Here is a 59,217-nt window from a genome sequence, read left to right as displayed (position 1 = left end):
AGAGAGATGCTAGGGAGGGAGAGAGATGCTAGGGAGGGAGAGAGAGATGCTAGGGAGGGAGAGAGATGCTAGGGAGGGAGAGAGAGATGCTAGGGAGGGAGAGAGAGAGATGCTAGGGAGGGAAAGAGAGAGAGATGCTAGGGAGGGAGAGAGAGAGACAGAGAGAGAGAGAGAGAGATGCTAGGGAGGGAGAGAGAGAGATGCTTGGGAGGGAAAGAGAGAGAGAGAGATGCTAGGGAGAGAGAGAGAGATGCTAGGGAGGGAGAGAGATGCTAGGGAGGGAAAGAGAGAGAGATGCTTGGGAGGGAAAGAGAGAGAGATGCTAGGGAGGGAGAGAGAGAGACAGAGAGAGAGATGCTAGGGAGGGAAAGAGAGAGAGAGATGCTATGGATGAAGAGAGAGAGAGAGATGCTAGGGAGGGAGAGAGAGAGATGCTAGTAGGGAGAGAGAGAGAGATGCTAGGGAGGGAGAGAGAGAGAGAGATGCTAGGGAGAGAGAGACAGATGCTAGTAGGGAGAGAGACAGATGCTAGTAGGGAGAGAGAGACAGATGCTAGGGAGGGAGAGAGAGAGAGAGATGCTAGGGAGGGAGAGAGAGAGAGACAGAGAGCGAGAGAGATGCTAGGAAGAGAGAGAGACAGATGCTAGTAGGGAGAGAGAGAGATACTAGGGAGAGAGGGACAGATGCTAGGGAGGGAGAGAGAGATGCTAGGGAGAGAGAGAGAGATGCTAGGGAGGGAGAGAGACAGAGATGCTAGGGAGGGAAAAAGAGAGAGAGAGAGATGCTATGGAGAGAGAGAGAGACACAGAGAGAGAGAGATGCTAGGGAGGGAAAGAGACAGAGAGAGAGATGCTATGGAAGAAGAGAGAGAGAGAGAGAGATGCTATGGAGAGAGCCTGAGAGAGAGATGCTAGGGAGGGAAAGAGACAGAGAGAGATGCTAGGGAGGGAGAGATAGAGAGAGAGATGCTAGGGAGGGAGAGATAGAGAGAGAGATGCTAGGGAGGGAGAGATAGAGAGAGATGCTAGGGAGGGGGAGATAGAGAGAGAGATGCTAGGGAGGGAGAGACAGACAGAGAGAGAGATGCTAGGGAGAGAGGGAGATGCTAGGGAGGGAGAGAGACAGAGAGAGAGATGCTAGGGAGGGGGAGAGAGACAGAGAGAGAGATGCTAGGGAGGGAGAGAGAGACAGACAGAGAGAGATGCTAGGGAGGGAGAGAGAGACAGACAGAGAGAGATGCTAGGGAGGGACAGAGAGACAGACAGAGAGAGATGCTAGGGAGGGACAGAGAGACAGACAGAGAGAGATGCTAGGGAGGGACAGAGAGACAGACAGAGAGATGCTAGGCAGGGAGGGAGAGACAGACAGAGAGAGATGCTAGGGAGGGAGAGAGAGAGACAGAGAGAGATGCTAGGGAGGGAGAGAGAGACAGACAGAGAGAGATGCTAGGGAGGGAGAGAGAGACAGACAGAGAGAGATGCTAGGGAGGGAGAGAGAGAGACAGACAGAGAGAGATGCTAGGGAGGGAGAGAGAGAGAGAGAGAGAGATGCTAGGGAGGGAGAGAGAGACAGACAGAGAGAGATGCTAGGGAGGGAGAGAGAGAGACAGACAGAGAGAGATGCTAGGGAGGGAGAGAGAGAGAGATGCTAGGCAGGGAGAGAGAGACAGACAGAGAGACAGACAGAGCGATATGCTAGGGAGAGAGAGAGAGACAGACAGACAGAGAGAGATGCTAGGGAGGGAGAGAGAGAGAGATGCTAGGGCGAGGGAGAGAGTGACAGACAGAGAGAGGTGCTAGGGAGGGAGAGAGAGACAGACAGAGAGAGATGCTAGGGAGGGAGAGAGAGACAGACAGAGAGAGAGAGGTGCTAGGGAGGGAGAGGGAGACAGAGAGAGAGATGCTAGGGAGGGAGAGAGAGACAGACAGAGAGAGATGCTAGGGAGGGAGAGAGAGACAGACAGAGAGAGAGAGATGCTAGGGAGGGAGAGAGACAGAGAGAGAGATGCTAGGGAGGGAGAGAGAGACAGACAGAGAGAGATGCTAGGGAGGGAGAGAGAGACAGAGAGAGAGATGCTAGGGAGGGAGAGAGAGACAGACAGAGAGAGAGAGATGCTAGGGAGGGAGAGAGACACAGACAGAGAGAGATGCTAGGGAGGGAGAGAGAGACAGACAGCGAGAGATGCTAGGGAGGGAGAGAGCGACAGACAGAGCGATATGCTGGGGAGGAAGGGAGGGGGTAGAAGGGCTAGCTACTCCCCTACAGTCTTCCTGTGATCTGGAGTGCCCATACAATGCTGTTTGCTCCTACTTTACCGTTGCGTAGCCTGGTCATAAGTGTTTTAGCCACAAAATTGTTCAGCAATTGAGGTGTGTTTGATCTTCATTTGCATATAAATCTGGCCAATTATGTAAAAGGCCATTATCAAAAGATTAACTAAACTCACCTAATGCCCTAAGACAGTGGTTCCCAAACCTTTTATAGTCCCGTACCCCTTCAAACATTCACCCACCAGCTGCGTACCCCCTCTAGCACCAGGGTCACTGCACTCTCAAATGTTGTTTTTTGCCACCATTGTAAGCCTGCACTATACATTTATTAAACATAAGAATGAGTGTGAGTTTTTGTCACAACCCGGCTCGTGGGAAGTGACAAAGAGGGGCACAAATAATAATAAATCATTTTGCTTTTTATTTAACCATCTTACACATAAAACATTATTTGTTCATTGATAATTGTGAATAACTCACCACAGGTTGATGAGAAGGGTGTGCTTGAAAGGATGCCTATAACTCTGAGCAGGATTCTCTGAGCGCAGTCCAATCCAGAAATCTGGCAGTGGCTTCCGCTTGTTTCGATGAGGCTCTCTTGTTCAGATATTGGTAAGTGGCACTAGCGGGTCGGGGGGGCAGCGCCCCTGTGACAACAATTTTGGACCCCCTTGTGGCCCCCCTAAATGTGGAGTGTGAAATCACTTTTACATAAGTCATTTTTGCTATCGTTCTTTTTTTACATCCGTTATTAGACAGTGGCAACGATGATGATTATGAACATGGTCTTTTGCCTGCTAATGCCTGCAATGCAGTGAAGAAAATGATATGACAACAATAACGTCTAATGTAACTGGCCCCTCTAACAGTACAACTGGCCCCAGCTTGGCCCCCCCAGTTGAAATGGTCTAGAACCGCCACTGGTAAGTGGACTGGAGGCAGGGCATGAAAGGGATAATGAATCCAGTTGTTTGTGTCATCCGTTTCAGGAAAGTACCTGCGTAATTGCGCACCCAACTCACTCAGGTGCTTCGCTATATCACATTTGACATTGTCTGTAAGCTTGAGTTCAATTGCACACAAAAAGCATACAATGATGGAAAGACCTGTGTGTTGTCCTTGTTAATGCAGACAGAGAAGAGCTCCAACTTCTTAATCATAGCCTCAATTTTTATCCCACACATTGAATATAGTTGCAGAGAGTCCCTGTAATCCTAGATTCAGATCATTCAGGCGAGAAAAAACATCACCCAGACAGGCCAGTCATGTGAGAAACTCGTCATCATGCAAGCGGTCAGACACGTGAAAATGATGATCAATAAAGAAAACTTTAAGATCGTCTCTCAATTAAAAAAATCTGGTCAATTCTTTGCCCCTTGATAACCAGCGCACTTGTGTATGTTGTAAAAGCATTACATGATCGCTGCCCATATCATTACATAGTGCAGAAAATACACGAGAGTTCAGGGGCCTTGCTTTAACAAAGTTAACCATTTTCACTAGTGTCCAAAACGTCTTTCAAGCTGTCAGACATTCCCTTGGCAGCAAGAGCCTCTCGGTGGATGCTGCAGTGTACCCAAGTGGCGTTGGGAGCAACTGCTTGCACGCGCGTTACCACTCCACTGTCTCCCTGTCATGGCTTTTGCGGCATCAGTACTGATACCAACACATCTTGACCACAAGTCCATTTGATGTCACAAAGCTGTCCAGTATTTTGAAAATATCCTCTCGTGTTGTCCTGGTTTCCAGAAGAGGATGTCTTCCTTAATTGACCCCCCCATAAACGTAATGGACATATACCAGGAGCTGTGCCAGGCCCACCACGTCTGTTGACTCATCCAGCTGTAACGCATACAAGCCAGCTGCTTTGCATACTGGCTTGTATGCGAAGCAGTAATTGTTTCAAAACACCTCCTGCCATGTCACTGATGTGTCGTGAAACAGTGTTTGATGAAGTCATTGTCTGTATAGTTTTTTGGGCCTTTTCTCCCAGCATTGTCCCAGCCATATCCACGGCAGCAGGAAGAATGAAGTCCTCCACAACAGTATGGGGCTTGCCTGCCCTAGCCAGTCTGTAGCTCACCGTATAAGATGCTTCTAGCTCCTTCTTATTAATGGTATCTGTTGCTTTTATACATGTCTTACTACTCCAAAGTCGTCTTATTTCTCGCTCAAAAAACGTATTTTTCTGATTTTTCAAATTGGCATGTTTTGTTTCTAAATGTCTCCACAAGAGTGAAGGTTTCATCGAGTTGTGAGATAGTACTTTTGCACATATAACACACTGTGGCTGAGGGAGGGAACTACTCCCAATATAAATGAACCCCAAATCAATGTAGTTCTCATCATTTTTGCGCCTCTTTGATGGTCCAACGTCCCTGTCTGTTGATCGGTGCTTTCCCGGGTTAGGGGGCAGTAGCTCTTCGGCTGCATCAGATTCACAACTGTCATTGTCCATGCTAGCTGGGCTAACAACAAATGTAGAATTACTGATGCTAGCATTGGATGTGCTCGTGGAAGCAGAACAACTTGTGTCGTCGACAGGTGCAGGTGTAGTACTGCTGGTAGTAGCAGTAGTACCCGTAGAGCTGGTATGTGTCTTTATGGACGTGGGCCTTACTTTTTTTAACCATTTATCAATTTTCAAGCAAACGGAAAGACCAGCAGCTACGTCTGGCTACATACGGACCGTTAGTGGAATTCCTGCGAGAGAGTAACGGTTAATGTGATTGGATGTTAATTATTTGACATTGTGTTGTTATTTCACTGAACTCTAGATGGTTTAATTTGATTTTTGACAGTAAAACGAGGCTACTCAGGCGAGAAAAAAACCTCAGCCAAATGTATAGCCCCGTTGGAAAATATAAATGGACTGTTTGAAAATATGAAGAAAAAAATCATTTATATATATATATATATATTTTTTTTTATGTGAATCACATTTTTTCTAACAAAACCACATCGCAATGAGGTTATAAGCTGTCTCAGCATGTCTCAGAGAGTGGTCCTGGGAGCTGAGTACACATCCAGTATTGTAATGGGTCTGGGTGTAGCTGGTGCAGAGGAGTCAGGTGCAGGACAGCAGAGATGAGTAATACACGTAATTTTACTCAAGATTTCCAAAATACAAGACGATAAACCTAGCCCACAATACGGACCGTAATTACAACAAACAATCACTCACAAACAAACATGGGGGAACAGAGGGTTAAATAATGAACAAGTAATTGGGGGAGTGAAACCAGGTGTGTAAGACAAGGACAAAACAAATGGAAAATGAAAAGTGGATGGGCGATGGCTAGAAAGCCGGTGAGGTCGACCGTCGAACGCCGCCCGAACAAGGACAGGGACCGACTTCGGCGAAAGTCGTGACAAGTTTGTAGTGGAGGTGGTTCTGGGAGCTGAGTATACTTCCAGTATGTAGTGGAGGTGGTCCAGGGAGCTGAGTATACTTCCAGTATGTAGTGGAGGTGGTCCTGGGAGCTGGGTATACTTCCAGTATGTAGTGGAGGTGGTCCAGGGAGCTGAGTATACTTCCAGTATGTAGTGGAGGTGGTCCAGGGAGCTGAGTATACTTCCAGTATGTAGTGGAGGTGGTCCTGGGAGCTGAGTATACTTCCAGTATGTAGTGGAGGTGGTCCAGGGAGCTGAGTATACTTCCAGTATGTAGTGGAGGTGGTCCAGGGAGCTGAGTATACTTCCAGTATGTAGTGGAGGTGGTCCTGGGAGCTGGGTATACTTCCAGTATGTAGTGGAGGTTGTCCAGGGAGCTGAGTATACTTCCAGTATGTAGTGGAGGTGGTCCAGGGAGCTGGGTATACTTCCAGTATGTAGTGGAGGTGGTCCAGGGAGCTGAGTATACTTCCAGTATGTAGTGGAGGTGGTCCAGGGAGCTGAGTATACTTCCAGTATGTAGTGGAGGTGGTCCTGGGAGCTGGGTATACTTCCAGTATGTCGTGGAGGTGGTCCTGGGAGCTGAGTATACATCCAGTATGTAGTGGAGGTGGTCCTGGGAGCTGGGTATACTTCCAGTATGTAGTGGAGGTTGTCCAGGGAGCTGAGTATACTTCCAGTATGTAGTGGAGGTGGTCCAGGGAGCTGAGTATACTTCCAGTATGTAGTGGAGGTGGTCCTGGGAGCTGGGTATACTTCCAGTATGTAGTGGAGGTTGTCCAGGGAGCTGAGTATACTTCCAGTATGTAGTGGAGGTGGTCCAGGGAGCTGGGTATACTTCCAGTATGTAGTGGAGGTGGTCCAGGGAGCTGAGTATACTTCCAGTATGTAGTGGAGGTGGTCCAGGGAGCTGAGTATACTTCCAGTATGTAGTGGAGGTGGTCCTGGGAGCTGGGTATACTTCCAGTATGTCGTGGAGGTGGTCCTGGGAGCTGAGTATACATCCAGTATGTAGTGGAGGTGGTCCTGGGAGCTGGGTATACTTCCAGTATGTAGTGGAGGTGGTCCAGGGAGCTGAGTATACTTCCAGTATGTAGTGGAGGTGGTCCAGGGAGCTGAGTATACTTCCAGTATGTAGTGGAGGTGGTCCTGGGAGCTGGGTATACTTCCAGTATGTAGTGGAGGTGGTCCTGGGAGTTGAGTATACATCCAGTATGTAGTGGAGGTGGTCCGGGGAACTGAGTATACATCCAGTATGTAGTGGAGGTGGTCCTGGGAGCTGAGTATACATCCAGTATGTAGTGGAGGTGGTCCTGGGAGCTGGGTATACTTCCAGTATGTAGTGGAGGTGGTCCTGGGAGCTGAGTATACTTCCAGTATGTAGTGGAGGTGGTCCAGGGAGCTGAGGATACTTCCAGTATGTAGTGGAGGTGGTCCTGGGAGCTGGGTATACTTCCTGTATGTAGTGGAGGTGGTCCTGGGAGCTGGGTATACTTCCAGTATGTAGTGGAGGTGGTCCTGGGAGCTGGGTATACTTCCAGTATGTAGTGGAGGTGGTCCAGGGAGCTGAGTATACTTCCAGTATGTAGTGGAGGTGGTCCTGGGAGCTGAGGATACTTCCAGTATGTAGTGGAGGTGGTCCAGGGAGCTGAGGATACTTCCAGTATGTAGTGGAGGTGGTCCAGGGAGCTGAGGATACTTCCAGTATGTAGTGGAGGTGGTCCAGGGAGCTGAGTATACTTCCAGTATGTAGTGGAGGAGGTCCTGGGAGCTGAGTGGCGACCATGCAACAGGGTTATTATGTTGTCTCAGCACATCTCATGGAGTGGTGGCATAGTCCCACTTTCTTCCCATCTTCATGGTCTGCTCTAGTCTGTGTGTGTTAGACATGTAACCTAGCCTACAGTAGGGGGTCCTAGTGAAGTGGCCATCATGCAACAGGGTTACTATGCCGTCTCAGCACATCTCAGATAGTGTTGGCGTCTGAATGTCTATTACTTCATGGCCATCCAGCATGTACTGTGCTGTAGGAGGTCCTTGTAGTGAAGTGGCCACCATGTAACAGGGTTATTCAACTTGGCTCCTGAGTAATGGTCCTATAGAGGTGGTCACTGGGGATCCCAGCAGAGCAGCAATCACAGATCACACAACACTGTTTACTCTCTGCAAATTGGCCCGAGAGGGGCGGCTGGGGGCCCGTGGGGGCCGGGGCGGGCTAGTTAAAGTGATGGAGGTGACTTCTGGTCATTGATTTTCCCTCCGTCTTCAGTTCAGCATCTCTCCCAGCCTACCCGGCCACCACTGGGCCACAGACCGCTGCTACAGCAGTCCCCACGGTCGCGTTTAGCCATCCCCTCTTGCCTTTAAATCACACTAACCTTTGGTTAAACCTGGGCTGTGTGTGAAATACAACCTCCATTTATGAGATGATCATGCTTTAGCCACTTGGCTGGACTGAGAACGAGTCGCTTGTTGAGGCTGATTGATCTGGTCAGTCTTTAAGGTATGCAGGTGCCCTTATGGAGGGAATAGAGCGAATAGTGTAGGGATCATGCACTAGTATAGGGGATTCTTGTTTTCACCTGTGCTAGACCAAGGTAAGAGATTGACATTCAAACTGAGGGGGAAAGGATTCTCAATAGAAAGATCAATAGAATACTAACAGATGATTTTGTTGTTGAGATAAAACCTGATCTGAAGTTAGTTGGTGAAACATTGTCCGGCCATCTCCTCCCATCTCTCATATCAGACGTGTTATAAATGTCCTCTCATATCAGACGTGTTATAAATGTCCTCCCATCTCTCATATCAGACGTGTTATAAATGTCCTCCCATCTCTCATATCAGACGTGTTATAAATGTCCTCCCATCTCTCATATCAGACGTGTTATAAATGTCCTCCCATCTCTCATATCAGACGTGTTATAAATGTCCTCCCATCTCTCATATCAGACGTGTTATAAATGTCCTCCCATCTGTCATATCAGACGTGTTATAAATGTCCTCCCATCTCTCATATCAGACGTGTTATAAATGTCCTCCCATCTGTCATATCAGACGTGTTATAAATGTCCTCTCATCTCTCATATCAGACGTGTTATAAATGTCCTCCCATCTCTCATATCAGACGTGTTATAAATGTCCTCCCATCTCTCATATCAGACGTGTTATAAATGTCCTCTCATATCAGACGTGTTATAAATGTCCTCCCATCTCTCATATCAGACGTGTTATAAATGTCTTCCCATCTCTCATATCAGACGTGTTATAAATGTCCTCCCATCTCTCATATCAGACGTGTTATAAATGTCCTCCCATCTCTCATATCAGACGTGTTATAAATGTCCTCCCATCTCTCATATCAGACGTGTTATAAATGTCCTCCCATCTCTCATATCAGACGTGTTATAAATGTCCTCCCATCTCTCATATCAGACGTGTTATAAATGTTCTCCCATCTGTCATATCAGACGTGTTATAAATGTCCTCTCATCTCTCATATCAGACGTGTTATAAATGTCCTCCCATCTGTCATATCAGACGTGTTATAAATGTCCTCCCATCTCTCATATCAGACGTGTTATAAATGTCCTCCCATCTCTCATATCAGACGTGTTATAAATGTCCTCCCATCTCTCATATCAGACGTGTTATAAATGTCCTCCCATCTCTCATATCAGACGTGTTATAAATGTCCTCCCATCTCTCATATCAGACGTGTTATAAATGTCCTCCCATCTCTCATATCAGACGTGTTATAAATGTCCTCCCATCTCTCATATCAGACGTGTTATAAATGTCCTCCCATCTCTCATATCAGACGTGTTATAAATGTCCTCCCATCTCTCATATCAGACGTGTTATAAATGTCCTCCCATCTCTCATATCAGACGTGTTATAAATGTCCTCTCATCTCTCATATCAGACGTGTTATAAATGTCCTCTCATATCAGACGTGTTATAAATGTCCTCCCATCTCTCATATCAGACGTGTTATAAATGTCCTCCCATCTGTCATATCAGACGTGTTATAAATGTCCTCCCATCTCTCATATCAGACGTGTTATAAATGTCCTCCCATCTCTCATATCAGACGTGTTATAAGTGTCCTCTCATATCAGACGTGTTATAAATGTCCTCCCATCTCTCATATCAGACGTGTTATAAATGTCCTCCCATCTCTCATATCAGACGTGTTATAAATGTCCTCCCATCTCTCATATCAAACGTGTTATAAATGTCCTCTCATATCAGACGTGTTATAAATGTCCTCCCATCTCTCATATCAGACGTGTTATAAATGTCCTCCCATCTCTCATATCAGACGTGTTATAAATGTCCTCCCATCTCTCATATCAGACGTGTTATAAATGTCCTCCCATCTCTCATATCAGACGTGTTATAATGTCCTCCCATCTCTCATATCAGACGTGTTATAAATGTCCTCCCATCTCTCATATCAGACGTGTTATAAATGTCCTCCCATCTCTCATATCAGACGTGTTATAAATGTCCTCCCATCTCTCATATCAGACGTGTTATAAATGTCCTCCATCTCATATCAGACGTGTTATAAATGTCCTCTCATCTCTCATATCAGACGTGTTATAAATGTCCTCCCATCTCTCATATCAGACGTGTTATAAATGTCCTCCCATCTCTCATATCAGACGTGTTATAAATGTCCTCCCATCTCTCATATCAGACGTGTTATAAATGTCCTCCCATCTCTCATATCAGACGTGTTATAAATGTCCTCCCATCTCTCATATCAGACGTGTTATAAATGTCCTCCCATCTCTCATATCAGACGTGTTATAAATGTCCTCCCATCTCTCATATCAGACGTGTTATAAATGTCCTCCCATCTCTCATATCAGACGTGTTATAAATGTCCTCCCATCTCTCATATCAGACGTGTTATAAATGTCCTCCCATCTCTCATATCAGACGTGTTATAAATGTCCTCCCATCTCTCATATCAGACGTGTTATAAATGTCCTCCCATCTCTCATATCAGACGTGTTATAAATGTCCTCCCATCTCTCATATCAGACGTGTTATAAATGTCCTCCCATCTCTCATATCAGACGTGTTATAAATGTCCTCCCATCTCTCATATCAGACGTGTTATAAATGTCCTCCCATCTCTCATATCAGACGTGTTATAAATGTCCTCCCATCTCTCATATCAGACGTGTTATAAATGTCCTCCCATCTCTCATATCAGACGTGTTATAAATGTCCTCCCATCTCTCATATCAGACGTGTGTTATAAATGTCCTCCCAGCCGATGAGTAATGATCCCTATCTTTATTTCAATTTCCTCTCCTCTGGTAAAGCCGGCAGCGTGTGACACTTCATTAAGTTAATTAGGCTAAGTTAATTAGCTACTTTCACAGGTCAAGCCATGAAGCCTCCTGATTGATGGGTCTGTGTGTAAAAGGTAATCATCCTCCGAAATGGGTAGAACATCAAAACAACACCCAAACGTATATTAACTGCAACCCTGCAAACAATTACAAAACACTTAGACTGAGTCCCAAATGGTACCCTATTCTAATAGTTCACTATTTTTGGACCAGGGCCCACATAGAGAATAGGGTGGCATTTTGAATGACTAATAAAGTGCAGAAAAAATAACATTAACTGCAACACCTGTAAACAACATCAAAACACTAGACTAGGTCTGACTCCTATAACGGCTCATATCATCCAATGAAACACAAACACAGTAATGGACACACACAGCAACGCACACACACAAAACCAGCAACTTTGATTTCTTAAACACACAACTAGTGTTAGGTCACGCTAGGAACTAGGAACTTTACAGAAAAATTGCCTTTTTGCACTTGGTCGTTTCTTGGCCTTGAATGAACTGAAGAGGAAAACAGCATAACTCTTTCACGGACAGTAATTGCAAAAGTTTGAAGTCTTTTGATGACAAGTCTAAAGTGTATCTAAAGAAGCTCTGCCCACACACTAACCCTCCGTCCCCCCGCTGCAGAGCGTTTCAACTGCTTTAACTGCTGCCTGGGCAACTTAAAGCTGCTGGCAACTGCCTCTCCTCTCCTCATCTCCGGGCTCGATACATTACAGAGGCGTCTAGCGAGAGAGCAGGCAGGCAGGCCAGTGGTGCCGTGGCCACGAACACGATGCAGGGTGTAAAATAAAGCTTTAAACAAGCCCCCCTCGGCACCACGGCGGCTGAGTAACGGGCTCTGGAATGAAAGGCCATCCGTATATTACGGCATGACTGTCACTTTATTACTGGGATCTACTGGACCAGGACCTGGGGTGACAGGGGAGGCAGGGGGGCTGTGGTCTTGGTCAGGCCCCAGGTTTATCTAAGCCAGGCAGGCAGGGAGAAACAGAGACCCGTAATGAACTCCAGGCTGCATAATAAATAATTGTATCACCCTGGCCTAGTCGCACGCACGCACACGCACACACACACACACACACACACATACATACACAAACAGAAATGTGTGCGACTGCTGACACCAACGAGCGGATTCCTACATACAACCATAAACCGCCAGAGACCGTTTGTTTTTTCTCCACTCCTAATTTCAAGACGCGGGGAAAGACAATTCATAATACAACAGAGACATCACAGTATTAATCAAGAGAGACAAACACTCTGATACCCAGAGAGAGGATGGATGGAACTTAGAGAGCATGGCTACACGTGGAGTCCACAATATCATGGACCAAACTCATCAAGTCAAATGTTGCTACTACGTCAACCCAATGTTTGGATCAGACTAACAGTTCACAGACTAATCTGTGTGCTTTATTCAAAAGACAGCGAAGACATGAACACAGTGCAACGCACTGTCAAACAAATATTTGTTGTTTGAACTAAAAAAAAAGACAAGTTAAAAAGGTGCATCAACTATTTGAAGCTTAATCAACTTAAAATATTGTGTAACCTCATCTTACATTCAGTTTACTTTGACTCACTGGCTGGCTCCTGTGTCCCTACTCCCAACCTACCTACGGTCTCTCCTTCAGGTCCGTTCTTCCTTCCGTATTTAATCTCCTTCCAGTCAGTCAGTCAGGGCGGGAGGGACAAGTCAAATTCCACTTTGCAGCACGTTCTGATAATCTAGCTAGAGCTACATCTTTCCCCCACTGTCAGACCAACAGGCTGACACAGCTCTGTGTGACCCACCCAGGCACCCACCCCCCTTGGCTCCTCTCACCACGTAAATCACATTTGAGAGTCGGTCAGGTATGATTCAGCTGCACTTAAAAGTTGCCATTTAAAGCACCATTCCTTTCCCACAGTCACAAGCGATTCACAGCATGCAGCAGTGGCTTGGCATTTACAAGCTGCATATTATAGAATAACTTCCCTTAAATTCTGCTCTCATCTCCCAGAGTGCAAAGTCGAGGCAATTATCTCCAACACTCACTTCCGCCCATTACCGACTTAATACCTCAAAACACATTACAGGTTTTTAGAACATGTGTGTCTTTTATAAAAAATAGGAAATTGTGGCATTCGTACAAATAAGCTGAAGGTATGTAATGATTGTGAAATGTTTTGACAAACACTTTTATCATACACTGTTGCTCAGACTTGGATTCACATGATTACTCAATGAAATAAATGGAAATAGCTAAAAGTTTGACCATTCAGCTATAGTCGATATAGTTTGATTTTAGAAAAAATTTAAAAAATTTACATTTGAGTCATTTAGCAGACGCTCTTATCCAGAGTGACTTAAAGGAGTAATTCAGGTTAAGTGCCTTGCTCAAAAGCACAGACAGATTTTTTACCTAGTTGGCTCAGGGATTTGAACCAGCGCCGTTTCAGTTACTGGCCCAACGGTCTTAACCACTAGGCTACCTGTGCCGCTCAAATCTATTCAGTAACAAGAAACAGACACATTACACTATATACAGTGGGGGGAAAAAGTATTTGATCCCCTGCTGATTTTGTACGTTTGCCCACTGATAAAGAAAGGATCAGTCTATAATTTTAATGGTAGGTTTATTTGAACAGTGAGAGACAGAATAACAACAAAAAAATCCAGAAAAACGCATGTCAAAAATGTTATACATTGATTTGCATTTTAATGAGGGAAATAAGTATTTGACCCCTCTCAATCAGAAAGATTTCTGGCTCCCAGGTGTCTTTTATACAGGTAACGAGCTGAGATTAGGAGCACACTCTTAAAGGGAGTGCTCCTAATCTCAGTTTGTTACCTGTATAAAAGACACCTGTCCACAGTAGCAATCAATCAATCAGATTCCAAACTCTCCACCATGGCCAAGACCAAAGAGCTCTCCAAGGATGTCAGGGACAAGATTGTAGACCTACACAAGGCTGGAATGGGCTACAAGACCATCGCCAAGCAGCTTGGTGAGAAGGTGACAACATTTGGTGCGATTATTCGCAAATGGAAGAAACACAAAAGAACTGTCAATATCCCTCGGCCTGGGGCTCCATGCAAGATCTCACCTCGTGGGGTTGCAATGATCATGAGAACGGTGAGGAATCAGCCCAGAACTACATGGGAGGATCTTGTCAATGATCTCAAGGCAGCTGGGACCATTGTCACCAAGAAAACAATTGGTAACACACTACGCCGTGAAGGACTGAAATCCTGCAGCGCCCGCAAGGTCCCCCTGCTCAATAATACATATACATGCCCTTCTGAAGTTTGCCAATGAACATCTGAATGATTCAGAGGACAACTGTTGAAAGTGTTGTGGTTAGATGAGACCAAAATGGAGCTCTTTGGCATCAACTCAACTCGCCGTGTTTGGAGGAGGAATGCTGCCTATGACCCCAAGAACACCATCTCCTCCGTCAAACATGGAGGTAGAAACATTATGCTTTGGGGGTGTTTTTCTGCTAAGGGGACAGGACAACTTCACCGCATCATTTGACGGGGCCATGTACTGTCAAATCTTGGGTGAGAACCTCCTTCCCTCAGCCAGGGCATTGAAAATGGGTCGTGGATGGGTATTCCAGCATGACAGTGACCCAAAACACACGGCCAAGGCAACAAAGGAGTAGCTCAAGAAGAAGCACATTATTAAGGTCCTGGAGTGGCCTAGCCAGTCTCCAGACCTTAATCCCATAGAAAATCTGTGGAGGGAGCTGAAGGTTCGAGTTGCCAAACGTCAGCCTCGAAACCTTAATGACTTGGAGAAGATCTGCAAAGAGGAGTGGGACAAAATCCCTCCTGAGATGTGTGCAAACCTGGTGGCCAACCACAAGAAACGTCTGACCTCTGTGATTGCCAACAAGGGTTTTGCCACCAAGTACGAAGTCATGTTTTGCAGAGGGGTCAAATACTTATTTCCCTCATTAAAATGGAAATCATTTTATAACATTTTTGACATGCGTTTTTCTGGATTTTTTTGTTGCTATTCTGTCTCTCATTGTTCAAATAAACCTACCATTAAAATTATAGACTGATCATTTCTTTGTAAGTGGGCAAATGTACAAAATCAGTATTGTAGCAACAGAGAGGCCCTTTGATCCACTAGCACATAGTGTAATAAGTCAACTAAGTCAGTGTGGACTAGTTCAGCAGTTGGACTGAGGGAGACAGACGCTTGTTAAAGCTGTAGATCTATAGCGACAACGCTGTACAGACTGTCTGTCTGATGAAGAGGAGCAGAGTAAAAGTCCCCTGTACTACTGTAGCTCCACTACTGTCTGATGAAGAGGAGCAGAGTAAAAGTCCCCTGTACTGTAACTCCACTACTGTCTGATGAAGAGGAGCAGAGTAAAAGTCCCCTGTACTGTAACTCCACTACTGTCTGATGAAGAGGAGCAGAGTAAAAGTCCCCTGTACTGTAACTCCACTTACTGTCTGATGAAGAGGAGCAAAGTAAAAGTCCCCTGTACTGTAACTCCACTACTGTCTGATGAAGAGGAGCAGAGTAAAAGTCCCCTGTACTGTAACTCCACTACTGTCTGATGAAGAGGAGCAGAGTAAAAGTCCCCTGTACTGTAACTCCACTACTGTCTGATGAAGAGGAGCAGAGTAAAAGTCCCCTGTACTACTGTAGCTCCACTACTGTCTGATGAAGAGGAGCAGAGTAAAAGTCCCCTGTACTGTAACTCCACTACTGTCTGATGAAGAGGAGCAGAGTAAAAGTCCCCTGTACTGTAACTCCACTACTGTCTGATGAAGAGGAGCAGAGTAAAAGTCCCCTGTACTGTAACTCCACTACTGTCTGATGAAGAGGAGCAGAGTAAAAGTCCCCTGTACTGTAGCTCCACTACTGTCTGATGAAGAGGAGCAGAGTAAAAGTCCCCTGTACTGTAACTCCACTTACTGTCTGATGAAGAGCAGAGTAAAAGTCCCCTGTACTGTAACTCCACTACTGTCTGATGAAGAGGAGCAGAGTAAAAGTCCCCTGTACTGTAACTCCACTACTGTCTGATGAAGAGGAGCAGAGTAAAAGTCCCCTGTACTGTAACTCCACTACTGTCTGATGAAGAGGAGCAGAGTAAAAGTCCCCTGTACTGTAACTCCACTACTGTCTGATGAAGAGGAGCAGAGTAAAAGTCCCCTGTACTGTAACTCCACTACTGTCTGATGAAGAGGAGCAGAGTAAAAGTCCCCTGTACTGTAACTCCACTACTGTCTGATGAAGAGGAGCAGAGTAAAAGTCCCCTACTCCTCAACCCTGCTCACGTAGCTCTCCTCTCCTGTCACTACAGACACGTTGTCTGCTTTGGGACACACAGAGGTAGTCGCCACCACCAGGGTTTACACAGTGATGTAGAGAGGGGGAGGGAGGGAAGGGGAGGACGGGGAGGATGGGGGAGGACGGGGAATGAGTGGAGAAGACACTCCGGGGGATGAAACATGTGCGTAACGAGAGAGAGAGGGCAGGTCTGTGTGTGTGTGTGTGTTCCATTCCATCAGTGGGTTTGTTGCAATGTGTTTGTTTTTATGTGTTTGTGTGTGTTTGTTCCAGTGTGCGTTTGGTATGTGTGTTGCACGGGGGTGATTAGAGAGGATTGGGTCTGGTCCTGGGGGTCTCTGGAGAACTCTCTGCTCTCTCTCTCTCAGCAGGCTTCGAGCAGCAGCACATTTAAAAAGCAAAGACTTGTGCCCCCTTCCCTTTCCCTTCTTTTAAAAGCTCCTTTCCATTGTGTGTGTGTGTGTTTCTTCCACTGAGTGTGTGTCCCCTCCTACAGCCTCTGTTTAGACCAACACTCCACAACAGCAGGATAGTGTTGAGTCTTTCTCCACCCTCTGACTAATACTATGCCTATTTACACCACAGCAGTACACACAGGCAGTATATTCTGGTCTGTAATGCTCTCAACATGGCTCTTTATTACCAGAGTTCAGCTCCACGCATGAAAATGGGTTTCATTTCTATATATGCTTATACGCTTTGTAAAAACTATTTGGGTTATATTAATGTGTATTATCTCTTTGCGAAACAGCCTGGCACTCTGGTTGAACTAGAGCTATGAGAACAATATAAAAATACCAACATACAGGACTGTAACGTTGGGCAGAAACAACAGTTGTTGATCATGTACACCTTCGTGCCCCTTCTAAACAGGGCTACAACAAACAACAAGCTTTTACAACAACTACAAGTCTCTAGTCAGCTATCTAACATTTTACAGTCTGCTATCTAACATTGTAACCCTCCATTAACTCTGCTATCTAACATTTTAACTGAGCTTTAACCTTTACATTTTGCCTGTAATTTAACGTTTCATTCCCAGCATGCAGTGTTTTCAGTATGGCTCAGGCTTTTATGTTTCTCTTCCTCCTTCTGCAACATCAATTAACCCCCATTTTCCACACACACAGAGCCAATAGGAATGCCCTTTCCTGGACAAATTGAAATGAGCTTTACATTTATCAACTTAATTAGGTTCACAAGCTGCCGCATGCTACCCTTGATTACACTGTAATTCAATAAGAAAAACATTATTTAAAATGCAAACGGAGAAAAAAATGAAAAAGTGCTTCTGGTGAGACTTGCCATTTCCAGTTAGGGACATTTGAAATGGAAAGGGTTGGAAACAGAGCAGTACCACTTCAGGGGGTAGCTATGAGGAGACAGGTATTGGTGGCGGCCATTTTGGCTCGCTGTCAGGTTTGGTTTCAAGGTAAAAAGACCCAGAGACGCATGCTTCTGCTGCAGTTGCTGGAGCTGTCATGTCATACTAACTACACCCTGTCGCTCACAGAGATAGCCCAGCCCTGTGCTGAACGGATCCGGGAAGCAGATCGGGAAATGGAAGTGAAGCCATGGCTGTTGTCCATGCTCGACTCTTACCACTTCAAACACACATTTCTTTCCCTTTCATCCTTAATACCCATATAACTATATATTTCCTTGTAAGATTTGTTGTAGGTTAATATTCAGCTGTTTAACTGCTGCTTCAATAATGTTATGCCAAAAGAAGACGTCATCACCACCACCCAGTGTGCCTATGCATGCCGTGCACACACACACACACACACACACACACACACACACACCTTGGAGGAGGAAGTGTCACACTCCTGGCAGATCCAGCCGTATCCTGTCTGCTTGGGAGACTTCTTCACGGGAGGGTCCAGACAGCCAAAGTGGTAGCACAGGCAACACTCATCACACCTACAGGAGAGAGGAGAGGTGGGGCAGGTGTTACATACAGTGGAACACCCACGCTGGCACGCACAAACACGCACGCACAAACACGCACGCACAGAGTTCCAATATAACTCAATATTATTCATCAATGGAACCTTCTCTAACATCAGATATGTACAGTGCAAGATCCCTCAGGGCAGTTGCCTTGGGCCGTTACTCTTGTCTTACAAGAATCTAAAATGACTATGTACGCTGATGATTGCACACTCTACCCCAGTGGTTCCCAACTAGGGGTACTATGACCCCTGGAGGTACTTGGCCTATCCACAGGGGGGACTTGAGAAGACTGTAAAACGTACATGAGGTGGTAGTTCAGAGGTAAGATTCTGTTGGTGGTACAGTAACCAGAAAGGTTGGGGAACCACTTCCCTATACATCAGCACCTACAGCCAGTGAGCTCAATGAGACTCTTAGAGTTACTGTCAGTAACAGTAAACTGGTTTTAAACACATCAAAAACAAAAATAATTATATTTAGTTCTCTTAAACCTCAGCTGGAGTTGTGCATGAAGGGTGTATCCACTGAACAAGTTGAGGAAGCTGAACTCCTAGAAGAAACACTGGATGGTCAGTTATCATGGTCAAGTCATTAACAAAGTTATTGTGAAGAGAGGTATGTCTTAATTGGTAGATTTTTTTTACCCTCTTTTTCTCCCCAATTTCGTGATATCCAATTGCGATCTTGTCTCATCGCTACAACTCCCCAAAGGGAGAGGCAAAGGTGGAGTCATGCGTCCCCCGATACATGACCAGCCAAACGGCGCTTCTGAACACCCGGCCGCTTAACCTGGTAGCCAACCGCACCAATGTGTAGGAGGAAACACCGTTCAACCGTAGTCAGCCTGCAAGCACCCGGCCCGCTACAATGAGTCACTAGAGCGCGATGAGCCAAGTAAAGCCCCCCCGGGCAAACCCTCCCCTAACCCGGACAACGCTGGGCCAATTGTGCGCCTCCTATGGAACTCCCGGTCACAGTCGGTTGTGACACAGCCTGGGATCGAACCCAGGTCTGTAGTGATGCCTCAAGCACTGCGATGCAGTGCCTTAGACCACTGCACCACTTTGGAGGCCCCGAGAGGTATATCTTTTATATAAAAATTGAATTTGACACAAAGATCAACTGTACTGGTTGTTCAGGCTCTGGTCTTGTCCCACCTTGATTACTGTCCGGTAATAAAGGTCAGGTGCAGCAAAGAAAGACCTAGCAAAGCTGCAGCTGTCTCAATACAAAGCAGCCCTACTTGCCCTTAACTGCCCATACAGAACTAACATCCACAACATGCATGATAGTCCTTCATGGTTTAGGGTTGAGGAGAAATGGACTACTTCTCTTCTATTTAAGAAACATGTGTGTATTTAAAATGCCGAACCACTTGTATAATCTATTTGCATACACTTCAAACAGACATCCATACCCCAGCAGAAACACCGCTATGGGTTTCTTCACTGTACCCAAACCAAAAACAGATTTAATGCGTCGCTCAGAGAGCCCTGTCATCATGGAATGCTCTGCCACCAGAGGATACTCAGGCAAAAAACAAATGTAGCTTTAAAAAACAGATAAAATATCTTGTACCACAGCGCCTCTGCTCTCTCTAAAGATCTACTTTAACTGTACAGTATTTAAGAATATCAATATGTATATATGAATAGTGTTTAAATAGCATTTTTGTTGTCTCTTGGTGTCTTTCCTATATATATATATATATATATATATATATATATATATATATATATATATCTTATAACTTTTTTTACCGTAATATCTTATGTTGTTCTTGTCTATAAGTGTTCTGTACTTTGTCATGTATTTGTACGTTTTACGTGGACCTAGCTACTGCAGAGTAGCTGCTGCATGTGCAGTAGCTGATGGGGATCCTAATAAACTAAACACACTAAGAATGACAGATAATGACAGGGCAGGTAGTTGTCAGGGAGCAGATGCTAATGAAATCAAAACACACTGTTACTAGTCCTTCCCTTGACCTTACACAGGTGTCATACTATGAGCATAGCTTTGTGTATAGCTTGGCTAGCCAGATAGCTGTGTCATTACACAAGCCTGTTAACCATCCTTAAATGTTACTACCATGGTGTCCTTGGGTTAGACAACAGGGTTTCACAATCTTACAATACAGGCAGTAAAAAACTAAATACGAATATCGACTCGCTCATATCAATATGGTTTTTAGATCATTGTTTTGGTCAGTAGCCCATTTCTCACAGATTGATCAGTCATCATATCAATATTCTGAATATAATAAATACAGTAAAGATTGTAAAGTAGGTGTGTGTGTGTACACTGCATATGTGTGTGTACCTGAGGGAGTCTTTTTGTGTTGGAAATGAGACTACTAAAACCAAACATTTAGCATTCATGAGATTCCATTGGTTGAGCCTGAATGCCCTTCTGTCCAACTCTCCCCTCCCCCCTTCTCTCCCTCCCTCTCTCCCTTTTCTCCTTCTAGTTCATGATTAACTAATTATGTCCTAATCAATGTGGGGGATTGAGATTTTTCTATGGAAATCTGATCAACCAGATTGCAGCCCAGGGAGGTCAATCTGTTCTCTCGCCCCGTGTCTATAACGGGAGGAGGAGGAGAGGGGGATAGAAGGAAGGGAGGGAGAGGGACTTGGGGAAGGAGAACCACATAGGATGAATTTCTGTGCAAATGTCTCATGGACATCTATGCATGATTTAGGCAACGTGAAAGTCCAACAGACATGATTGTATTTTAAGTCTAGGATAGAGAGACTGTAACACAACAACTTATAGAAGCAGAGAGTTAAGTCCCAGTGAAGTTGTGATGACGACGGGTGACGTTGCGGAGGGTTGAATCCAGCACCTCCTGTCAGAGGAGCCCTTTTCACAGCAACAGCAACCAGGAACCCCTACTCTAATAAAACAACCTATTATAAATAAAGGCCTTAGTCTACAACACACACTAATGAGGAAGCATCCCCATCATATGGACATCGCCCCTTGACCCTGTCACACAGGACTGTAGGTGACTGTTGTAAGAAGAACACATCTCGCCACAGCAGAGCCACTGTGTTTCTAGAGCAGTTCTCCACATACAGTAGCCTAGCTGTTCCAGACAGACAAGACTATTTCCATTCCCACAGGATCAATCACCAGAGGGGATCGTTCTAAACTAAGCCCCCCCCAGCTGAATCTATCCGTTACACCTCCCTGTCAATATTCTGAGCAGGGGTTTCTTGTGAAATCTATGGGTGATCAATCAACGCTCCTACAAATTGCTTCTGCTTCATGTACAGTAGTCGGACCAGAAGGAAACTGAGAAGGCAACCTGCCCATTCTGATGTGAATATCTGAATATAGGATGTACATATGAACACAGTTAGACAAAAAAAAAGCTTCTGCTAATAACGCAAAGAAGCAAAGTCTGTTGAAAGACTGCATGCTGTAGTGTGCAAAAGCAAGTATTGCTAAATAAAAAGTCTACCAACTGCCTTGTGTAGGAAGTCAGTAGTACAAGTAATAAGACACTAGTGTAGCAGCCATACCATGAAGGTTGAAACTAAAAGGCAAGGCATCTAAATTCCCTGTGCCTTCACTGAAACAGACAGTAAATAAAAAATACATTAGGAATGGAAGATAAAATAAAACCAACTCAAACACAGCTTCCCGGAAAACGTAGCCAGAGGACGTAGTTTTGCTACTACGGCGTTCACATCATGTAAAACAGGTTATCTATCCTCCATAACCCTGAGGTATTAAGCATTAAACAACCACGTCCATATATCAATGTGATTCCCAATTCATTCCACGGCAGGCGCATATTTTACATACTAGTTGTGTCTGTATTTGTCAATTCTCTCCTCCCTCTCCTCTGTCCCTATCTCCTCCATATATTCACTCTGACAGGGCAATGTAGCAACGAGTTGCCGTCGGCAGCAGACTGTCAGCTCAGAACAGCCTCTCTTACATGATCTGCAGTTAAAAGAGAAAACACCAGAGGAAACCAGTAACCGCTGCTTTGTTCACATCCTATTAAACCTATACAGCGATAAACGTTTCTCCAGCATACCATGAGTCGTTGGTGGAATAGCTAATGTGTGTTAAAGTCAGTTCAGTTCATCATCTTCTTTAACTAATGAAGCATAAGTAATTGAGTTCAGGGTCTGGAATTAAGTACATTAACAACATATGCATGAATCCCGAGAGTGTGTGACTGGTGATAGTGTTTAGGGAATATGCAGTAGGGTACATTTTAGGGTTGAGAACAGGGTGTGGATGACACGTCCTCTATTTGCACATCAATATCTGGTTTCAGGGTCTTAATGCATGTTTTTAGTCCAGGACCAAGTTTATTCCATGTCAGCCCTAAACCTGTTAAATTGACTAAAACCAGAGTAACAGTTTCATTGGTAGATAATTGGCATCTTACTAAGTTGTAGAAGCAGAGCCGAACAGCTGGTGCACATCAGCAGGGAACCTGCAGAGGTAGGTGGTCCACAGACACGCACAGTCACACTGGATGGGCTGAGCAGGCATATCGGCCTCAAGGAAACAAGGGGAATTTAAAGCACCCTCTGGCCTCCTCAGTGAAAAGAAGACAAATGACCACAAGTGTGTCTGTGGCGCTAATGAGCTATCCTCCGATTGTTGCACACAACCACCAATTGATTGATCATGAATCTCCATCTGTACAGGGCCAAGAGAGAGGAGACACACACACACAACACCTCCCAACTCACAGGAGGCTTCTTTTGTTTTATTAGGCGAGTGTGTGAGTGTGTGAGTGTGTGAGTGTGTGTGCACGACACTTTGCCCCGTTTACTTCTTTTAATTACTTTACCTTAATGAACCTATTGTACTGTTTGTTGTGTATCTCGGTGAGCATCTTTGAATTAAAACACTGCTCATTGATGCAGACTGGCTGGCTGCTGGCTGGTGAGGAGATGATTATTAGTTAATAGGAATTGTAAATGACGAGACCTGCGTTTTGCAATAAGTTCAAGAGGAAGTAACCTTTCCTTTCTGTTCTTCTGCATCGCTTTCTGTTTTCCGGTTTTCATTCAATTTGAGTCAGGATCTTTTATTAAATGCATTTATATCTAGGAGTATTATTCTTTTTTTTTTACAACATACAACAATTCTGTGTTCTTTTCACAATTCAGACGTTATATCTCAGCAATTACAATAGGTATGATAACAGTTATCTATGGTGTCCCCCAAGGATCAGTTTTAGGCCCACTACTTTTTCATTGTATATGCTACCACTTGTTTTCCTCTTCTTCCTCACTGAGCTCATATAAATGATTAGTGCTGCAGGCCAGTCATTGGCTAGTTGGTCTGAGAGCTAGGTGATGCAGTTGCCCCATCATCCCACCCTTCTCTTCACTGACTGTGTCCGTTGTACGTGGTCGGTCAACCTCTATCTGCTCTGAACACTGCCCTTATAGACTCAGCCACAGCAAGGTCCTTGATGTTATCAAACCAATTTGTCTCCGCTTTAATCATTGGGAAAATTGAGCCGCTCGCTCGTCTCCCCTCCTCCCTCTTTTCTGGAAGGAGACAGAATCCAATCACTCATAAGAGCGGTTATTGATTGATGTAATCTTATTGGGTGTGAGGTGGGCGATTGATTGGTTTTGTCTGCTACACATGTTGCTCTCGGCGGGCGACTCGTATCCCCTTTCATCTGCTGTTTAATCTCTGACAGGAGTTCTTAGGGGCCCTCCTCTCTGCCACATCCTCCCCTGTACCCCCTCCCCCATCTCCCTCTCTCCCCCTCCCTCCGTCTCCTTCTCTATCAGTGGGATGACTAGCAGGTGGATTAGCCTTGGTTTGATCAGCTCTCATCAGAGGTCTCTCAACTTCACATCACATTTCCCTTCTTCAAAGGCTGTGCTCTGGAGCGTGTGGCCCCTACAGGGGTCCTCCTAGACTTGTTCCTCCTCACCCCCAGGCGATCACGGCCGATGCCTCACACACAGACACGACCAAAGGAAATCAAAGGGCATTTTAGTGAGATTATACGGATATGACACAAAGGGATTCACAGGGTTTAAAGTTAAAAGGATGTGTTTAAGTCAGAAGTCAGTACATTGGCTAACTTGAAGGTGTATCCTCGTTCAAAGTTCATTTAAATGAATAATTTCAGGGTTTTTTACCATAGAGACGTTGGGAGGAAGTCAGATCCAATTGATTCCCGGGGTACCTAATCCATGCGAGTTATAATTGGATATTAAAGGAATCAGAGCAATTACAGACGTTTAACTGTAGGCAAGTACTACTGCTTAAAGCATCTGCAAACCTTAACTCAACTGAGATAAGACCATTGGGTTAGACAACTAGATTACAGCTGGGATCCAAAATATAAGTACTTTATCTACAGTATAGGTAAATGTACACACAGGTACATGATCATAAGATTATTTTAGAAAAAGTAATACTCTGATGCACTTTAAGCCCTAACAGTAAAAAAACAAAAGCAACATGCAACAATTTCAATGATTTTACTGAGTTACAGTTTATATAAGGAAATATGTAAATTCAAATAAATAAATTAGGCCCTAATCTATGGATTTCACATGAATAGGAAGGACCGCAGCCATGGGTGGGCCTAGTAGGGCATAGGCCCACCCACTTGTGAGCCAGGCCCAGCCAACCAGAATGAGTTTTTCCCCACAAAAGGACTTTATTACAGACAAGAAATACTCCTCAGTTTCAGCTGTCCGGGTGGCTGGTCTCAGACAATCCCACAGGTGACGAAGTCGGATGTGGAGGTCCTGGGCTGGTGTGGTTACATGTGATTTGCGGTTGTGAGGCTGGTTGGACGTACTGCCAAATTCTCTAAAATGACGTTGGGATCTTTTATTTCAGCTCATGAAACATGGGACCAACACTTTACATGTTGCGTTTATATTTTTGTTCAGTGTACATGCAGGGTTCTACTCTGGGGAGAGTGATATTAGTGGTTATGGTACAGCTGCTGTACAACCAAAGTGCAACATAACAAGCGGTGTCGTCTAAATCAGATAAATGGGGAAAACACTTTCATGAGTCAAGTCAAGAAAAGATTAATTTGCTAAATGTTTGTTAGTGGTAATTAAATGTTGTTTAGTTGTTTGGGGATTAATCTGCATGCAGTATTTTGATTAGACTCTTTGTGGATTAACTAAATGGAAAACAACGTGGCGTCGGTTGGCCTTGAATATCACACTCCACGATGAAGAGCATCATCATCATCATCAAGGTCCTCATCACCAACAACTTCAACATTGTTATCATCATCAACATCTTTATCATCAAAACCATCACTGTTTTCAAAAACATTCACAAAGTCTTCCCTTGGTTAAAAGAACGTTGAACAGAAAACAACTTATTTACTGCTGCACCACATGCAAAGAGAAAGTGGAGTCCATGTACGGAACAGTCAAGGCTTATTTTCTTCATCCCAGGCCTCCCAACTCTCTCTTCTTCACGAGCCAGAGCAGGAGGAGCGGTGTGGCGCCGAAGCCCCCAGAGTGTTTGAAACAACGGGGAAGAATTTATCACACTAGGGCAGTGCAATTACCTGGAGGGTGTTCACGTGACGGGAGATCAATGCGCCACAAAGCGCTCAGCCATCGACTCCCACGTCCCACCCCGTGACAAAGTAGTTCTGTGAATTCTCTTCATAGAAACGGAGGGAGTGGATTATCGGTCTTCTCCTATAGCCTCTCACTTTTTGATTTAGTGTCGGGGCGGTGTCGACGGTGCTGAGACATTATTAAAGAGGCATTGTTTTACAAGGTGGGCAGGAGGAGGTAATGAATGCGGCGAGACAGAGACACCATTGCAAGGAATTTACAAGCTCGTTAGGACACAACTCACACACTACAAGGAGACAGGATACTATAGTGAAATGGGGTAGCAACAAGCTGCCTTCACCTGGGTTCAAATACTTTGCCTAGAGCAATGGAACCAATACAACAGTCAAAAAGTGCAAACCCTGCCCAACTGGCACTCGAGGCAGACTAAAGCAAATGCTGAAAGAAAATGGAAGACTTCAAATAGATTTGAACCCAGGTCTGGAGCTGCCAGGGACTTTACCTAGGTGGCCATGAGGCTGCGGTTCCCCTAGTCCACCAGCAGGGGGCCTCAGTGGGCCGAGCTCAGAGTTTGTGTGCTTGTGTGGACTGGAGCAGTAGCACCAGCAGGTCTGTGGCCTCTGCTTTGCAGGTAGAGCCTCACCCCTCTAGCCTCTGACTGACCTAACTAGTGCCCCAGCCTGCTCACTGGGGGCCTCTGTGCTGTCACCCCCTGGGCTTATGTTCTATTACAGGAAGGGAAGAGACAGTCTGACACACAGGCGCACACACACACACCACTCCTTAACAGTGTACATCTGTCTGCGCGCTGGGGCAAACCCCACACTATTAGGATATAAGGCACCTCTGGGGGTTAGGTGATTCATCCTAGCGTGTAGTCACTGAGACATAGGAGGGGAGGAAAAGGGGAATAAAAAAAGGAGAGAAGGATAAGAGGAGGAAGGAGGTGCAACCAGGAAGTGAGCGGACACACACACTGCGACGGTGGAATCCGTGAATCCGTGGGATAGGAGAGGGGAAGGAAGAAGCTAGCTGGGGAATAATAGACTTGAGCTGCTTGGCTACTCTACCCAAACAGCAGCCCAGCCCTAGCCTGGTATGCCTTTTCTCTTCTCTTTTAATGGTGGACGAGAGGAAAAAAAGGAATGAAGTCAGCAAAAACAAAATGCCGCCATTAAATCATCTCGGCGGATCCTGTGTCAGGACGGTAATGGGAAACGCACTCATCATCCCAAAGGTTACTGCTCTTCCAGAACCTCCCTCCTTCTTTCTCTCTATCCTTCCCCTCTCTCTCACTCTCCCTCCCTCCCTCCCTCACCCAGTCCTTGTCTCAGACTTACTCATCCCCATGGTCAGAACACAGCTGTAGCTTCCCTCCGCCTAGGCCTGCTCCCCGTGTCTCTATGGACCCTGGGCTAAGAGGGGCTGAGAGAGGGAAGCAGGGAGAATGAGGGATTGGGGCAGTTACAGTTCTCTACGCTGTGCTGATTCCATCTCTCTGAGTCTCAACCTCAACGTGACACTGCCGCCTGTCTGTCTGCCTTTCTACTGGGCCCAACACAGAGTTCTTCTCTTCCAGTCCTGGGTTCAACATCCATTTGAAATCTTTCAAATACTTTCAGCGTTTGCTCTAAACCTCCTAGACTGCAAGATGGTCCATTCTATTGGTCCATTAAGCCAGGCAAGCTTAATCAAGCCCAGCTAAACTATTTGAAATAATTTCACATTTTTGTTTGAATCCAGGTCTGGGCCCAACATGGAGAGTGTGTCTCTCTGACTGTATTTTTTGTTGTTGCTGCCTATCCATCTGGTGCCAGACACATTGGAGGCTTTTGTTATGCTGTTAACCAGATTGTCTACAAAAGCCTCTCTATTCTATGTCTGCCTCTCTCTCGCTCTCTCTCTTTCCCTCTCTATCGGTATCTGGCACTGTGTGAGAGAGAGAAAGAGAGAGGGGTGAATCGGTGCAGCAGCAGGAGAGGCCACAGAATCCGGGTTTAGCTGAAATAAACAGATCAACTTTGTGACAAAGAGAGAGAAAGAGGGAGAGAAAGAAAGAGAGGCAGACCACTCCTCCTCACCAGCCCTACTGGCCTGTTACGGGTCAGCTGCCGGTGGCAGATGAGGAGGCACTTCCCCCGTAATAAATCAGAGATGACAGAGGGCTTAAGACGCACAAATGGAACGCTGTCCGCCGTCGACACACCTTTACAACAATTACACCGAACAAAAATATAAATGCAACAATTTCAAAGATTTTACTGAGTTACAGTTCATATAAGGAAATCAGTCAATTGAAATAAATTAATTAGGCCCTAATCTATGGATTTCACATGACTGGGAATGTTGGTCACAGGTACCTTAAAAAAATGGGCGTGGATCAGAAAACCAGTGAGTATCTGGTGTGATCACCATTTGCCTCATGCAGCGCGACACATATCCTTCACATTGAGTTGATCAGGCTGTTGATTGTGGCCTGTGGAATGTTGTCCCACTCCTCTTCAATGGCTGTGTGAAGATGCTGGATATTGGCGGAAACTGCAACATGCTGTCGTACACATCGATCTTGAGCAGGTATTCCCAGCGCAATGCCATCGGGGGTACGCAAAATAAAAATGTGATTCACATTTAAAAATATATATATATATACACACACTACTATTCAAAGGTTTGGGGTCACTTAGAAATGTCCTTGTTTTTGAAAGAAAATCCCTTTTTTTGTCCATTAAAATAACATCAAATTGATCAGAAATAGTGTATTTCAGACATTGTTAATGTTGTAAATGACTATGGTAGCTGGAAATGGCAGATTTTTTATGGAATATCTATTCTTGTCCTGAGAAATTAAGGCTATTCCATGCAAGAAATTGAAGATCTCGTACAACGTGGTGTACTACTCCCTTCACAGAACAGCACAAACTGGCTCTAACCAGAATAGAAAGAGGAGTGGGAGGCCCCGGTGCACAACTGAGCAAGAGGACAATTACATTAGAGTGTCTAGTTTGAGAAACAGACACCTCACAAGTCCTCAACTGGCAGCTTCACTAAATAGTACCCGCAAAACACCAGTCTCAACGTCAACAGTGAAGAGGAGACCCCGGGATGCAGGCCTTCTAGGCCACCACGTACCTATGTGAGAGACTGTCTCCAATACAACCCAACATTGCAGAGTTATGTGCATCCTTTGAAGCACACCCTTCTCATTAACCTGTGGTGAGTTATTCATATTTTTCAATTAACAAATATGGTTTTATATGTAAGATGGTTAAATAAAGAGCAAAATTATGGATTATTATTATTTGTGCCCTGGTCCTATAAGAGCTCTTTGTCACTTCCCACGAGCCGGGTTGTGACAGAAACTCACACTCATTCTTATGTTTAATAAATGTATCATATAGTGTGTGTGTGTGGCAGGCTTTCAATGATGTCAAAAAACAACATTTGAGAGTGCGCTGACCCTGGTGCTAGAGGGGGTACGCAGCTGGAGGTTGATTGTTTGAAGGGGTACGGGACTATAAAAAGTTTGAGAACCACTGATCTAGAGCATCCCAAATATGCTCAATGGGTTACTGGGTCTGGTGAGTGTGCAGGTCATGGAGGAACTGGGACATTTTCAGCTTCCAGGAATTGTGTACAAATCCTTGCGACATGGGGCCGTGAATTATCATGCTGAAACATGAGGTGATGGATGAATGGCACAACAATGGGCCTCAGGATCTCATCATGGTATTTCTGTGCATTCAAATTGCTATCGATAAAATGCAATTGTGTTTGTTGTCCGTAGCTTATGCCTGCCCATATCATAACCTCACTACCACCATGAGACATCCTTATTCACTATGCAAACCACTCGCCCACACGACGCCATACACACGCTGTCTGCCATCTGCCGGGTACAGTTGAAACCGGGATTCATCCGTGAAGATCACACTTCTCCAGCATGCCAGTGGCCATTGAAGGTGAGCATTTGCCCATTGAACTTGGTTACGATGCCTAACTCCTGGTGAGGACAACGAGCACTCAGATGAGCTTCCTTGAGATGGTTTCTGACAGTTTGTGCAGAAATGATTTGGTTGTGCATACCCACAGTTCCATCAGCTGTCCAGGAGGCTGGTCTCAGATAATCCCATAGGTGAAGAAGCCGGAAGTGGAGGTCCTGGACTGGTGTGGTTACACGTGGTCTCCAGTTGTGAGGCTGGTTGGACGTTCTGTCAAATTCTCTAAAACAACCTTGGAGGAGGCTTATGGTAGAGAAATTAACATTCAATTCTCTGGCAACAGCTCTGGTGGACATTCCTGCAGTCATCATGCCAATTGCAAACTCCCTCAAAACTTGAGACATCTGTGGCATTCTGTTGTGTGACAAACTGCACATTTTAGAGTGGCCTTTTATTGTCCTCAGCATAAGCTGCACCTGTGTAATGATCATGCTTTTTAATGAGCTTCTTGATATGCCACAGCTGTCAGGTGGATGGATTATCTTGGCAAAGGAGAAATGCTCACTAACAGGTATGTAAACAAATTTGTGCACAAAATCTGAGCGAAATAAACTTTTTGTGCGCATGGAAACATGGGACCAATTACTTTACATATTGCGTTAATATTTTGGTTCAGCGTAATTAGCTGTGTAACTCTCATTTATCACTATGGTGATGAGGTGAAAAAGTCAAGAGTTTATTCAAGCTTTAATGCTGAGAGCTATAGGGGCCGGGAGGCCAGGATACTTCACATACACACACATGAGAGTAGCAATATTCCTACTCTATATATCACAGTTATTTTTACCCAATGTGGTAATACCACAACATGTTATAAATAATCACATATAGAAATGTATGTAAACTAATACTAATCACATATAGGCATGTGTGTCAACAAATATATTAACAATGAATATGTTTAGCAAGGAGTCCTTTAAGGTTCCTACTCAATAGGGAGCTTAACTCATTTTCTTCATAACACAGTAATAACAAAAGGCATATTATGATATAAAATCAAGTGTGAAGGCACAAATAAAATAAAATACACAAAAAAGCATGGCCTTGTCAATAAATACTGTACACACCGATCACACAACACAGCTAAAAAGGTGTTTGTTCACACATTCTAAACTGTTGGAACACATGACATATTCTCAGGTTAAAAGTACATTTACTGTAGGCTACTTTAGCCCTAATGGTTAGATACAGAGTTGGCCATATCCTAGCCCTAGGCCTAATGGTTAGATACAGAGTTGGCCATATCCTAGCCCTAGGCCTAATGGTTAGATACAGAGCCATGCATGGTAGGGCTAGAGTAGGATTAGTAATAGGGTTAGCTGTAGTAGGGTTAGCTGGTTAGCTGTAGTAAGTGTAGCTGTAGTAGGGTTAACTGGTTAACAGGACTTGGGTTAGCTGATTAGCTGTAGTAAGTGTGGCTGTAGTAGGGTTAACTGGTTAGCTGATTAGTAGGCTTAGCTGATTAGTAGGGTTAGCTGTTAGTAGGGTTAGCTGATTAGCTGTAGTAAGTTTAGCTGTAGTAGGGTTAACTGGTTAGCTGGAGTAGGGTTAGCTGATTAGCTGCAGTAGGTTTAGCTGTAGTAGGGTTAACTGGTTAGCTGATTAGTAGGGTTAGCTGATTAGTAGGGTTAGCTGTTAGTAGGGTTAGCTGGTTAGTAAGGTTAGCTGGTTAGTAGGGTTAGCTGGTTAGTAGGGTTAACTGGCTAGCTGGTTAGTTGGAGTAGGGTTAGCTGTAGTAGTACTAGCTGGAATAGGGTTAGTTTGTTAGCTGCTGTATGTTTAGCTGTAGTAGGGTTAACTGGTTAGCTGGAGTAGGGTTAGCTGATTAGCTGCAGTAGGTTTAGCTGTAGTAGGGTTAACTGGTTAGCTGATTAGTAGGGTTAGCTGATTAGTAGGGTTAGCTGTTAGTAGGGTTAGCTGGTTAGTAAGGTTAGCTGGTTAGTAGGTTTAGCTGGTTAGTAGGGTTAACTGGCTAGCTGGTTAGTTGGAGTAGGGTTAGCTGTAGTAGTACTAGCTGGAATAAGGTTAGTTTGTTAGCTGCTGTATGTTTAGCTGTAGTAGGGTTAACTGGGTAGCTGGAGTAGGGTTTGCTGATTAGCTGTAGTAGGGTTAGCTGTAGTAGTGTTAGCTAGTTAGCTGTAGTAGGGTTAGCTGGTTAGCTGTAGCAGGGTTAGCTGTAGCAGGGTTAGCTGTTTAGCTGGAGTAGGGTTAGATGTTTAGCTGGAGTAGGGTTAGCTGGAGTAGGGTTAGCTGTTTAGCTGGAGTAGGGTTAGCTGGAGTAGGGTTAGATGTAGTAAGTTTGGCTGTAGCAGGGTTAGCTGTAGCAGGGTTAGCTGTTTAGCTGGAGTAGGGTTAGATGTTTAGCTGGAGTAGGGTTAGCTGGAGTAGGGTTAGCTGTTTAGCTGGAGTAGGGTTAGCTGGAGTAGGGTTAACTGTTTAGCTGGAGTAGGGTTAGCTGGAGTAGGGTTAGCTGGAGTAGGGTTAGCTGTTTAGCTGGAGTAGGGTTAGCTGGAGTAGGGTTAGCTGGTTAGCTGTAGTAAGGTTAGCTTGAGAAGGGTTAGCTTGAGTAAGGTTAGCTGGTTAGCTGTATCTCATGGACAGTCCTCTAAATTTGTTGTGGAGGAGGCAGAAGAGGATGAGGAGGAATAGGGAGAACGAAGATGAGGAGGGCTCATTGGAGTGACATGACGTGGGGAGTCACCAGGTCATCTTGTACAGGGATCTCTAATCTCCATAGGGAAACCACCAAATGTATTTCCTCAGCAGATTTTCCAGTGGACCTAAGCATTATGTGAGGTTAGGCAGCTCCCAGTGGCATGCATATAGGGTCCCCAGACAGATGAGGGGAAGAGAAAATGAGTGACATAGAGGGTCCTGGGATGGGGGTGAGCGGAGGAGTGACATGTGAGGGCAAACTGTGACACTTCTGTCAAGGATCCTGATAGACAGACGGACCACATGGCAGCTACTCAGTTGTCAGCAGTCACTATGGGGTACTGGGGAGATGCGCACACACATATATAGAGCTGGGCTGCTTTTAAAGAAGTGTCAGTTAAACTGTCACTTTAAAATATTAATGAGAGGAAGGAAGAGAGACTAAGATGCCTAGACATCTACCGTACACTCACACACTGACATTAGAAGTTACAATAACCATTCATACAAATGTTGCTATAATTATTATGTTAAACCTTAGGCTGCTGTAGAGCCTAAGCAGAAACTTACTTCTCAAAAGCCAGAAAGGGCAATCATTCTACTAAAACCCACTACTTTTTCAAGGTCTACTAGTCCTCTACTCTAGAAAGTTCTACCCGACGACAACACTAGAAGAAGATTATGAAAGCCTAAGTTCAAGTGCATCTCTAATTAAAGACCTTTACTGAGGAAAACACCGTGTGATTGGACCACAAATGACTGGAGTCAATACAACTGATTGGATGTGGTGATAGGATGCTCAGGGAGGTCAAACGAGTGAAGTGCAAACATAGAATGGATGAGAGAGCGAGAGAGAGAGGGGGGAATCACTCCTTAGTCCAGTTAGGCCATAGTCCTTATAGAAGGGCCCTTAGAGTTGACAATGACGATCACAAAGGGCCTGTCCATTAATACCAACATGTCCTTTCTTACAAGAATGACCAGTTCAGTAATACTGAACCTCGGAAAATGTTATTTGCTCAAGTATTTTAGAATTCCTCAAAGTTACTTTCAATTTCTGCCTCTCTCCCTCAATTTTAATTGGACGGCTAGTAGGTGGTCCAATTTGGGTCGTGAAGAAGACCATGGTCGTGAACGTCAAAGATGGCCATCTGATCCCACACCCGCCGCCGTCATTCTTCCACGTAATTAAGTCCCTCTCTGTCTCTAAGCCAAAGGTCTGCTTCTCTCTCTCATCTGTCCAGCAGTGTCTAGGTGTGGGGAGGTGAGGAGAGGTGTCTGCCCCGGCTCTCACAACCTGTGCAATGCAAAGATAGAAAGAGTCAGGGCAGGCAGCACACCTCACAGCCCCCGACCTCCTTAACCTAAAAAACACTGACAGAACCACACATTATTAGCTTAACCTTACAAACACTGATAACTAGTACAGCTCACAGAAACCACCCTACGGAGTAATAAAGTGAATGTATCATACGCTTTCAGTTGAAATTAGCCTATGACCACGTTTCCATCCAACCATTTCATGCGGATGAATTACCTGACGCATGAAAAAAGTCCCGACTGGGCTGATGGAAACATTAAATGCTGGTACAACTTTAGAAATGGCAACAGACGTTTAGATTTGTTTGTTAGACAGGGTGGGATCTTATTGTGTCGGTGAAATGTATTATGCGAGAAAGGGCGGCGGGAACGCCTTTATGTGCAAATATTGATATAATAACCATCATATGGAAGTAAACTTGGAGTCACACAATGATATGTTGTGTGGTCCTCCCACTACGACTCAGGAGAGCATGCAGTTTATTAGACTACAGATGATATGTTGTGTGGTCCTCCCACTACGACTCAGGAAAGCATGCAGTTTATTAGGCTACAGATGATATGTTGTGTGGTCCTCCCACTACGACTCAGGAAAGCATGCAGTTTATTAGGCTACAGATGATATGTTGTGTGGTCCTCCCACTACAACTCAGGAAAACATGCAGTTTATTAGACTACAGATGATATGTTGTGTGGTCCTCCCACTACGACTCAGGAAAACATGCAGTTTATTAGGTTACAGATGATATGTTGTGTGGTCCTCCCACTACGACTCAGGAAAGCATGCAGTTTATTAGGTTACAGATGATATGTTGTGTGGTCCTCCCACTACGACTCAGGAAAGCATGCAGTTTATTAGGCTACAGATTATATGTTGTGTGGTCCTCCCACTACGACTCAGGAAAGCATGCAGTTTATTAGGCTACAGATGATATGTTGTGTGGTCCTCCCACTACGACTCAGGAAAGCATGCAGTTTATTAGACTACAGATGATATGTTGTGTGGTCCTCCCACTACGACTCAGGAGAGCATGCAGTTTATTAGGCTACAGATGATATGTTGTGTGGTCCTCCCACTACGACTCAGGAAATCATGCAGTTTATTAGACTACAGATGATATGTTGTGTGGTCCTCCCACTACGACTCAGGAAAGCATGCAGTTTATTAGACTACAGATGATATGTTGTGTGGTCCTCCCACTACGACTCAGGAAAGCATGCAGTTTATTAGACTACAGATGATATGTTGTGTGGTCCTCCCACTACGACTCAGGAAAGCATGCAGTTTATTAGGTTACAGATGATATGTTGTGTGGTCCTCCCACTACGACTCAGGAAAGCATGCAGTTTATTAGGCTACAGATGATATGTTGTGTGGTCCTCCCACTACGACTCAGGAAAGCATGCAGTTTATTAGGCTACAGATGATATGGTGTGTGGTCCTCCCACTACGACTCAGGAAAGCATGGAGTTTATTAGGTTACAGATGATATGTTGTGTGGTCCTCCCACTACGACTCAGGAAAGCATGCAGTTTATTAGGCTACAGATGATATGTTGTGTGGTCCTCCCACTACGACTCAGGAAAGCATGCAGTTTATTAGGCTACAGATGATATGTTGTGTGGTCCTCCCACTACGACTCAGGAAAGCATGCAGTTTATTAGGCTACAGATGATATGTTGTGTGGTCCTCCCACTACGACTCAGGAAAGCATGCAGTTTATTAGACTACAGATGATATGTTGTGTGGTCCTCCCACTACGACTCAGGAAAGCATGCAGTTTATTAGGCTACAGATGATATGTTGTGTGGTCCTCCCACTACGACTCAGGAAAGCATGCAGTTTATTAGGCTACAGATGATATGTTGTGTGGTCCTCCCACTACGACTCAGGAAAGCATGCAGTTTATTAGACTACAGATGATATGTTGTGTGGTCCTCCCACTACGACTCGGGAAAGCATGCAGTTTATTAGACTACAGATGATATGTTGTGTGGTCCTCCCACTACGACTCGGGAAAGCATGCAGTTTATTAGACTACAGATGATATGTTGTGTGGTCCTCCCACTACGACTCGGGAAAGCATGCAGTTTATTAGACTACAGATGATATGTTGTGTGGTCCTCCCACTACGACTCGGGAAAGCATGCAGTTTATTAGACTACAGATGATATGTTGTGTGGTCCTCCCACTACGACTCAGGAAAGCATGCAGTTTATTAGACTACAGATGATATGTTGTGTGGTCCTCCCACTACGACTCAGGAAAGCATGCAGTTTATTAGACTACAGATGATATGTTGTGTGGTACTCCCACTACGACTCAGGAAAGCATGCAGTTTATTAGGCTACAGATGATATGTTGTGTGGTCCTCCCACTACGACTCAGGAAAGCATGCAGTTCATTATACTACAGATGATATGTTGTGTTGTACTCCCACTACGACTCAGGAAAGCATGCAGTTTATTAGACTACAGATGATATGTTGTGTGGTCCTCCCACTACGACTCAGGAAAGCATGCAGTTTATTAGACTACAGATTATATGTTGTGTGGTACTCCCACTACGACTCAGGAAAGCATGCAGTTTATTAGGCTACAGATGATATGTTGTGTGGTCCTCCCACTACGACTCAGGAAAGCATGCAGTTCATTATACTACAGATGATATGTTGTGTTGTACTCCCACTACGACTCGGGAAAGCATGCAGTTTATTAGACTACAGATGATATGTTGTGTGGTCCTCCCACTACGACTCAGGAAAGCATGCAGTTTATTAGACTACAGATGATATGTTGTGTGGTACTCCCACTACGACTCAGGAAAGCATGCAGTTTATTAGGCTACAGATGATATGTTGTGTGGTCCTCCCACTACGACTCAGGAAAGCATGCAGTTTATTAGGCTACAGATGATATGTTGTGTGGTCCTCCCACTACGACTGAGGAAAGCATGCAGTTTATTAGGCTACAGATTAAATAATTTATGATGAACTTCATGCTCCTTTCCTTTAAATACTGAAGGTCTTATTCTGGTGACATGATGATGGATGATTGGCTGCCGTTTAACAAATACAAATAACATCGCTCTTATCCATAATAATCTTATCATGTAGGTAGCCTACCAGCACTGTATCTGTGAGCTGTTGGCTAGAGCGCATGTGACAAGACCAGAGTGGGCACATTTGTTATATAATGCAACAGTTTTTCTTGCAAAACCATCAGTAAATGCGATGGAAACCCATTTAACTTGTATTTTTCATTCGCTACATGGGAATTTAATGGTAAAAGCTATTTTCATGTGCACTACATCATCACGCACACAGCCTTTTATCCACAAATAGTCTGATGGAAATATCTCTGGAGGGAAAATGCACATTTTAGAATATTCACATGAAAATCTGTTGCAAATTGGATGGAAACTTAACCAATGACAGTTACAGTCTGTAGGTCATATGGAAGGCAACTACACTCATAATATACACTCATAATAAATACACTCTGATAAATCAGTCAGTCTACAGTGTGTTAATGCTGACTGTTTTAATTCACACTACTGAGGGATGTAGTAAAGTTCTGGCCCTGTTTAAGCAGCGTGAGACAGCTGAACCTCTGATGGGAGACAAGGGCAGATCAGGGTGTTCATTACATCTTGATGATGTGTGTAAATGCAGTTGGCAGTTCAAAAGAGGTGTTGTATAGAGCTGCTGGCCTCAGCCCTGCTCACCAGTCCCCCCCTCGCTCAGCCTACGCAAGGCAGCCAAGGCCTAATGAAGACTGAACTTTAATCTTCAGGAGGATACAGCTCCTCACACACACACACACACACACACACACACACACACACACACACACACACAGAGTTGTTCACACACATTTCAATACACGCATGCACACAGACCTCCTTCCGCCCTCTCTCCTCATCTCCACACACATCCCCTCCCCTCCCTTCACACACACTGTGACCCACCTGACGAGGTTCTCGTTGTCCCCGGGTCCTTTGCAGGAGGTACAGTCAGTCCTGGTGTCGTCGGCTTTAGGGGTCTTCTTCTGCATTATAGACTGACGCTGACGCCGTTCACGTAGAGCAGGTTCCTATGGAAACACACAGGCTGATTAGAGCCGACAATGCCGTGTGTGTGTGTGTTAATGGTGTAGAAGAGGTGTTAAGAAATAGAGAAATATCCAGCTGAACAGAGTAGTACTGTGTGTAACATGGGATGTGTATGTATTAGTTTTGCGAGTGTGTCAGGGAGGTTAGGAGATGTAGCCTCCAGTATTTATGCTGCAGTAGTTTATGTGTCGGGGGGCTAGGGTCAGTCTGTCACATCTGGAGTATTTCTCTTGTCTTTTCCGGTGTCCTGTGTGAATTTAAATATGCTCTCTCTAATTCTCTCTTTCTCCTTCTTTCTTTCTCTCTCTCTCGGAGGACCTGAGCCCTAGGACCATGCCTCAGGACTACCTGGCTTGATGACTCCTTGCTGTCCCCAGTTCACTTGGCCGTGCTGCTGCTCCAGTTCCAACTGTTCTGCCTGCAGCTATGGAACCCTGACCTGTTCACCGGATGTGCTACCTGTCCCAGACCTGTTGGAACCCTGACCTATTCACCGGATGTTTTACCTGTCCCATACCTCAACTCTCTAGAGACAGCAGGAGCGGTAGTGATACTCTCAAAGATCGGCTATGAAAAAGCCAACTGACACTTACTCTTGTGTTGCTGACTTGTTGCACCCTCGACAACTACTATGATTATTATTATTTGACAATGCTGGTCATTTATGAACATTTGAACATCTAGGCCATGTGCTGTTATAATCTCCACCCGGCACAGCCAGAAGAGGACTGGCCACCCCTCATAGCCTGGTTCCTCTCCAGGTTTCTTCCTAGGTTTTGGCCTTTCTAGGGAGTTTTTCCTAGCCACCGTGCTTCTACACCTGCATTGCTTGCTGTTTGGGGTTTTAGGCTGGGTTTCTGTACAGCACTTTGAGATATCAGCTGATGTAAGAAGGGCTATATAAATACATTTGATTTGATTAGTAACAAGGTAGAACAGTGACATACCTGCACTTCAAACTGCTCTTCTTCACAAATGGACACCCTCTTCCTCTTCTGCCCTCTGGTTCTCTGTGGAATACATAACAATGTGTTTCATTGCAGTCAGTCTTAACTAAGGTAGAATTTTGTGGTCTTTTATTTTTTTTGTGGTCATTTATTCACACAGATTGATCTGTGTGAATTGATGAGAGATAATTGACCCGAGCTCTGGTCAGTCTCATGAGCCTTGAAAGGTTATCAGATAGCCATGCAAGGGCACAAGGTCACAGCTTGGTGACTTGGGGAAAATGTCAATGTTTCTCTACTTTGAGTTGTTGAGTTCAGGCAAATCATTAGTTATTGGTATTTTGTCTGAGAATCTGTCAAAGTAATAATTTGACTTAATTAGATATGTGCTCCACAAAGTATTGGCAGCATCAGACAAATCTAACTTTATTTAATGCTTGTTATCCAAAAGTTTCAGGAGCCAGTGGAAGTTTGTTTATGACGTAGTCTGCTCCCTTAGCTGTTTGTCAAATAAAGAAAATCCACTGTGCTCTCTGCCTTTTGCAACAAGACCACAGAAAGCATAAACTGTTTTCCAAAGACATATTTTTTGCTTGTTTGTCCTGTATTTAATCCTCTAATGCCCAGTGAGGCTGGTGTTCTGTTTTACCTCTGGACATACAAGACAAGAGAGCCACACAGTGCTGTCTGTGGACTAGGTCCTATTCATAGATAGAGTAACACTGCCTGTCAGTTGCACGAGAGAGAGAGAGTGAGAGAGAAAGGGGCAGGATAGACAGAGAGAGAAGGGAGCGGGAGAGAGAGAGCGAGCGAGAGAAAGCTGTCGGGATATGGCTGCTCCCTCCCTCCACCTCTTCATGGATCCCACTTATCTACAGCCACCATACCCTGATCCTCTTCCGATAGACTGCCCCAGCCCTGCCTCCCCTCCCTCCCTCCCTCCCTCCTCCCCATCCTCCCTCCCAGTTTCAGCTCCCTGAAGGAACACAACAGATAGTCATCAGAGAGAGGAGGGGAGAAAAACACTCTCCAGTCCTCTTCCATTTTTTATTTTCCCCAGTCTTTTGTTTTTAGACTGTCAATAACCAACCCTCTCCACAACTGGAAGGAGAGAGCCTGTGGAACACTCCTCCTCTGTGGCCACTGACTGCTTGGCTGCCTAGCAAGAGTCAGAGAACACCCTAGTGTCTGTCTGTCTGTCTGTCTGTCTGTCTCCCTCTCAGACAACACAAAAACAATCTGTTCTTCCTTTTCAAATAGACAAAAATGAACACAAAAAAACAACAATAAATGTCTTCTCCTTCTGGACGTGTATCTGTTATGTCAGAGAGACGGAGGGAATAGGGGAGAAGGTGGTGTAGAGTGGAGCAGCAGCAGTACCGACGGCTGTGCTGTGTTGAGGAGGTCTGGGTTAATGTGTTTTTCTGTTAGCTTGCATAAAGCGGCGTGCCCAGAAGTACGCTTGGCTGAGGACCCTGCTGCTGGAAGTACTCTGGGATTAAGCTGGCTTTTTCTGATTTCCTCTCGCCGCGTCCGCTCCAGTCGAGGAGCTTCAATGCTGCATTTATCTTCAAATGCAAGGCGTGCGATGGCAGCCGCTGAAAGGGCCCTGCTTTGCATTTTCTATGCTTTTACCAGGGCACCCCAGTGCTGGCACAGCGTTAAAGCCCTGTTTCAATTAATCAGGGCTGGCTAATCGACCTCCCGCTGGCCCCTGCATGAGGATGAGTGTTGGAGTGTGTGTGTGTGTGTGCAGGGCCACAGAAGTAAGATGGCCCACTGCCACTCTGTGGGGCAGCTCAGCCTCCTCTGGCCCATGTTCAGGGCCTGCTGACTGAGTACACTGCCTACTGGAGGGTAGTGCCCTTCCAACTCAACATGTGCCCTCAATGTCACAGAGTATGGAGGAGATGTGTAGGACATCCTACACAGAGCCTGACAGTTATATTCCACTTATATACCCATGGGAGGGGGGGTCAGCTTTAATACTACAGATAGATTGTAGCTTCCATCAATGTAATTGTCTGTATAATTTCCAATCCCCCATATATTTATTTGGGGGTATATACACACACACACACACACACACACACACACACACACACACACACACACACACTTTGAGAATGACAAAAATATTAATTTCACAAAGTTTGCTGCTCCAGTGTCTTTAGATATTTTTGTCAGATGTTACTATGGAATGCTGAAGTATAATTACAAGCATTTCATAAGTGTCAAAGGCTTTTATTGACAATTACATGAAGTTGATACAAAGAGTCAATATTTGCAGTGTTGACATTTCTTTTTCAAGACCTCTGCAATCCTCCCTGGCATGCTGTCAATTAACTTCTGGGCCACATCCTGACTGATGGCAGCCCATTCTTGCATAATCAATGTTTGGAGTTTGTCAGAATTTGTTGGTTTTTGTTAGTCCACCCGCCTCTTGAGGATTGACCACAAGTTCTCAATGGGATTAAGGTCTGGGGAGTTTCCTGGCCATGGACCCAAAATATCGATGTTTTGTTCCCCGAGCCACTTAATTATCACTTTTGCCTTATGGCAAGTTGCTCCATCATGCTGGAAAAGGCATTGTTCGTCACCAAACTGTTCCTGGATGGTTGGGAGAAGTTGCTCTCGGAGGATGTGTTGGTACCATTCTTTATTCATGGCTGTGTTCAGCCCACTCCCTTGGCTGAGAAGCAACCCCACACATGAATGGTCTCAGGATGCTTTACTGTTGGCATGACACGGGACTGATGGTAGCGCTCACCTTGTCTTCTCCGGACAAGCTTTTTTCTGGATGCCCCAAACAATCGGAAAGGGGATTCATCAAAGAAAATGACTTTACCCCAGTCCTCAGCAGTCTAATCCCTGTACCTTTTGCAGAATATCAGTCTGTCCATGATGTTTTTTCTGGAGAGAAGTGGCTTCTTTGCTGCACTTCTTGACACCAGGCCATCCTCCAAAAGTCTTCGCCTCACTGTGCGTGCAGATGCACTCACACCTGCCTGCTGCCATTCCTGAGCAAGCTCTGTACTGGTGGTGCCCCGATCCCGTAGCTGAATCAACTTTAGGAGACGGTCCTGGAGCTTGCTGGACTTTCTTGGGCGCCCTGAAGCCTTCTTCACAACAATTGAACCGCTCTCCTTGAAGTTCTTGATGATCCGATAAATAGTTGATTTAGGTGCAACTTTACTGGCAGCAATATCCTTGCCTGTGAAGCCCTTTTTGTGCAAAGCAATGATGACGGCACATGTTTCCTTGCAGGTAACCACGTTTGACAGAGGAAGAACAATGATTCCAAGCACCACCCTCCTTTTGAAGCTTCCAGTCTGTTATTCGAACTAAATCAGCATGACAGAGTGATCTCCAGCCTTGTCCTCATCAACACTCACACCTGTGTTAACGAGAGAATCACTGACATGATGTCAGCTGGTCCTTTTGTGGCAGGGCTGAAATGCAGTGGAAATGTTTTTGGGGGATTCAGTTTATTTGCATGGCAGAGGGACTTTGCAATTAATTGCAATTCATCTGATCCCTCTTTATAACATTCTGGAGTACATGCAAATTGCCATCATACAAACTGAGGCAGCACACTTTGTGAAAATTAATATTTGTGTCATTCTCAAAACTTTTGGCCACAACTGTACACACACACACACACACACACACACACACACACACACACACACACACACACACACACACACACACACACACACACACACACACACACACACACACACACACACACACACACACACACACACACACACACACACACACAACCAGTCAAAAGTTTGGACACACCAAATCATTCAAGGGTTTTTCTTTAATTTTACTATTTCATAATAATAGTGAAGACATTAAAACTATGAAATAACACATATGGAATCATGTAGTAACCAAAAAAGTATTTAGGTTCTTCAAAGTAATCACCCTTTGCCTTGATGACAGATTTGCACACTCTTGGCATTCTCTCAACCAGCATCACCTGGAATGCTTTTCCAACATTCTTGAAAGAGTTCCCACATATGCTGAGCACTTGTTGGCAGCTTATCCATCACTCTGCGGTCTAACTCATCCCAAACCATCTCAGTATGGTTGAGGTCGGGGGATTGTGGAGTCCAGGTCATCTGATGCAGCACTCCATCACTCTCTTGGTCAAATAGCCCTTACACAGCCTGGAGGTGTGTTGGGTCATTGTCCTGTTGAAAAACAAATTATAGCCCTACTAAGTGCAAACCAGATGGGATGGCGTATCGCTGCAGAATGCTGTGGTAGCCATGCTGGTTAAGTGTGCCTTGAATTCTAAATAAATCACAGACAATGTCACCAGCAAAGCACCCCCACATCATCACACCTCCTCCGCCACGCTTCACGGTGGGAACCACACATGCGGAGATCATCTGTTCACCTACTCTACGTCTCGTCTGACAAAGACACGGCGGTTGGAACCAAAATTCTCAAATTTAGACTCATCAGACCAAAGGACAGATTTCCACCAGTCTAATATCCATTGCTCGTGTTTCTTGGCCCAAGAACTTGACTTTCCTAGTTAAAAAGGTTAAATCAAAAATAAAGAAATAAAAAAGCAAGTCTTCGTCTTATTGGTGTCCTTTAGTAGTTGTTTCTTTGCAGCAATTCGACAATGATGGCCTGATTCACACAGTCTCCTCTGATCAGTTGATGTTGAGATGTGTCTGTTACTTGAACTCTGTGAAGCATTTATTTGGGCTGCAATCTGAGGTGCAGTTAACTCTATTGAACTTATCTTCTGCAGCAGAGGTAACTCTGGGTCTTCCTTTCCTGTGGTGGTCCTCATGAGAGCCGTCATAGTGCTTGATGGTCATTACGACTGCACTTGAAGAAACATTCAAAGTTCTTCAAATTTTCCAGATTGGCTGACCTTTATGTCTTATTTGAGCTGTTCTTGCCATAATATGGACTTGGTCTTTTACCAAATAGGGATATCTTCTGTATACCACCCCTAACTTGTCACAACACAACTAATTGGCTCAAACCCATTAAGGAGCAAAGAAATTCCACAAATTAACTTTTAACTTCTTATGGATGGTGGCAGTATTGAGTCGCTTGGATGACTGACGTGCCCAGAGTAAACTGCCTGCTACTCACTCCCAGAAACTAAGATATGCATATAATTAGTAGATTTGGATAGAAAACACTCTGAAGTTTCTAAAACTGTTTGAATGATGTCTGTGAGTATAACAGAACTCATATGGCAGGCAAAAACCTGAGAAAAAAATCCAACCAGGAAGTGACTTGTAGTTCTTCTATCTAATCCCTGTTCAAACTACAGTGTCTGTGGGGTCATTTTGCACTTCCTAAGGCTTCCATTGGCTGTCAACAGCCTTTAGAAACTTGTTTCATCCGTCTACTGTTACTGGGAAGAGAATAGGAGCTTAGTCTATCAGTGGACTGCCTGGGACCAGTGAGTTGTTTACTGCGCAGGCACGTTTGGCGCTCCGCTCCTTCCTTTTCCTCTGTAATGAATACGCTAACGGGATTCAAGCCATAAGAAGTTTTAACAAGGCACACCTGTTAATTGAAATGCATTCCAGGTGACTACCTCATGAATCTGGTTGAGAGAACGCCAAGAGTGTGCAAAGCGATCATCAATGCAAAGGGTGGCTACTTTGAAGAATGTCAAATATATTTAGATTTGTTTAACCCTTTTTTGGTTACTACATGATTCCATATGTGTTATTTCATAGTTTTGATGTCTTCACTATTATTCGACAATGTAGAAAATAGTAAAAATAAAGAAAAACCCTTGAATGAGTAGGTGTGTCCAAACGTTTGACTGGTGTGTGTGTCATATATATATATATATATATATATACACTGCTCAAAAAAATAAAGGGAACACTTAAACAACACAATGTAACTCCAAAGTCAATCACACTTCTGTGAAATCAAACTGTCCACTTAGGAAGCAACACTGATTGACAATAAATTGCACATGCTGTTGTGCAAATGGAATAGACAACAGGTGGAAATTATAGGCAATTAGCAAGACACCCCCAATAAAGGAGTGGTTCTGCAGGTGGGGACCACAGACCACTTCTCAGTTCCTATGCTTCCTGGCTGATGTTTTGGTCACTTTTGAATGCTGGCGGTGCTTTCACTCTAGTGGTAGCATGAGACGGAGTCTACAACCCACACAAGTGGCTCAGGTAGTGCAGCTCATCCAGGATGGCACATCAATGCGAGCTGTGGCAAGAAGGTTTGCTATGTCTGTCAGCGTAGTGTCCAGAGCATGGAGGCGCTACCAGGAGACAGGCCAGTACATCAGGAGACGTGGAGGAGGCCGTAGGAGGGCAACAACCCAGCAGCAGGACCGCTACCTCCGCCTTTGTGCAAGGAGGAGCAGGAGAAGCACTGCCAGAGCCCTGCAAAATGACCTCCAGCAGGCCACAAATGTGCATGTGTCTGCTCAAACGGTCAGAAACAGACTCCATGAGGGTGGTATGAGGGCCCGACGTCCACAGGTGGGGGTTGTGCTTACAGCCCAACACCGTGCAGGACGTTTGGCATTTGCCAGAGAACACCAAGATTGGCAAATTCGCCACTGGCGCCCTGTGCTCTTCACAGATGAAAGCAGGTTCACACTGAGCATGTGACAGACGTGACAGAGTCTGGAGACGCCGTGGAGAACGTTCTGCTGCCTGCAACATCCTCCAGCATGACCGGTTTGGCGGTGGGTCAGTCATGGTGTGGGGTGGCATTTCTTTGGGGGGGCCGCACAGCCCTCCATGTGCTCGCCAGAGGTAGCCTGACTGCCATTAGGTACCGAGATGAGATCCTCAGACCCCTTGTGAGACCATATGCTGGTGCGGTTGGCCCTGGGTTCCTCCTAATGCAAGACAATGCTAGACCTCATGTGGCTGGAGTGTGTCAGCAGTTCCTGCAAGAGGAAGGCATTGATGCTATGGACTGGCCCGCCCGTTCCCCAGACCTGAATCCAATTGAGCACATCTGGGACATCATGTCTCGCTCCATCCACCAACGCCACGTTGCATCACAGACTGTCCAGGAGTTGGCGGATGCTTTAGTCCAGGTCTGGGAGGAGATCCCTCGGGAGACCATCCGCCACCTCATCAGGAGCATGCCCAGGCGTTGTAGGGGGGTCATACAGGCACGTGGAGGCCACACACACTACTGAGCCTCATTTTGACTGGTTTTAAGGACATTACATCAAAGTTGGATCAGCCTGTAGTGTGGTTTTCCAATTTAATTTTGAGTGTGACTCCAAATCCAGACCTCCATGGGTTGATAAATTGGATTTCCATTGATTATTTTTGTGTGATTTTGTTGTCAGCACATTCAACTATGTAAAGAAAAAAGTATTTAATAAGATTATTTATTTCATTCAGATCTAGGATGTGTTGTTTAAGTGTTCCCTTTATTTTTTTGAGCAGTGTATATACACACACACACACACACACACACACACACACACACACACACACACAAATCTTTAAATATATGTTCCTTTATTATTTTCCCAGAACCCTACCACCCCTTCCCTAATTGGAGTAAACTAATGGACCCCACACTTAGGCTTCTACTTCCAGCTGATACATAATATAGACATTTGATAGACACAATGTATTTTACAATTGTTATGTTTTTTTTTTTAGCCCATCTTTTAGCTACCATCAACCCCTCCATCTCTGAAGACCATTTCTATTTTGTCATATATTTTTAACAGTGCTGTTTCACAAAAGTTCTGAACCTATATATTTTATGGACACTTTTATTTTCCATTCGTTTTTTGCCATATACTTTGTCTTTTCAACACTCATTGAATCATTACATCTCAGAACCATCAGTTCCGGCCCACAATATACCACATTTTCAAGGAAGCTTGGTCTTCGCTTCTTGTAATATAATCTACCGACAATATCTCACATTTTCAGGCCTATATCTCCAAAACGAATCGTTCCAGACCAAAACTATCCTGCATTTTCAAAGGTTTGGTAATCATTGCTTCTTCTTCTAGAATCTTCTGTGTGACAGTGTGTGTAATGGGGTGGTGATGAAGCATGGCCCTGCTCTAACACCCCTCCATGATTACACAGGAACATCCTGTATGAACATATGCCATTAGTCTAGTGAGAATGATGATGAGAATTAAGTTACTACATCTAGTTACCACTGGGTCCTCCGCTCCGTTAACTTCTCTAATCCTGCATGGTGCTGTGAAATGATTCATGGCTGTTAAAGATGCAATGATGTACTTAATTAAAAGATTGATTTAGCTCAGAGTCATACAAACTGCCCCCAGTTAATATTTCCTCACCTGAGCAGAGACCCTGATTAGGTGTGCTGATTAGGTACACTGTGTGTGTGAACATTTTACCTTATATCTTATTTTAATAATGTTTTATGTTAGTCTGCATTGCACTGAATTCTGCATTGGATTTGTGTTGATCTTTCCCTGGCCATTCATAGATGACCTTAATGGAGTCAACCAGTAAAGAGAGCAAATAGTTAAACTCATACACCGGGCCCCACCCACACGAACGCCGCAGGCAGGAGAAGTGGCTTCGAAGGGAGTGAGGAAGGGAGAGATGGAGGGAGGTAGGGAGGGCTGAAGTGAAGAGCCAACTGGCAGTGGTTCTACCATCTAGCAGTTAGCATTTATAATGATAAGTGTTCCATCTGCTGAGTGGTGGAGGAGGAGCCAAAGGCGACAGATGGAATTGTTTTCACAATCTGTTTAAATATGTAGTCTTCCTTTTTAAGAAACACACAACCCGACTCAGTCACTTGATTGCTTGCTAGAGTCAAGAACAACAAGGAGATGTTAGATTTCCCCCTTTGTTAATATTCAAACTTCATTTTACATGAATCACTCATCCCAATCCTCTGTAGATTGGAAGAAGTTCAGGCAGACCTGAACCAACGAGCCAGCGGGGGGTGTTTGGGACTGAACACCAGAGGAAGTATGTGTTTGGATCCACCCCCTCTAGTTTCCTGGCATGTCTACTAGCAATCCTGTTTAGTACAGCAGCGTATCCTGTTTAGTACAGCAGCGTATCCTGTTTAGTACAGCAGCGTATCCTGTTTAGTACAGCAGCGTATCCTGTTTAGTACAGCAGCGTATCCTGTTTAGTACAGCAGCGTATCCTGTTTAGTACAGCAGCGTATCCTGTTTAGTACAGCAGCGTATCAGCGTGACCAAGTCCTGTGAGTCTGGCCTGATACATGCTACATCTGTCGGGCTCTGTTAGTCTGGCCTGGTATATCTGTCGGGCTCTGTTAGTCTGGCCTGGTATATCTGTCGGGCTCTGTTAGTCTGGCCTGGTATATCTGTCGGGCTCTGTTAGTCTGGCCTGGTATATCTGTCGGGCTCTGTTAGTCTGGCCTGGTATATCTGTCGGGCTCTGTTAGTCTGGCCTGGTATATCTGTCGGGCTCTGTTAGTCTGGCCTGGTATATCTGTCGGGCTGGGAAAAAAGAGAAGAGAGCTCAGCTCCTGGTTACGGGACAGACAGAGAGGGGCTGTATTATAGACGTCACTGGAGTCGGACATACAGAATATGTAGCTCAGTTTTAGCTTTAGGCTTTAGTTTCGAGGGCAATCACAGTCTTGTGGAACACAGACGACCCGGGGTCGAACCAAGTTAGTCACATATACACTCTTTATACGGCTCTGGTTGGATCAGCCATTAGTCCTGTGAGTCTAGCCTGGTATATCTGGTGACGGGTCAGACGGGACAAAGAAGGGCTAGACTACAGACGTCACTGGGGCTGGACTCTTACCTATGATGGAGTACTTTAATACCCGGTATAGGTTGACGGATTACTGTCTGTTTCTCCAAACCTGGGAGATACATTCTGGATTATACAGTAGATGGCAGGACAATTCAAAAGGTTCCCCCAGAAATATCAACCCAATTAACCCCATAACTAGCAAAGTGGAGGCCTGCTAAACCAATTTTGACAGACGACCACCTAAAGGGATCCTTTCTGGACTTTGGTAAGGATGCCCTTTATCTACTTCCCCAGAGTCAGATGAATTTGCATCCAGTATGAAGGAAGTTAGAGGTAGTTTCGCAAGCCAATGCTAATGTTTATTTTTCTAAATTAATAAAAATGAAAAGCTGAAATGTCTTGAGTCAATGAGTATTCAAGCCCTTTGTTATGGCAAGCCTAATTACCTTCAGGAGTAAAAATGTGCTTAACAAGTCAGATAATAATTTGCATGGACTAACTGTGTGTGGAATAATGGTGTTTAACATTTTTGAACGACTACCCCATCTCTGTACCCCACACATACATAAGTCAAGCAGTGAATTTCAAACACAGATTCAATGCCTCACAAAGAATGGCACCTATTGGTAGATGGGTAAAACATGTTTGAATATCCCTTTGAGCATGGTGCAGTTATTAATTACACTTTGGATGGTGTATCAATACATCCAATCACTACAAAGATACAGGCACCCTTCCTAACTCAGTTGACGGAGAGAAACAAAACCGCTCAGGGATTTCACCATGAGGCCAATGATGATTTTAAACCGGTTATAGATTTAAATGGCTGTGATAGGAGAAAACTGAGGATGGATCAACAACATTGTAGTTACTCCACAATACTAACCTAAATGACAGAGTGAAAAGAAGGAAGCCAGTATAGAATAAAAATATTCCAAAACATATATCCTGTTTGCAATAAGGTAATAAAGTTATACTGCAAAAAATGTGGCAAAGAAATTTACTTTTTGTCCTGAAAAAGCATTATGTTTGAGGCAAATCCAACAAATCAGAGCACCATGTTTTGGGTGTGCTTGTCATCGGCAAGGACTAGGGAGTTTTTTTAGGATAAAAAGAAAAGGAATCGAGCTAAGCACAGGGAAAGTCCTAGAGGAAAACCAGGTTCAGTCTGCTTTCCAACAGACACTGGGAGACAAATCCACAGCAGGAGAATAACCTAAAATGCAAGCGAAATATACACTTCAGTTACTTACCAAGAAGACATTGAATGTTCCTGAGTGGCCTAGTTACAGTTTTGACTTAAATCAGCTTGAAAATCTATGGCAAGACTTGAAAATGGATGTTTAGCAATGATCAACAACCAACTTGACAGAGCTTGAAGAATTTAAAAAAGAATAATGGGCAAATGTCGTACAATCCAGGTTTGCAAAGCTCTATTAGACTCACAGCTGTAATCGCTGCCAAATGTCATTCTAACATGTATTGACTCAGTGGGTTGAATACATATCTAATCCAAATATATCAGTGTTTTATATTCCAATTTTTTTGTTGTTGTTGAGTTTTCTGTGTATAATGTTGGCAGAAAATTACAATTTAATAAATTCATTTTAATCCCACTTTGTAATGCAACAACACGTGGAAAAAGTCAAGTTTCTGAAGGCACTGTACATAATAAATAAAAAGTGTGTTATTACACACCGTGCCCCTCACATCTCGTTTCTTGGGCTCCGGGGACATCTCCTGAGGGATGAATTTGATTGGTCCTTTAATCTGTCTCCGAGACCTCTTGGTACCGTCGGGCAGCGTCTCCATGGCGATGTCAGCATCATCGCTACTGGCCTGGTCACACTCTGAACATTGCCTGAGAAGAAGAGGGAGGTAGAGAGAGGTAGAAGAAGTGTGGTAGAGGTAGAGAGGGATGATCTTTCACGGTCCAGACAGTGTCCTCTCCTCTATGCAGGGGTATTGATTTTACTAATCTGTGAACATCTTAAGCATGGAAAATAGGTTTCAGATACCTTTCTCTCTTACTATCAGTGTCTGACAAACAGGATCTAGATGTTGCTAATTATGTTGAAGAGAAAACAAACAAAACACTAAGGCTTTGGTCACTAAGGCTTTGGTCTGTAATGTCTGTCTTTGTTGAAATCTATGAAAATAATATTTGCTCGGTTCGGAAAAAAAAAATGCTGTTTTCCCAAAGTATTGAAATCTGAGCCTGGAGGTCTGCCCCTGGATTTGAGGACAGGAGTTATTCTGACCCAGGCAAAGCATACGAATGTGACATACTTTTCTGCCAGTCTTTTAAATTAGATCACATCAGTATTATAGGTTAAGGCAAAGCGAACTTGTGGATCCTCTGTGTGTTTCTAGTTCCTACTGAGAAGCCCTGTCTGCACCTTTCTTTCTGACTCTTCGTGGGGTGCAGATCGTGGTAATTAGGTATGACTTGGCCTCGGCTCCACCAAATTATATCCATCCAAACACTTTGTAATTTCTGCCCTCCGGAGCAGAAGGCCGCCGTGCTCTTATTCATGGTTTAAATGATTTACTCCCAGTCACAGGCATGGACAACCTGCAGGTTGAGATGCCACTAAAACAAACAACACACACATCTCAGATGTGCACACACCCACGTGTACACACACACACACACACACACACACACACACACACACACACACACACACACTACAATCCCCCATCCTCCTTAACTTAGAATAGGAAGTAAAAAGGGAGAAGACTAACTGTGGAAGTAGCTCACTAAGTGAGAGACGGAATACTACTGAACTATTGAGACAGATACACAAAAGAGCTCGTCTATTTATCTGTCCAGATAAGGACATCTACCTCTTCTGTGTGAAGTAGGACATTTCCACCATCTCTGCATTCTCCATCTGATAAGTCTACTGCCATTGAGTATTCTGAAATGTCACACTTAACACAAATAAATCAATTGTGGACACTAATGTATCTTCTACTCCAAGTTATTATAAAACGGTTTGTTTGGATCCTGGATGCTGATTGGATGATATGTGGGACATTTACTCACGCAAAATACCATGACGTGTTAATTAATCTCATAATTCTAATGTCCTGCGTGCGTCTGTCTGTCTGTCTGCGTGCGTCGTTCTGTCTGCGTGCGTGCGTCTGTCTGCGTGCACCTGTGTGCGTCCGTCTGTCTGTCTGTGTGCGTCGGTCCGTCTGCGTGCGTCCGTCTGTCTGTCTGTGTGCGTGTGTCTGTCTGCGTGCACCAGTGTGCGTCCATCTGTCTGTCTGTGTGCGTCGGTCCGTCTGCGTGCGTCCGTCCGTCTGTCTGTCTGCGTGCGTGCGTCCGTCCGTCTGCGTGTGTCCGTCTGCGTGCGTCTGTCTGCGTGCGTCCGTCTGTCTGCGTGCGTCCGTCTGTCTGCGTGCGTCCGTCTGTCTGCGTGCGTACGCGTGCGTGCGTCCGCGTGCGTGCGCCTGTCTGCGTGCGTCTGTCTGCCTGTCTGCGTGCGTCTGTCTGTCTGCGTGCGTGCGACTGTCTGTCTGCGTGCGACTGTCTGTCTGCGTGCATCCGTGTGCGTCCGTCTGTCTGTCTGTGTGCAACCGTCTGTCTGCGTGCGTGCGTCCGTCCGTCTGCGTCCGTGTGTCTACATGCGTCCGTCTGCGTGCGTCCGTCTGCGTGCGTCCGTCCGTCTGCGTGCGTCCGTCTGCGTGCGTCCGTCTGCGTGCGTCCGTCTGCGTGCGTCCGTCTGCCTGCGTGCGTCTGCCTGTGTGCGTCTGCCTGCGTGCGTCCGTCTGCCTGCCTGCGTCCGTCTGCCTGCCTGCGTCCGTCTGCCTGCGTGCGTCTGTCTGCGTGCGTCTGTCTGGCTGTCTGTCTGCGTGCGTCCGGCTGTCTGTCTGCGTGTGTCCGTCTGACTGCGTGCGTCTGTCTGACTGCGTGCACCCGTGTGCGTCCATCTGTCTGTCTGCGTGCGTCCGTCTGTCTGCGTGCGTCCGTCTGTCTGCGTGCGTCCGTCTGTGTGCGTGCGTCCGTCTGTCTGTCTGTCTGTGTGCATCTGTCTGTCTGCGTGCGTCCGTCTGCGTCCATCCGTCCGTGTGCGTCCGTCTGTCTGTGTGTCTGTCTGTCTGCGTGCGTCGTCTGTCTGTCTGCGTGCGTCCGTCTGTGTGTGTGCGTCCGTCTGTGTGTGTGCATCTGTCTGTCTGCGTGCATCTGTCTGTCTGTGTGCATCTGTCTGTCTGCGTGCATCTGTCTGCCTGCGTCCGTCTGTCTGTGTGTCTGTCTGCGTGCGTCCGTCCGCGTCCGTCTGCGTCCGTCCGTCTGTCTGTCTGTCTGCGTCCGTCTGTCTGCGTGCGTCCGTCTGTCTGTCTGTCTGCGTGCGTCCGTCTGTCTGTCTGTCTGCGTGCGTCCGTCTGTCTGTCTGTCTGCGTGCGTCTGTCTGTCTGCGTGCGTCCGTCTGCGTGCGTCCGTCTGCGTCCGTCTGTCTGTGTGCGTGCGTCCGTCTGTCTGTGTGCGTGCGTCTGTCTGCGTGCGTCCGTCTGCGTGCGTGCGTCCGTCTGTCTGCGTGCGTCCGTGTCCGTGCGTCCGTCTGTCCGTGTCCGTCTGCGTGCGTCTGCCTGTCTGTCTGCGCGCGTCTGCCTGTCTGTCTGCGCGCGTCTGCCTGTCTGTCTGCGTGCGTGCGTCTGCCTGTCTGTCTGCGTGCGTGCGTCTGCCTGTCTGTCTGCGTGCGTGCGTCTGCCTGTCTGTCTGCGTGCGTGCGTCTGCCTGTCTGTCTGCGTGCGTGCGTCTGCCTGTCTGTCTGCGTGCGTGCGTCTGCCTGTCTGTCTGCGTGCGTGCGTCTGCCTGTCTGTCTGCGTGCGTCTGCCTGTCTGTCTGTCTGTCTTCGCGCGTGCGTGCGTATGCCTGTCTGTCTGTCGGGCTGCGTCTGCCTGTCTGTCTGTCGGGCTGCGTCTGTCTGTCGGGCTGCGTCTGTCTGTCGGGCTGCGTCTGTCTGTCGGGCTGCGTCTGTCTGTCGGGCTGCGTCTGTCTGTCGGGCTGCGTCTGTCTGTCGGGCTGCGTCTGTCTGTCGGGCTGCGTCTGTCTGCCTGCGTCTGTCTGCCTCTCTCACCAGTAGCTGTTCTTGGTCTTCTTGGGCATGCGTGTCAGCGGAGGCTCCAGACAGCCCAGGTGGTAGTAGAGGTTGCAAGTGTCACACATCAGCAGGAGATGCTGGTCCTGGTTCTTCTTACAGATCCCACAGCTAAACAGGAACACACACACACACACGCACACACGCACACGCATACATACATACATAAGCATATAAGGCCTTGTGCTTGTATGTAATGCCTGTTTGAATGGTTGTTTACCTGTAGAGGACAGCTGGCAAGTTGGAGGACTTCCCAGGAGCTCCTCCCTCCTTCTTGCTGGGCTTCCTCTCTTTAGGGGCTTTCAGGACCGACGGGGAGTTCAGTTTCTGTCACAGAGAGACACACACATAACAACTGTAGGTGTACTAGAGACCTCAGAGAGAAGCAGTAAAGGACAGACAGGTCAAAGGTGTCCACAGAGAGGAGGGAGAGAGAGGACAGAGAAAGAGGGGAGAGAGGAAAGGGGGTGAAGAGAGAGAGTGTGTGTGTCTGTGGGGGAGGCCTGTTGTTGGTCAGTAGACAGACAGAGGTAGATGTGGGTTTATTTCTCCACTGCATCTCGTTGGCTACATGGTGGCTGCTGTCTGTCGCAGGTTAATTAGAAAACCGATCTGCTAGGGAGAGACTGGGGAGCTGGTGGGCCACTAAACAGACAGGCTTCTCACTGGGGCAGCTCTAATCTGAGCACACTCACTACGCCATAGCCCACGGCTCCCAGGGACCGGTCCTGTGGGGGTGCCAGGGCCACAGGACCCCAGGGTGTGTGTGATCTACTAATTGTGGACCACAATCCCCTTCTGCATTAGCTCAGTGAGTAGAAAACCCCTCAGAGAGATGGGTGTGTGAAGGTATATTCTAAAATAAGAATCAGAGACAGGCAGGCAGGCAGGACCAGCCCAGCCTCAGGCAGGACCAGCCCAGCCTTAGGCCATCTGCCTGGTTCATACTGGGTGCGAGACAGGCTCTGAGGCTGTGGGTGACCGAGTGGCAAACACACACAGCACACACACTAGATAGCAAACACAGCACACACACAAACGGCACCCTGGGAAGGGTCAGCTGACTGGCACGCCTTTCAGGAAGATTCTCGGTGTTTGACACAGACGTGCACAGCATTTCAAATGAGATGCTTTACCTCAGTGCCAAACGGAACACTGCCAGGAAATGCTAATGGTAAAAACACTGACCGGGTCCTTTGAAGTTTCACAATGTCTAGCAAAATGTTTTCCTCTCCCTGAGACGTCCCCCACAATGACAACACTGACTCAGTGTATAGGATGAGGGATGGGGCTGCGGTCGGGCAACATCAATAATTTCTGGTAATGTACGGGACGGGCAGAGAGATGACAAATAGGAAATGAAAAGGTATCAGATAGATGACACAAAGCAACGCGGGGACGTGACTGATGTAGCTACTTAAACCTTTCCACGTTTCTAATTACGTGATTTATGGAGGTCGTTGCAGATCGACGTCGTTCGTTCAGTCGTTCTCTCCTCCCATCCTCTAGCTATATCACACCATCCATTTATCTGAAGCCCCCTGTTGCCAGCCAAACTTTTAAATCAAGCATCGTGCATTCAGTTAGCCGCTTACGTAGATGCATTTTGAAAGAGCTGATTACATATGCAGTTCCAGGCGCCACGGGCAACTGTTATTTGTATTATCTAGGCCTACCTGCTAATCTTAGAGACGGGGTGTAACCAGGGGGTGTCTGTGTCTCGCTGTAGCATCCTGTCAGAGCTCCAACGCTCCACAGGCCTCTCATCCTCAGTTCTCATTCTCACTTCAACACAGCACCACACACACCAAGAGCTGCTTTTAAAGAAGTGTCAGCACTTCCAAACAGGCTCTGTCACTTTAAAAAAAAAAGTTAAAAAGGTCTCTCAGAGCAATTTCTGCAGAGCTGCATTTCGCACTCATTAAACAACCCATCACCCGTGGTGACGCATCTTGGCGATTTGGTTGCCATGGCGAGTGTGAACGTGGTAGAAAGCAAGCGGGCAGCTTCTAGCTTCATTTAGAGTGGAGCAGATCCAGGTCTGGTCTGCCTTTATGGTAAAGGACAGGTCAATCACTTACAGGAGCCTATTATGGGCTGCAGAATTACCCCATGCTATGGCTAATCTAGATTCCTCTCAATCCTTTGTCATAACCAGGTCCTGGGCATGTAGCAGGGAGCCCTGTCCGGTTGGGGGTTTATCCTCTGACTTTTCTGTCCTGCCTAGGTGTGATGAAACAAAAATGACAGGACAGGTGCTGGAGTTTGGTTTAGTGGGAGTGTTGCCAACTCAGGACTAAACATGAGAGATAGGAGGAGAAAGTGGACGAGCAGGAAAGGAGGAGGAGAAAGTGGACGAGGAGGAATGAGAAAGTAGTGGACGAGGAGGAATGAGAAAGTAGTGGACGAGGAGGAATGAGAAAGTAGTGGACGAGGAGGAATGAGAAAGTAGTGGACGAGGAGGAATGAGAAAGTGGACGAGGAGGAATGAGAAAGTGGACGAGGAGGAATGAGAATGAGAAAGTGGACAAGGAGGAATGAGAAAGTGGACGAGGAGGAATGAGAAAGTGGACGAGGAGGAATGAGAAAGTGGACGAGGAGGAATGAGAAAGTGGACGAGGAGGAATGAGAATGAGAAAGTGGATGAGGAGGAATGAGAAAGTGGATGAGGAGGAATGAGAATGAGAAAGTGGATGAGGAGGAATGAGAAAGTGGATGAGGAGGAATGAGAAAGTGGATGAGGAGGAATGAGAAAGTGCAAAAGAAGATAAGAAAAGGGGATGAGGAGGAAAGGAAGATGAGAGAGGAGAAGAAAGTAGTGTGATATTAACATACCTGTCCTAGGATTCCTCCCAACATGGTCCATATGGCATGGCCCTCACTCCTCAGAACACCGTTGACATTCTGCAGGTCCTCCAGAGACTCACACAGCTTCAGAGGGGGAGACAGTGAGAGAGGTCATGGTAGGGGGAGACAGTGAGAGAGGTCATGGTAGGGGGAGAGAGAAAAAGAGACAGGTCATGTAGGGGGGAGAGACACAGGTCATGTAGGGGGAGAGAGAGAGAGATCATGTAGTTGGAGAGAGAGAGAGAGAGAGAGAGAGAGAGAGAGAGAGAGAGAGAGAGAGAGAGAGAGAGAGAGAGAGAGAGAGAGAGAGAGACAGAGACAGAGACAGAGACAGAGACAGACAGAGAGAGAGAGAGCGCGAGGTCACATAGGGGGAGAGAGAGAGGTTTTTGATTCCAAGATGGCGTAGCAGCACAGACATGGTTTGTCGTCCTCTCGTTTACTTTTTGTCTTTTTTTGTATATATTTCAATTTACTTTCAATCTCTTTTCTATTTTAAATTAAATATACCTTCCGGTAACCCGCCTCACCCAATGTGACATGGATCCGCTATTTTATTTAGACCTTATAGCCAGAACCTCCATCGGGAGCTAGCCATCAGGAGCTAACCAGCTAATTAGCTACTAGCTATTTAGTCATTGTTAGCGGCCTTTACCTTCTGCACAGACACCAGACGTTTCTTTTTTTTTTTGCCTGGATAATACTTGCCAGACTATCCTACCGATCCTCAACTTCGGCGATGTCATTTACAAAATAGCTTCCAACACTCTACTCGGCAAACTGGATGCAGTCTATCACAGTGCCATCTGTTTTGTCACCAAACCCCATATACCACCCACCACTGGGACCTGTATGCTCTCGTCGGCTGGCACTCGCTACATATTCGTCGCCAAACCCACTGGCTCCAGGTCATCTATAAGTCTATGCTAGGTAAAGCTCCACCTTATCTCAGCTCACTGGTCACGATAACAACACCCACCCGTAGCACGCACTCTAGCAGGTATATCTCACTCGTCATCCCCAAAGCCAACACCTCCTTTGGCGGCCTTTCCTTCCAGTTCTCTGCTGCCAATGACTGGAACGAATTGCAAAAATCGCTGAAGCTGGAGACTTGTATTTCCCTCACTAACTTTAAACATCAGCTATCTGAGCAGCTAACCGATCGCTGCAGCTGTACATAGTCCATCTGTAAATAGCCCACCCAATCTACCTACCTCATCCCCATATTGTTTTTATTTACTTTTCTGCTCTTTTGCACACCAGTATTTCTACTTGCACATCACCATCTGCTCATCTATCACGCCAGTGTTCATTTGCTGAATTGTAATTACTTCGCTACTATGGCCGATTTATTAACTTACCTCCTCATACCATTTGCACTCTCCCCCACGTAGGGAGAGAGAGACAGGTCATGTAAGGGGAGAGAGAGAGAGAGAGAGAGAGAGAGAGAGAGAGAGAGAGAAAGAGACAGGGGCCAGTCATGTAGGAGGGGAAAGAGAGAGAGACACAGGTCATGTAGGAGGGGAAAGAGAGAGAGAGAGACACAGGTCATGTAGGAGGGGAGAGAGAGAGAGACACAGGTCATGTAGGGGAAGAGAGAGGTCATGTAGGGGAAGAGAGAGAGAGAGACAGGTAATGTAGGGGGGGGAGAGAGAGAGAGAGAGAGAGAGAGAGAGAGAGAGAGAGACACAGGTCATGTAGGGGAAGAGAGAGAGCGAGAGACAGGTCATGTAGGGAGATAGGGAGAGCGAGAGAGAGCGAGAGAGAGAGACAGGTCATGTAGGGGGGAGAGAGAGAGACAGGTCATGTAGGGGGAGAGAGAGAGAGAGAGAAAGACAGGTCATGTAGGGGGAGAGAGAGAGAGAGAGAGAGAGAAAGACAGGTCATGTAGGGGGAGAGAGAGAGAGAGAGAGAGAGAGAGACAGGTCATGTAGGAGGGGAGAGAGACACAGGTCATGTAGGGGAAGAGAGAGGTCATGTAGCGGAAGAGAGAGAGAGAGACAGGTAATGTGGGGGGGGGGGGAGAGAGAGAGAGAGAGAGAGAGAGAGACACAGGTCATGTAGGGGAAGAGAGAGAGCGAGAGACAGGTCATGTAGGGAGATAGGGAGAGCGAGAGAGAGCGAGAGAGAGAGAGAGAGACAGGTCATGTAGGGGGGAGAGAGAGAGACAGGTCATGTAGGGGGAGAGAGAGAGAGAGAGAGAGAGAGAGAGAGACAGGTCATGTAGGGGGAGAGAGAGAGAGAGAGAGAGAGAGAGAGAGACAGGTCATGTAGGGGGGGAGAGAGAGAGAGAGAGACAGGTCATGTAGGGAGAGAGAGAGAGAGAGAGAGAGAGACAGGTCATGTAGGGAGAGAGAGAGAGAGAGAGAGAGAGACAGGTCATGTAGGGAGAGAGAGAGAGAGAGAGAGACAGGTCATGTAGGGGGAGAGAGAGAGAGAGAGAGACAGGTCATGTAGGGGGAGAGAGAGAGATCATGTAAGGGGAGAGAGAGAGAGAGGGGTCATGTAAGGGGAGAGAGAGAGAGGTCATGTAAGGGAGGAGAGAGAGAGGTCATGTAAGGGGAGAGAGAGAGAGAGACAGGTCATGTAGGGGGGGGAGAGAGAGA

General features: G+C 45.7%; 1 protein-coding gene across 1 annotated transcript; it reads right to left on the bottom strand.

The window, feature by feature from the left end:
* Positions 1–2,892: 2,892 nt before the first annotated feature.
* LOC115188683 (PHD finger protein 14-like) lies at positions 2,893–57,993 on the bottom strand. Its single transcript, XM_029747396.1, has 9 exons — positions 57,973–57,993; positions 56,600–56,695; positions 53,985–54,091; positions 53,744–53,875; positions 50,352–50,514; positions 38,911–38,973; positions 37,820–37,944; positions 18,161–18,278; positions 2,893–2,952 (listed from the first exon to the last, which is right to left on the bottom strand). Exons 2-9 carry the CDS (start codon positions 56,621–56,623, stop codon positions 2,893–2,895), a joined length of 792 nt encoding a protein of 263 aa, XP_029603256.1. The 5' UTR covers positions 56,624–56,695; positions 57,973–57,993.
* Positions 57,994–59,217: the final 1,224 nt, after the last annotated feature.

This window comes from Salmo trutta, unplaced genomic scaffold (genome assembly GCF_901001165.1).
Source record: "Salmo trutta unplaced genomic scaffold, fSalTru1.1, whole genome shotgun sequence".
NCBI classification, from domain to species: domain Eukaryota; kingdom Metazoa; phylum Chordata; class Actinopteri; order Salmoniformes; family Salmonidae; genus Salmo; species Salmo trutta.
The sequence above is the reverse complement of the archived record's forward strand: the minus strand, read 5'-3'. Positions and strand labels throughout refer to the sequence as shown.

Coding starts and splice junctions, on each gene's coding strand:
- LOC115188683 (XM_029747396.1), bottom strand. CDS start 56,623: ATGTTGGGAGGAATCCTAGGACAG. Junction 18,279..37,819: donor GACAACGAGAACCTCGTCAG/GTGGGTCACAGT, acceptor TCTCTCCTGTAG/GTGTGATGAGTGTTGCCTGT. Junction 2,953..18,160: donor GTGACACTTCCTCCTCCAAG/GTGTGTGTGTGT, acceptor CTCCACATTTAG/GGGGGCCACAAGGGGGTCCA.